Source organism: Oncorhynchus nerka, unplaced genomic scaffold, assembly GCF_034236695.1.
Source record: "Oncorhynchus nerka isolate Pitt River unplaced genomic scaffold, Oner_Uvic_2.0 unplaced_scaffold_1399, whole genome shotgun sequence".
Lineage (NCBI taxonomy): Eukaryota > Metazoa > Chordata > Actinopteri > Salmoniformes > Salmonidae > Oncorhynchus > Oncorhynchus nerka.
In genome coordinates this window covers 1-65,000 of record NW_027039914.1, presented here as the reverse complement: position 1 = coordinate 65,000, position 65,000 = coordinate 1, and the positions used below count along the sequence as shown (strand labels likewise).

The 65,000-nt window shown below is 45.1% G+C and overlaps 3 protein-coding genes and 1 pseudogene across 8 annotated transcripts; all 4 read right to left on the bottom strand.

Moving 5' to 3' along the window:
• Positions 1–1,410, bottom strand: part of LOC135568772 (3',5'-cyclic-AMP phosphodiesterase 4B-like) — a 27,337-nt pseudogene extending 25,927 nt beyond the window's left edge.
• Positions 1,411–18,633: 17,223 nt separating this feature from the next.
• On the bottom strand, positions 18,634–28,372 carry LOC115124223 (hsp90 co-chaperone Cdc37-like). Of its 2 annotated transcripts, none has more exons than XM_065015506.1 (9): positions 28,077–28,372; positions 26,636–26,929; positions 24,996–25,101; positions 24,344–24,459; positions 23,705–23,827; positions 23,144–23,236; positions 20,312–20,401; positions 19,870–19,941; positions 18,634–19,585 (listed from the first exon to the last, which is right to left on the bottom strand). In XM_065015506.1, exons 1-9 carry the CDS (start codon positions 28,188–28,190, stop codon positions 19,427–19,429), a joined length of 1,167 nt encoding a protein of 388 aa, XP_064871578.1. In that variant the 5' UTR covers positions 28,191–28,372; the 3' UTR covers positions 18,634–19,426. The 2 variants fall into 2 exon arrangements, 1 of the variants encoding a protein (XP_064871578.1); XR_010462718.1 differs by having other exon boundaries at positions 19,497–19,585; positions 20,206–20,401.
• Positions 28,373–28,653: 281 nt separating this feature from the next.
• Positions 28,654–34,675, bottom strand: LOC135559584 (uncharacterized). Of its 4 annotated transcripts, XM_065015508.1 has the most exons (7): positions 34,472–34,675; positions 33,530–33,698; positions 32,914–32,993; positions 32,468–32,815; positions 32,129–32,215; positions 30,140–30,261; positions 28,654–29,656 (listed from the first exon to the last, which is right to left on the bottom strand). In XM_065015508.1, exons 2-7 carry the CDS (start codon positions 33,604–33,606, stop codon positions 29,528–29,530), a joined length of 843 nt encoding a protein of 280 aa, XP_064871580.1. In that variant the 5' UTR covers positions 33,607–33,698; positions 34,472–34,675; the 3' UTR covers positions 28,654–29,527. The 4 variants fall into 4 exon arrangements, with proteins under 4 accessions (XP_064871580.1, XP_064871579.1, XP_064871583.1 ...); XM_065015507.1 differs by lacking the exon at positions 34,472–34,675 and having other exon boundaries at positions 33,530–34,421; XM_065015511.1 differs by lacking the exons at positions 30,140–30,261; positions 34,472–34,675 and having other exon boundaries at positions 28,654–29,618; positions 33,530–34,421.
• A 15,464-nt stretch (positions 34,676–50,139) lies between these two features.
• LOC115127626 (vascular cell adhesion protein 1-like) lies at positions 50,140–55,669 on the bottom strand. 2 transcript variants are annotated; one of them, XM_065015504.1, is made up of 6 exons: positions 55,532–55,669; positions 54,147–54,315; positions 53,855–53,934; positions 53,409–53,756; positions 53,017–53,274; positions 50,140–50,600 (listed from the first exon to the last, which is right to left on the bottom strand). In XM_065015504.1, the coding sequence occupies exons 1-6, from the start codon at positions 55,581–55,583 to the stop codon at positions 50,407–50,409; spliced, it is 1,101 nt and encodes a 366-aa protein (XP_064871576.1). In that variant the 5' UTR covers positions 55,584–55,669; the 3' UTR covers positions 50,140–50,406. The 2 variants fall into 2 exon arrangements, with proteins under 2 accessions (XP_064871576.1, XP_064871577.1); XM_065015505.1 differs by lacking the exon at positions 50,140–50,600 and adding an exon at positions 51,009–51,602.
• Between the last annotated feature and the right edge of the window lie 9,331 nt (positions 55,670–65,000).

Here is a 65,000-nt window from a genome sequence, read left to right as displayed (position 1 = left end):
CATAGAATGGAATGTTATGTGAATGACAGGAAGCATAGAGGGTAATATTATTATGTGAGCTCACTAAATTGAGATTTAGAGAGGATGCATGCTGGTCTATGGCACCCCATATCTCTGTGTGTGTGTGTGTGTGTGTGTGTGTGTGTGTGTGTGTGTGTTGTGTATAAGCCTTCTACAGAGAGAGTGTGATCTGCACTGCAGCAGCGTAGCAACAGAACACAGGGGGAATGGAAGGCTGCTAGTTGCTAGGCAACAGTGTTCCATGTTCCATGCCTCAGTCTCTAGTTGTCCAAAGCTACAGATGTAAAGAGATGCTTCAATGTTGTTATTGTAGAGGCTACACAGAACACGCACGCACGCACACACACACACACACACACACACACACACACACACACACACACACACACACACACACACACACACACACACACACACACACACACACACACACACACACACACACACACACACACACACAGTCTACTACCACAGACGGCAGCCTTGAGGTCAGTGGATGGAAGGGAATCCATCCATTAAGAAGAGAAACTCCTGAGACTGTAGTCCAGGGACAGTCCAGTCAATAGATCTCCACACTGTGTGTTTACCCTACAAACGTCTGTGTCTCATGTGTGTGTGTGTGTCTGTGTGTGTGTTTGTGTGTGTGTGTGTGTGTGTGTGTGTGTGTGTGTGTCTGTGTGTGTGTGTCTGTGTGTGTGTTTGTGTGTGTGTCTGTGTGTGTGTGTGTGTGTGTGTTACCTCCTCTTCTCCGGCCAGCGACAGACGCTGCACGCTGCGACTCTTCTTCATAGTGATTGGCTGATTGTTCTTTTTGGCCCCTCCCCCGGTGCGGACGGGACCAGAACCCAAACAGCACAGCAGCTGGAGAGCCAGGACCAGAGGGGTCTGGGGTTACAAGTCAGGGGTTAGAGGTTAAGGGTCAGACCAGCCAGGATCAGACCGGGCCACAACCATGGGTCACGCCCCCATCGGACACAGCAGCCAATCACTACGCGCCAACGTCTCAGTCCTCCACAAGCTCTGATTGGCTGGAATCCTGGTTCCTCTAAAATCCCCCAATGTGTAATCCAGTGAGATGGTGAGGTTAGTAATCTGCAGTCCGATTGGTTGCTTGGAAACAGCGATGAACCCTCGCCATCCTCCGGATTTGTTCTGGGACCAGCAATCCTGTATCTGATTGGTTTGTTGGATTCGGGTTCCGTAGGTTCTGTGGGATGCAGAGTGAGACACCTGCGTGTGATTGGTTCATCTGTGCAACGGAACACCAAAATGTGTAGAATCCTAGCTCTGATTGGTTGAACGGTGCATCCCTGACATGACTGCCACTGTAACCCTGGTTTTGATTGGCCGGTTGTATCAGACAACAGGTCAGTGTCCTGGACAAAGAGGAACACTGTAGACAGAGAGCAGAGCATGACATTGGTAAAAACATCAATATTAAAAACACAGTCTGAATCCCAAATTACACCTTATCCCCTATATAGTGCACTCTTTTTGACCAGGATGCCAGAGTACTCCTTTTGACCAGGATGCTAGAGAACTCCTTTTGACCAGAATTATTTCGACCAGGATGCTAGATAACTCATTTTGACCAGGATGCTAGAGAACTCCTTTTGACCAGAATTATTTCGACCAGGATGCTAGAGAACTCATTTTGACCAGGATGCTAGAGAACTCCTTTTGACCAGAATGCTAGAGAACTCCTTTTGACCAGGATGCTAGAGAACTCCTTCTGACTAGAATGCTAGAGAACTCCTTTTGACCAGGATGCTAGAACTCCTTTGACTCCTTTTGACCAGAATGCTAGAGAACTCCTTTTGACCAGGATGCTAGAGAACTCCTTCTGACTAGAATGCTAGAGAACTCCTTTTGACCAGGATGCTATAGAGAACTCCTTTTGACCAGGATGCTAGAGAACTCCTTTTGACCAGAATGCTAGAGAACTCCTTTTGACCAGGATGCTAGAGAACTCCTTCTGACTAGAATGCTAGAGAACTCATTTTGACCAGGATGCTAGAGTACTCCTTTTGACCAGAATGCTAGAGAACTCCTTTTGACTAGAATGCTAGAGAACTCCTTTTGACCAGGATGCTAGAGTACTCCTTTTGACTAGAATGCTAGAGTACTCCTTTTGACCAGGATGCTAGAGAACTCATTTTGACCAGGATGCTAGAGAACTCCTTTTGACCACGATGCTAGAGAACTCCTTTTGACCAGGATGCTAGAGAACTCATTTTGACCAGAATGCTAGAGAACTCATTTTGACCAGGATGCTAGAGAACTCCTTCTGACTAGAATGCTAGAGAACTCCTTTTGACCAGGATGCTAGAGTACTCCTTTGACCAGAATGCTAGAGAACTCCTTTTGACTAGAATGCTAGAGAACTCCTTTTGACCAGGATGCTAGAGAACTCCTTTTGACCAGGATGCTAGAGAACTCATTTAACCAGGATGCTAGAGAACTCCTTTTGACCAGGATGCTAGAGTACTCCTTCTGACCAGGATGCTAGAGTACTCCTTTCGACCAGGATGCTAGAGTACTCCTTTTGACCAGGATGCTTTTGACCAGGATGCCAGAGTACTCCTTTTCACCAGGATGCTAGAGAACTCCTTTTGACCAGGATGCTAGAGAACTCCTTTTGACCAGGATGCTAGAGAACTCCTTTTGACCAGGATGCTAGAGAACTCATTTTGACCAGGATGCTAGAGAAATCATTTTGACCAGGATGCTAGAGTACTCCTTTAACCAGGATGCTAGAGAACTCCTTTTGACCAGGACTCATACTAAACTATTCTAACACTACAGATCACAGGAAGTTGGTGGCACCTTAATTGGGGAGGACTGGCTCGTGGTAATGGCTGGAGCGGAATCAGTAGAACGGATTCAAATACATCAGTCACATGGTTTCCATGGTTCCCGCGTGTTTGATTCCATTCCATCTGCTCCATTCCAGCCATTATTAAGAGCCCTCCTCCCCTCAGCAGCCTCCACTGGTACGGATGCCCTACCTCCAGTTCTATGCCCAAACCCGACACCCCAACCAGAGCACTCAGTTCTACCACCTCTGGTCTTTTGGTCCTCTCATGCCTACGGGAGGGCAACTCCCACTCAGCCCAGACACAGCTCTTCTCTGTCCTGGCGCCCCAATAGTGGGACAAGCTTCTCTCCTAATGTCAGGGTAGAGGAGACCCTGGCCATCTCCCCAAAAACGGCTGAAACCTCTTCAAGAGTATGTCAAAAAAACAAAAAAAGACAACTCAGTCGTCTCATCAGAAAAGAAACACACTCTCTCTCTCATACACACGCACGCACGCACGCACACACACGCACACACACACACACACACACACACACACACACACACACACACACACACACACACACACACACACACACACACACACACACAATGACAAGAATCCAGGGAAGACATGCCCACACCATCCTGAGACAGCTGACTATACACAGTACAACATCCCCATGTAGCTATCCTCCACAATACATGCATCACAATACCATCCCCATGTAGCTATCCTCCACAATACAGCATCACATGCATCAGCATCCCCATGTAGCTATCCTCCACAATACAGCATCACTGTGTAGCTAGCCTCTACAGTACAACATCCCCATGTAGCTATCCTCCACAATACAGCATCACTGTGTAGCTAGCCTCTACAGTACAACATCCCCATGTAGCTATCCTCCACAATACAGCATCCCCATGTAGCTAGCCTCTACAGTACAACATCCCCATGTAGCTATCCTCCACAATACAGCATCACCGTGTAGCTAGACTCTACAATACAGCATCACCATGTAGCTAGCCTCTACAATACATCATCACCATGTAGCTAGCTAGCCTCCACAATACAACATCACCATGTAGCTATCCTCCACAATACAGCATCACCATGTAGCTAGAGTACACAATACAGCATCACCATGTAGCTAGCCTCACCATGTAGCTAACCTCCACAATACAGCATCACCATGTAGCTAGCCTCTACAATACAGCATCACCATGTAGCTAGCTAGCCTCCACAATACAGCATCACCATGAAGCTAGCCTCTACAATACAGCATCACCATGTAGCTAGCCTCTACAATACAGCATCACCATGTAGCTAGCCTCTACAGTACAGCATCACCATGTAGCTAGCCTCTACAATACAGTATCAGCAGGTAGCTAGCCTCCACAATACAGCATCAGCAGGTAGCTAGCCTCCACAATACAGCATCACCATGTAGCTAGCCTCACCATGTAGCTAACCTCCACAATACAGCATCACCATGTAGCTAGCCTCCACAATACAGCATCACCATGTAGCTAGTCTCCACAATACAGCATCACCATGTAGCTAGCCTCTACAATACAGCATCACCATGTAGCTAGCTAGCCTCCACAATACAGCATCACCATGTAGCTAGCCTCTACAATATAGCATCACCATGTAGCTAGCCTCCACAATACAGCATCACCATGTAGCTAGCTAGCCTCCACAATACAGCATCACCATGTAGCTAGCCTCCACAATACAGCATCACCATGTAGCTAGAGTACACAATACAGCATCAGCAGGTAGCTAGCTAACCTCCATCAATTCTGCTACTATAGTTTCTCCTACACACAACATAGACACAACACACACCCACACCATAGACACACACCACACACACACACTCACGACTGGCACGTTGATTATACGTGGTCTACCCTTTTAACGTCACATGTCATTCTACACACGCAATGCTAACGACATCTGTCACACACACACACACACACACACACACACTGCAGGGGGAGAAAACACCACTCACCTTGATGGTTCAAGATCAATGGAGAGATGCGCTCAGCCTCCAACACTCTGTCTCGGTTTCCCTCCTCTCTCTGACGCTTTCTCTCCCTTGCTCTATATCTCTGTCTCTCTCTCTCTCTCTCTCTCTCTCTCTTCCTCTCTCCTCTCTCTCTCTCTCTGTCTTCTCTCTCTCTCTCTCTCTGTCTTCCTCTCTCTCTCTCTCTTTCTCTCTCTCTCTCTCCCCTTTCTCTCTCTCTCTCTCTCTCTCTCTGCAGAGACCAGTGTGTCACAGTGAAGAAAGAGAAAAGCCTGGCAGACTCATGAATAATACCCACAGCTCCACCAGCTACCCCCTCCCTCTTTCTACAGTGGTCTCCCCCAATACCCCCTCACCCTTTTCTCCCCCCATCTACAGTGGTCTCCCCCAATACCCCCTCACCCCCCCATCTACAGTAGTCTCCCCAATACCCCCTCACCCTTTTCTCCCCCTCCCTCTTTCTACAGTGGTCTCCCTAATTCCCCCTGATGAGACACATCCCTCCCCTATTATATACACACAAACACACACGCACACACACACAGACAAGCACACACACACAGACAAGCACACACACACAGACAAGCACACACACACATGCACACACACACATGCACACACACACATGAGCTCGATGCAGTACTGCCTAGTTGGATGGGGAGAGGAAAAGTTAAACCCAAACCTGCCCCTTCTCAAACCAAACATTCCCCTTCACTCACATCTCACTCACTCTCACTCTCACTCAAACATTCTCTCACATTCACTCTCTCTCACTCTCACTCAAACATTCTCTCACATTCACTCACTCTCACTCAAACATTCTCTCACATCAAACAAACATTCTCTCACATTCACTCTCTCTCACTCACTCAAACATTCTCTCACATTCACTCACTCTCACTCTCACTCAAACATTCTCTCACATCACTCAGTTTCACTCAAACATTCTCTCACATTCTCACACTCACTCAAACATCTCTCACTTTCACTCATACATTCTCTCACTCACTCTCTCTCACTCACTCACTCATACATTCTCACACTCACTCACTCATACATTCTCACTCACTCACTCACTCACTCACATTCTCACTCACTCACTCACTCTCTCTCTCACTCTCTCTCTCTCTCTCTCTCTCTCTCTCACTCACTCACTCACTCTCACTCTTTCTCACACAGCTTAGTATCTTTCTCTCTCTTACATTCAGAGTGGACATATATACTAAACTGAATGAAGGAAAAATAAGCTAAATGCTAAACTAATTCATTTGACTAAGTTACAGTTACAATTTATATAAATTCAACATGTGTTAAGGCCCTAATCTATGGATTTGACATGACTGGGGATACAGATATGCATCTGTTGATCACAGATACTTTAAACAAAATGTAGAGGCGTGGATCAGAAAACCAGTCATTATCTGGTCACCATTTGCCTCCTGCAGTGCAACACATCTCCTTCACATAGAGTTGATCAGACTGTTGATTGTTGGCCAGTGTAATTCTTTCCCACTCCTCTCCTCAATGGCTGTGTGAAGCTGTACACGTCAATCCAGAGCATCCCAAACATGCTTAATGGCTGTGTGAAGCTGTACACGTCAATCCAGAGCATCCCAAACATGCTCAATAGGTGACATGTCTCAATGAGTATGCAGGCCACGGAAGAACTGGGACGTTTTCAGCTTCCAGCAATTGTGTACAGATCCTTGTGACATGGGGGCCGTGCATCATCATGCTGAAACATGAGGTGATGGCGGCGGATGAATGGCACGACAATTGGCCTCTGGATTTTGTGACGTTATCTTTGTGCATTCAAATTGCCGTCCTTAAAATGCAATTGTGTTTGTTGTCTGTAGCTTATGCCTGCCCATACTATAACTCCACCACCACCATGGGGCACATCGCCATACACACGCTGTCTGCCATCTGCCCGGGTACAGTTTAAACCGGGATTTATCCGTGAAGAGCACACTTCTCCAACGTGCCAGTGGCCATTGAAGGTGAGCATTTGCCCACTAAAGTCTGTTACAACGCTGACCTGCAGTCAGGTCAAGACCCTGGTGAGGACGACGAGCACGCAGATGAGCTTACATGAGGCAGGTTTCTGACAGTTTGTGCAGAAATTCTTCGGTGCAAACCCACAGTTTCATCAGCTGTCCAGGTGGCGGGTCTCAGATGATCCCGCAGGTGAAGAACCCGGATGTGGTCCTGGGCTGCCGTGGTTACACCTGGTCTGCATTTGTGAGGCTGGTTGGACGTATTGCCAAATTCTCTAAAATGACGTTGGAGGCGGCTCATGGTAGAGAAATTAACATTACATTTTCTGCCAACAGCTCTGGTGGACATTCCTGCAGTCAGCATGCCAATTGCACACTCCTTCAAAACTTGTGACATCAGTGGCATTGTGTTGTGTGACAAAACTGCACATTTTAGAGTGGCCTTTTATTGTCCCCAGCACAAGGTGCACCTGCGTAGTGATCGTGCTGTTTAATCAGCTTCTTGATATGCCACACCTGTCAGGTGGATAGATTATCTTGGCAAAGGAGAAATCATCACTAACAGGGATGTAAACAAATTTGTGCACAAAATCTGAGAGAAGCAAGCTTTTTTGTGAGTACAGAACATTTTTGGGATCTTTTATTTCAGCTCATGAAACATGGGACCATCACTTTACATGTTGCAGTATATTTTTATTCAGTATATATACACACAAACCTCTCTCCCCTCACTCACTTCCTTAAAGGAACCCTCCATTCAGATGTGACTGCTTAGAAGAATGAATGAATGAATGAATGCTCCACTCAGCCCGCTTTGAGGATGAATGAATGAACAGCTTCACTCAGCTCTCTTTGAGGATGAATGAACAGCTCCACTCAGCTCTCTTTGAGGATGAATGAATGAATGAACGAATGAACAGCTCCATTCAGCCCTCTCCAGATTAGACTAGGTTTGGTTTACAGGAGTATTTATGGTCCTGCGCCCAGATGTCTAAGTGATTACTTTCCTCGTGTTAGGGATGCACACAATCACAGCACATCAACACATCAGGTGTTGCTGATGTGTGCTTATACAGGTTCAGGAGAAATGCTGGGAAAAGGTACTTTCTTGATATTGGCATGCAAGCGGTAGGTCACATTCTGAAATACTGTATTCTATTGTCATATTTACAGTCACTCAATGTCAAGAAAACAAAGGAGATGATCGTGGACTTCAGGAAACAGCAGAGCGTGTACCCTCCTATCTACATCGACGGGACCGCAGTGGTTAAGGTGGAAAGCTTCAAGTTCCTTGGCGTACACATCACTGGCAAACTGAAATGGACCACCCACACAGACAGTGTGGTGAAGAAGGCGCAACAGAGCCTCTTCAACCTCAGGAGGCAAAATAAATGGTCACCTAAAACCCTCACAAACATTTACAGATGCACAATTGAAAGCATCAAAGTTCCTGGGAAGCCTTTAACCTTGATGTGGTGAATGTGATGGCTCCCATTAGACGGGTCAGGGTAAAGCAGAGATCTAGCCCTTGGTTTAATCATGAGATTCTAGAATCTATCCAAGCAAGGAATAAGACCTTTAAAAAATGTAAGAACTCTCAAGAGCAGCATGATTTTGTCCTCTATAAACGTCACAGAAATGAAGCACAGAGGAGGATGGATGAAGCTAGAAGGGGTTACTTTGCTGAGAAAATCATTTAAAAAAACAAAAATGACCCTAAAAATCTTTGGAAATCATTTAAGGAACTAGGCTGTAGTAGTACTACCAAAAACAAACTAAACCATATTGGACTAAACATCAAAGGGGAGATGGTAAATGAAAAAGCAGAGGTTGCCAATGAATTCAACTCTGGTTAGCTGGTTAGCAAGCTGCCCACCAGTTCTGGTTTGTATTGAAGCAACCAAGTCAAGAAGTATTATGTAGAGTTAGGGGTTCAGCCAAACTCTTTTTCTTTTGCAAAGGAAGCAAAAGCCAAAATAGTCCATATGCTGGCAAAGCTTTAATGCTCCAAAGCCACAGGCCTGGATAATATTCCTGCAAGGTTTCTAATAGATTCTGCTGCTGAGCAAATTGGCCCTTGTATTATGCATATCGTTAATCTCTCTCTTGAACAAGGCACCTTTCCCAGGGACATGAAACAAGCTAAAGTTATACCTCTGTATCAGAAGGGGATAAAGTCTGACCCTGGGAATTATAGGCCTGTATCTATCCTCTGTGTGACATCAAAGATCCTGGAGAGAATTGTACATGAGCAAATGTATGAATATGTTAACAAACAGGGTCTAATGTATGATTTTCAGTCGGTGTTTTAGAAAAACACACTCCGCTGATTCATGTCTACTTTACTTGACGGACTTCATCAGGAAAGAGATTGATGAGGGAAATCTGTGTGGAATGTTACTGCTGGACCTACAGAAGGTCTTTGATACAGTTAACCACTGTCTCCTAATCTCCAAACTGGAGCCACTGGGGTTAAGCAGCATCCCTCTAGGCTGGGTAAAATCCTATTCATCAGGAAGGGAGCAAGTAGTAGAGGTTAATGGTTCACTGTCTCCTAATCTCCAAACTGGAGGCACTGGGGTTAAGCAGCATCCCTCTAGGCTGGGGAAAGTCCTATTTATCAGGAAGGGAGCAAGTAGTAGAGGTTAATGGTTCACTGTCTCAGGCAAAACGAATGAGTTGTGGCGTTCCGCAGGGGAGCGTGCTTGGGCCTCTGCTGTTTTTATTGTATATTAATGATATGAAAGATGCTTGTTCTTGCCGTCTTTTTCTTTTTTTAAGCGGATGACTCTACACTTCTGGTGTCTCACAAAAGTAAAACTATGTTGGAGAGCATACTTAGCACAGAGTTTACTAACATTATCAAATGTCTTGGAGATAATGAGCTATCTCTGCACTTAGGGAAAACCGAAGCAATTATTTTTGGATCCAGACCTAAATTGTGTAGGTCGTCTGAAATCGGAGTGGAGTTAAGGGCGTGAGGTGCTGACTACTAAAACCTCTGTTAGCTACTTGGGATGTATCCTTGATGGAAGCTTGGGAGGTGTGCGCATGGCCAATAAGGTGCTAGGGAAGGTTAATGCCAGGACTAAGTTTTGGGCTAGAAAGTCTAAGCTGCTTGATAAGGACTCCATGAAAGTGCTAGCTACTGCTCTCATTCAATGCCATTTTGACTATGCTAGTACTTCCTGGTTTGGGAGCTTATCCAAACTTATGAAGGGGAAGCTCAAGAAAGCCCAGAATAAGCTGATCAGGGTAGTATTGAAGGTGAGTCCACATACTCACATAGGCAGGAGCTGCTTTCAGGAACTAAACTGGATGCCTGTTGAGGCTAGTGTGTCCCAGATTAGACTAGTTTTGGTTTACAGGAGAATTTATGGTCCTGTGCCCAGATATCTAAGTGATTACTTTCCTCGTGTTAGGGATGCACATAATCACAGCACATCAACACATCAGGTGTTGCTGATGTGTGCTTATACAGGTTCAGGAGTAATGCTGGGAAAAGGTACTTTCTTGTACACTGGAGCCTCAGAATGGAATGAGTTGCCTCTGTCTATTAAAACAACGTCCTCTCTGGGCAGCTTTAAACATAAAGTAAAAATATGTTTGATGTCCTCTGTGCCCATATGAATAACCCCTATGATGTAACTGGAATGATGAGAGAGATGTTCTTCTTCTCTGTTATTGAAGAGATAGATGTTCTTCTTCTCTGTTATTGAAGAGATAGATGTTCTTCTTCTCTGTTTTAGAAGAGATAGATGTTCTTCTTCTCTGTTTTTGAAGAGATAGATGTTCTTCTTCTCTGTTTTTGAAGAGATAGATGTTCTTCTTCTCTGTTATTGAAGAGATAGATGTTCTTCTTCTCTGTTATTGAAGAGATAGATGTTCTTCTTCTCTGTTATTGATGAGATAGATGTTCTTCTTCTCTGTTATTGATGAGATAGATGTTCTTCTTCTCTGTTTTAGAAGAGATAGATGTTCTTCTTCTCTGTTATTGAAGAGATAGATGTTCTTCTTCTCTGTTATTGAAGAGATAGATGTTCTTCTTCTCTGTTTTAGAAGAGATAGATGTTCTTCTTCTCTGTTATTGAAGAGATAGATGTTCTTCTTCTCTGTTTTAGATGAGATAGATGTTCTTCTTCTCTGTTATTGAAGAGATAGATGTTCTTCTTCTCTGTTTTAGATGAGATAGATGTTCTTCTTCTCTGTTATTGAAGAGATAGATGTTCTTCTTCTCTGTTTTAGATGAGATAGATGTTCTTCTTCTCTGTTATTGAAGAGATAGATGTTCTTCTTCTCTGTTATTGAAGAGATAGATGTTCTTCTTCTCTGTTTTAGTTGTATTATTTCTCGGCCATACTGTGTTGGATCTCGTCCAGCCATCTTGTCTCAAGAGGACCACAATGGAAATAAGTCCCAGACTTTATTGTGTGTTATCCTCCATGATTTTATTCATCTGCATGTATGGCTTTTAAGTTTTATGTGCGCTTGTTTTTTTTTTTAAATGGTCGATTTAATAAACTTAACTAAACTAAATCACGTCGGGCTGTATCAACTGCAAAGCACGCACCTGCAAGGCTCTCCAGGGGGTGGTGCGGTCTGCCCAACTACCTACCCTCCAGGACACCTACAGCACCCGATGTCACAGGAAGGACAGAAAGATCACCAAAGATCACTCATCTCATATATACTGTGTTCTATACTATTCTACGGTATCTTAGTCTATGCATTACTCATCTCATATATACTGTATTCTATACTATTCTACGGTATCTTAGTCACTTTGTAATGTTTACATATCCTGCATTACTCATCTCATATATACTGTGTTCTATACTATTCTACGGTATCTTAGTCTATGCATTACTCATCTCATATATACTGTGTTCTATACTATTCTACTGTATCTTAGTCTATGCATTACTCATCTCATATATACTGTGTTCTATACTATTCTACTGTATCTTAGTCTATGCATTCATCTCATAGTCTATGCATTACTCATCTCATATATACTGTGTTCTATACGATTCTACTGTATCTTAGTCACTTTGTAATGTTTACATATCCTGCATTACTCATCTCATATATACTGTGTTCTATACTATTCTACTGTATCTTAGTCTATGCATTACTCATCTCATATATACTGTGTTCTATAGTATTCTACTGTATCTTAGTCTATGCATTACTCATCTCATATATACTGTGTTCTATACTATTCTACTGTATCTTAGTCTATGCATTACTCATCTCATATATACTGTGTTCTATACTATTCTACTGTATCTTAGTCACTTTGTAATGTTTACATATCCTGCATTACTCATCTCATATATACTGTGTTCTATAGTATTCTACTGTATCCTAGTCACTTAATGTTTACATACACTACTGTTCAAAAGTTTGGGATCACTTGGAAATGTCCTTGTTTTTTAAAATAACATAAAATTGATCATAAATACAGTGTAGACATTGTTAATATTGTAAATTACTATTGTAGTTGGAAACTTCTGATTTTTTTATGGAATATCTACATAGGCGTACAGAGGCCCATTATCAGCAACCATCACTCCTGTGTTCCAATGGCACGTTGTGTTAGCTATCCAAGTTGATCATTTTAAAAGGCTATTTGATCATTAGAAAACCCTTTTGCAATTATATTAGCACAGCTGAAAACTGTTGTCCTGATTAAAGAAGCAATAAAACTGGCCTTCTTTAGACTCGTTGAGTATCTGGAGCATCAGCATTTGTGGGTTTGATTACAGGCTCAAAATGGCCAGAAACAAAGCACTTTCTTCTGGAACTCGTCAGTCTATTCTTGTTCTGAGAAATGAAGGCTATTCCATGCGATAAATTGCCAAGAAACTGAAGATCCCGTACAACGCTGTGTACGACTCCATTCACCGAACAGCGCAAACTGGCTCTAACCAGAATAGAAAGAGGAGTGGGAGGCCCCGGTGCACAACTGAGCAAGAGGACAAGTACATTAGAGGGTCTAGTTTGAGAAACAGACACCTCACTAGTCCTCAACTGGCAGCTTCATTAAATTGTACCTGCAAAACACCAGTGTCAACGTCAACAGTGAAGAGGCGACTCCGGGATGCTGGCCTTCCAGGCAGAGTTGCAAAGAAAAAGCCATATCTCAGACTGGCCAATAAAAATAAAAGATTAAGATGGGCAAAAGGACACAAACACTGGACAGAGGAACTCTGATGAGACCAGTCTTCTGGTCGTCTGTTCCTACTGGTGATGAGATCAGTCTACTGGTGATGAGACCAGTCTTCTGGTTGTCTGTTACTACTGGTGATGAGATCAGTCTTCTGGTCGTCTGTTACTACTGGTGATGAGATCAGTCTTCTGGTCGTCTGTTCCTACTGGTGATGAGACCAGTCTTCTGGTCGTCTGTTACTACTGGTGATGAGATCAGTCTACTGGTCGTCTGTTACTACTGGTGATGAGATCAGTCTACTGGTCGTCTGTTACTACTGGTGATGAGACCAGTCTTCTGGTCGTCTGTTCCTACTGGTGATGAGACCAGTCTACTGGTCGTCTGTTCCTACTGGTGATGAGATCAGTCTACTGGTCGTCTGTTCCTACTGGTGATGAGACCAGTCTCCTGGTCGTCTGTTACTACTGGTGACGAGACCAGTCTCCTGGTCGTCTGTTACTACTGGTGATGAGACCAGTCTCCTGGTCGTCTGTTACTACTGGTGACGAGATCAGTCTTCTGGTCGCCTGTTACTACTGGTGATGAGATCAGTCTACTGGTCATCTATTCCTACTGGTGATGAGATCAGTCTTCTGGTCGCCTGTTACTACTGGTGATGAGATCAGTCTACTGGTCATCTATTCCTACTGGTGATGAGACCAGTCTCCTGGTCGTCTGTTACTACTGGTGACGAGATCAGTCTACTGGTCGTCTGTTCCTACTGGTGATGAGACCAGTCTCCTGGTCGTCTGTTACTACTGGTGACGAGATCAGTCTACTGGTCATCTATTCCTACTGGTGACGAGACCAGTCTCCTGGTCGTCTGTTACTACTGGTGATGAGACCAGTCTTCTGGTCGTCTGTTACTACTGGTGATGAGATCAGTCTTCTGGTCGTCTGTTCCTACTGGTGATGAGATCAGTCTTCTGGTCGTCTGTTACTACTGGTGATGAGACCAGTCTTCTGTTTTATTGGTCAGTACATGTTTTATTGGTCAGAACAACGTGTTTTATTGGTCAGTACAACGTCTTCTGGTCGTCTGTTACTACTGGTGATGAGACCAGTTATTGGTCAGTACAACATGTTTTATTGGTCAGTACAACATGTTTTATTGGTCAGTACAACATGTTTTATTGGTCAGTACAACGTGTTTTATTGGTCAGTACATGTTTTATTGGTCAGTACAACATGTTTTATTGGTCAGTACATGTTTTATTGGTCAGTACAACATGTTTTATTGGTCAGTACATCATGTTTTATTGGTCAGTACTACATGTTTTATTGGTCAGTACTACATGTTTTATTGGTCAGTACTACATGTTTTATTGGTCAGTACTACATGTTTTATTGGTCAGTACTACATGTTTTATTGGTCAGTACATGTTTTATTGGTCAGTACAACATGTTTTATTGGTCAGTACATGTTTTATTGGTCAGTACAACATGTTTTATTGGTCAGTACATGTTTTATTGGTCAGTACAACATGTTTTATTGGTCAGTACATCATGTTTTATTGGTCAGTACTACATGTTTTATTGGTCAGTACTACATGTTTTATTGGTCAGTACTACATGTTTTATTGGTCAGTACATGTTTTATTGGTCAGTACATGTTTTATTGGTCAGTACATGTTTCCATAAATCTCTTGGTCAGCCCTGCTTACCAGTAATTGACGTTGCGTAAATCAAACGGAACGGATTACGTCATTTTTCTACTGTATTAAAGTTTGGTTTCTGACTGGCTGATAGACTGGGAGAGTGATGTCACCACATCGCAGGTATCTGGCAGTATCCAATGGCATTGATGAAACAATACAAAGACCATTTAGGGGTTATATTTTCACCATGTTCATCGAAAGACAAAGAGAGCGAGAAAGAGAGAGAGCGAGAAAGATAGACAGCGAGAGCGAGAAAGAGAGAGAGAGCGAGAAAGAGAGAGAGAGAGAGAAAGAGAGAGCGAGAAAGAGAGAGAGAGCGAGAAAGAGAGAGCGAGAAAGAGAGAGCGAGAAAGAGAGAGCGAGAAAGAGAGAGCGAGAAAGAGAGAGAGCGAGAAGAGAGAGAAGAGAGAGCGAGAAGAGAGAGAGCGAGAAAGAGAGAGAGCGAGAAAGAGAGAGAGCGAGAAAGAGAGAGAGAGAGAAAGAGAGAGAGCGAGAAAGAGAGAGAGCGAGAAAGAGAGAGCGAGAAAGAGAGAGCGAGAGAGCGAGAAAGAGAGAGAGAAAGAGAGAGCGAGAAAGAGCGAGAAAGAGAGAGCGAGAAAGAGAGAGAGCGAGAAAGAGAGACAGCGAGAAAGAGAGAGAGAGAGAGAGAGAGCGAGAAAGAGAGACAGCGAGAAAGAGAGACAGAGACTGAATAAAAGAACAACGTACAAAGGACGAAGAGAAAAATATTGTTTTTGCAGCCCAACTTTACTAAGCAAGATTACAACTGTAATAACGAAAGGGGTGGAGTCAACTGACAGACCACACCCATTCTGTCCCAGCTGCAGCGAGGAGCTCCAATCAGAATTGCACTGGTTTTAACCTGTTTCATCTGGTTTAAACTGGTTTGACCCATGCGGAGAGACAGAGAGAGGCCTGAGAGTTTGGTTCAGAGGGGATGGAGGTGAGATTGGTTGGGTAGCGGTTCTAGGTTCTAGTTCAAAAGCCGGTTCTGAGTTCTAGGTGACTAGAAGGGGAGGGAGTGGAGGGTGGAAATACAACTATAAAACAAACTAATTATGAATAACAAAATCAAACAGATCATAGATCATGCTATACAACCGGAAATGAGGTGCTATGGGTAGGGGTTAATATAAAGATGGGACTATGGGTAGAAGAGACGACAGGGGTAAGAAGTGAGGTGGGGGATGGGTTAATATAAAGATGGGACTATGGGTAGAAGAGACGACAGGGGTAAGAAGTGAGGTGGGGGGTTAATATAAAGATGGGACTATGGGTAGAAGAGACGACAGGGGTAAGAAGTGAGGTGGGGGGTTAATATAAAGATGGGACTATGGGTAGAAGAGACGACAGGGGTAAGAAGTGAGGTGGGGGGGGGGGTTAATATAAAGATGGGACTATGGGTAGAAGAGACGACAGGGGTAAGAAGTGAGGTGGGGGGTGGGGGGTAATATAAAGATGGGACTATGGGTAGAAGAGACGACAGGGGTAAGAAGTGAGGTGGGGGGGGTGGGGGTTAATATAAAGATGGGACTATGGGTAGAAGAGACGACAGGGGTAAGAATATAAAGATGACTATGGGTGGGGGGGGGTAAGAAGTGAGGTGGGGGGGGTAATATAAAGATGGGACTATGGGTAGAAGAGACGACAGGGGTAAGAAGTGAGGTGGGGGGGTGGGGGGTAATATAAAGATGGGACTATGGGTAGAAGAGACGACAGGGGTAAGAAGTGAGGTGGGGGGTAATATAAAGATGGGACTATGGGTAAAAGAGACGACAGGGGTAAGAAGTGAGGTGGGGGGTGGGGGGTAATATAAAGATGGGACTATGGGTAGAAGAGACGACAGGGGTAAGAAGTGAGGTGGGGGGGGTGGGGGGTAATATAAAGATGGGACTATGGGTAGAAGAGACGACAGGGGTAAGAAGTGAGGTGGGGGGGGGGGTGGGGGGTAATATAAAGATGGGACTATGGGTAGAAGAGACGACAGGGGTAAGAAGTGAGGTGGGGGGTAATATAAAGATGGGACTATGGGTAAAAGAGACGACAGGGGTAAGAAGTGAGGTGGGGGGTGGGGGGGTAATATAAAGATGGGACTATGGGTAGAAGAGACGACAGGGGTAAGAAGTGAGGTGGGGGGGGTGGGGGGTAATATAAAGATGGGACTATGGGTAGAAGAGACGACAGGGGTAAGAAGTGAGGTGGGGGGGTGGGGGGTAATATAAAGATGGGACTATGGGTAGAAGAGACGACAGGGGTAAGAAGTGAGGTGGGGGGTAATATAAAGATGGGACTATGGGTAGAAGAGACGACAGGGGTAAGAAGTGAGGTGGGGGGGGTAATATAAAGATGGGACTATGGGTAGAAGAGACGACAGGGGTAAGAAGTGAGGTGGGGGGGGTGGGGGGGTAATATAAAGATGGGACTATGGGTAGAAGAGACGACAGGGGTAAGAAGTGAGGTGGGGGGTTAATATAAAGATGGGACTATGGGTAGAAGAGACGACAGGGGTAAGAAGTGAGGTGGGGGGGACTGGGGGGTAATATAAAGATGGGACTATGGGTAGAAGAGACGACAGGGGTAAGAAGTGAGGTGGGGGGGTGGGGGGGTAATATAAAGATGGGACTATGGGTAGAAGAGACGACAGGGGTAAGAAGTGAGGTGGGGGGTAATATAAAGATGGGACTATGGGTAGAAGAGGGTAACAGGGGTAAGATGGGAGTGAAGAGTGAGGGGTGGGGGGGGTAATATAAAGATGGGACTATGGGTAGAAGAGACGACAGGGGTAAGAAGTGAGGTGGGGGGGTGGGGGGTAATATAAAGATGGGACTATGGGTAGAAGAGACGACAGGGGTAAGAAGTGAGGTGGGGGGTTAATATAAAGATGGGATTATGGGTAGAAGAGATGGGATTCAGGGGTAAGAAGTGAGGTGGGGGGGGGTAATATAAAGATGGGACTATGGGTAGAAGAGACGACAGGGGTAAGAAGTGAGGTGGGGGGTAATATAAAGATGGGACTATGGGTAGAAGAGACGACAGGGGTAAGAAGTGAGGTGGGGGGGGGGGGGTTAATATAAAGATGGGACTATGGGTAGAAGAGACGACAGGGGTAAGAAGTGAGGTGGGGGGGGGTGGGGGGTTAATATAAAGATGGGACTATGGGTAGAAGAGACGACAGGGGTAAGAAGTGAGGTGGGGGGGGGGGGGGGGGGTAATATAAAGATGGGACTATGGGTAGAAGAGACGACAGGGGTAAGAAGTGAGGTGGGGGGGTTAATATAAAGATGGGATTATGGGTAGAAGAGACGACAGGGGTAAGAAGTGAGGTGGGGGGTTAATATAAAGATGGGACTATGGGGAGAAGAGACGACAGGGGTAAGAAGTGAGGTGGGGGGTTAATATAAAGATGGGATTATGGGTAGAAGAGACGACAGGGGTAAGAAGTGAGGTGGGGGGGTAATATAAAGATGGGACTATGGGTAGAAGAGACGACAGGGGTAAGAAGTGAGGTGGGGGGGATGGGACTGGGGGGTAATATAAAGATGGGACTATGGGTAGAAGAGACGACAGGGGTAAGAAGTGAGGTGGGGGGGTAATATAAAGATGGGACTATGGGTAGAAGAGAAGAGACGACAGGGGTAAGAAGTGAGGTGGTGGGGGGTAATATAAAGATGGGATTATGGGTAGAAGAGACGACAGGGGTAAGAGTGAGGTGGGGGGGTTAATATAAAAATGGGATTATGGGTAGAAGAGGGACAGGGGTAGAAGTGAGGTGGGGGGGGGGAGTTAATATAAAGATGGGGTCATGGAGAAAGGGACTATGGGTAGAAGTGAGGTGGGGGGGTTAATATAAAGATGGGGTCATGGAGAAAGGGACTATGGGTAGAAGTGAGGTGGAGTGGGGTCATGGGGGGACTTAATATAAAGATGGGGTCATGGAGAAAGGGACTATGGGTAGAAGTGGGGTGGAGGTGGTTAATATAAAGATGGGGTCATGGAGAAAGGGACTATGGGTAGAAGTGAGGTGGGGGGGTTAATATAAAGATGGGGTCATGGAGAAAGGGACTATGGGTAGAAGTGAGGTGGGGGGGGTTAATATAAAGATGGGGTCATGGAGAAAGGGACTATGGGTAGAAGTGGGGTGGAGGTGGTTAATATAAAGATGGGGTCATGGAGAAAGGGACTATGGGTAGAAGTGAGGTGGAGTTGGGGGGTTAATATAAAGATGGGGTCATGGAGAAAGGGACTATGGGTAGAAGTGGGGTGGAGGTGGTTAATATAAAGATGGGGTCATGGAGAAAGGGACTATGGGTAGAAGTGAGGTGGGGGGGTTAATATAAAGATGGGGTCATGGAGAAAGGGACTATGGGTAGAAGTGAGGTGGGGGGGGTTAATATAAAGATGGGGTCATGGAGAAAGGGACTATGGGTAGAAACTGGAGCAGGGTGAAGTTCAGCATTTTCCACAAATGGTTAACGTCAGGATTGGGGAGGGGAATCTGATCCTAGAGCTGACTCTTTGTAAATACTGGCCCGGTGCAGGTTTTCAATGGGTCAGGCTAATGCTAGCGATACTAGCCCAATTAACGCTAGGGAAGTTAGCATCTTCACAGCATGTTTTCAATAAGACAAGCTAACGCTAGTAAAGGGTGTAGCTAGGTCTGAAAAGGTCAAAAGTCTAAAGGAAGGGTTCAATTCATGACAGAGTCATTTCTCCTCCTCCGCCTCTCCCTCCTTCTCTTCTTCTTCCTCATCTTCTTTGTCCTCTTCCTCATCTTCTTCTTCTTTGTCCTCTTCGTTGTCGGTATTGGCGTTGGGAACCCAGAGTCCTGAGTCAATACACCTCTTCATGTGGCCCTTTGCCTCCTGCGGAACCCCACAACACACAGGTTAGAGATAGAGAGAGAGTTTAGAGAGAGAGAGTTAGAGAGTTAGATATAGTTCGTTAGAGAGAGAGAGTTAGAGAGAGAGAGTTTAGAGAGAGAGTTAGTTAAAGAGAGAGTTAGAGAGTTAGTTAAAGAGTTAGAGAGAGAGAGTTAGAGAGAGAGAAAGTTAGAGAGAGAGAGAGAGTTAGTTAAAGAGAGTTAGTTTGTTAAGAGAGAGAGAGTTAGAGAGTTAGTTCGTTAGAGAGAGAGACGGGAGACACTCACCATGGGGTCCATCTTGCTGATAGCTTCCTGCAGCATTGAGATGTCTTTATCATCAAAACACTTCTTCATTTCCTGTGAAACAGGATGTGACATCACAAGATACAGGTCAAAAAAGGAGGCTGGGGTTGGCGACCACTTCCTCTGAATATATGGCCATAGGTTACTGACTGTTATGATGAAGACGTTGAGATGTGTCTCTGTCTGTCTGCGTGCCTCTCTCTGTGTGTCTCTCTGGGTATGACTGACTGACTGTCTGTGTGTGTCTCTCTGTATGTGTGTCTCTGTGTGCGCGTCTCACTGTGTGTGTGTGTATATATATATGTGTGTGTGTGTTACCTCTGGCAGAGTGTCGTAGACTTCCACAGGGTCCAGTCCACCTGGCCCCAGTCTGTTCCGTCTCTCTGTGTGTGTCTCTGTGTGTGTGTGTGTGTGTGTGTGTTACCTCTGGCAGAGTGTCGTAGACTTCCACAGGGTCCAGTCCACCTGGCCCCAGTCTGTTCTGTCTCTCCTCCTCCTCATACTCCTCCATAGCCTTTAACAATTAGTTTATTATTTTCATTTTGAACCTCACCAATGCCTCATATTTCACTCTATGTACAGTTGAAGTCAGAAGTTTACAAACACCTTAATCAAATACATAAATCACAATTCCTGACATTTAATCCTAATAAAAATGTCCTATCTTAAATCAGTTAGGATCACCATATTTTAAGAATGTTAAAATGTCAGAATAATAGTAGAGAGAATGATTTATTTCTTTCATCACATTCCCAGTGGGTCAGAAGTTTACACAAACCATTTAAAGGCAAATACTAATTGATTGTAACTTGGATCAAATGTTTCAGGTAGCCTTCCACAAGCTTCCCACAATAAGTTGGGTGAATTCTGGCCCATTCCTCCTGACAGAGCTGGTGTAACTGAGTCAGGATTTTTATTTTTTTTATTTAACCTTTATTTAACTAGCCATTCTCCTGACAGAGCTGGTGTAACTGAGTCAGGTTTGTAGGCCTCCTTGCTCACACACACTTTTATCAGTTCTGCCCACAAATTTTCTATGTGATTGAGGTCAGGGCTTTGATGGCCACTCCACTACTTTGACTTTGTCCTTAAGCCGTTTTGCCACAAAGAATGCTTGGGGTCATTGTCCATTTGGAAGACCCATTTGCGACCAAGCTTTAACATCCTGACCGATGTCTTGAGATGTTGCTTCAATATATCCACATAATTTTCCATCCTCATGATGCCATCTATTTTGTGAAGTGCACCAGTCCCTTCTGCAGCAAAGCACCCACACAACACGATGCTGTCACCCCTGTGATTCACGGTTGGGATGGTGTTCTTCAGCTTTTCCTTCAAACATAACGATGGTGATTATGGCCGAACAATTTTTGTTTCATCAGACCAGAGGACATTTCTTCAAAAAGTACGATCTTTGTCCCCATGTGCAGTTTCAAACTGTAGCCTGTTTTTTTTATGGCAGTTTTGGAGCAGTGGCTTCTTCCTTGCTGAGCAGCCTTTCAGGTTATGTCGATATTGGCCTCGTTTTACTGTGGATATAGATACTTTTGTACCTGTTTCCTCCAGAATCTTCACAAGGTCCTTTGCTGTTGTTCTGGTATTGATTTGCACTTTTCGCATCAAAGCACGTTCATCTCTAGGAGACAGAACGCGTCTCCTTCCTGAGCGGTATGACGGCTTCGTGGTTCCATGGTGTTTATACTTGCGTACTATTGTTTGTACAGATGAACGTGGTACCTTCAGGCGTTTGGACATTTCTCCCAAGGATGAACCAGACTTGTTGAGGTCCACATTTTTTTTCTGAGGTCTTGGCTGATTTCCCCATGATGTCAAGCAAAGAGGCACTGAGTTTGAAGGTAGGCCTTGAAATACATCCACAGGTACACCTCCAATTGACTCAAATGGTGTCAGAAGTTTCTAAAGCCATGACATCATTTTCTGGAATTATCCAAGCTGTTTAAAGGCACAGTCAACTTAGTGTATGTAAACTTCTGACCCACTGGAATTGTGAATCAGTGAATTATTTATGAAATAATCCATCTGTAAACAATTGTTGGAAAAATTACTTGTCATGCACAAAGTAGATGCCCAAACCGACTTGCCAAAACTATAGTTTGTTAACAAGAAATGTGTGGGGTGGTTGAAAAACTAGTTGTAATGACTCCAACCTCGGTGTATGTAAACTAGTTGTAATGACTCCAACCTAAGTGTATATAAACAAGTTGTAATGACTCCAACCTAAGTGTATGTAAACTAGTTGTAATGACTCCAACCTAAGTGTATGTAAACGAGTTAATGACTCCAACCTAAGTGTATATAAAAGTTGTAATGACTCCAACCTTGTATGTAAACTAGTTGTAATGACTCCAACCTCGGTGTATGTAAACTAGTTGTAATGACTCCAACCTAAGTGTATGTAAACTAGTTGTAATGACTCCAACCTCGGTGTATGTAAACTAGTTGTAATGACTCCAACCTAAGTGTATGTAAACTAGTTGTAATGACTCCAACCTCAGTGTATATAAACTAGTTGTAATGACTCCGACCTCAGTGTATGTAAACTAGTTGTAATGACTCCAACCTCAGTGTATGTAAACTAGTTGTAATGACTCCAACCTAAGTGTATGTAAACAAGTTGTAATGACTCCAACCTAAGTGTATGTAAACTAGTTGTAATGACTCCAACCTAAGTGTATGTAAACTAGTTGTAATGACTCCAACCTCGGTGTATGTAAACTAGTTGTAATGACTCCAACCTAAGTGTATGTAAACTAGTTGTAATGACTCCAACCTCAGTGTATATAAACTAGTTGTAATGACTCCAACCTAAGTGTATATAAACTAGTTGTAATGACTCCAACCTCAGTGTATGTAAACTAGTTGTAATGACTCCAACCTCAGTGTATATAAACTAGTTGTAATGACTCCAACCTCAGTGTATGTAAACTAGTTGTAATGACTCCAACCTCAGTGTATGTAAACTAGTTGTAATGACTCCAACCTCAGTGTATGTAAACTAGTTGTAATGACTCCAACCTAAGTGTATATAAACTAGTTGTAATGACTCCAACCTCAGTGTATGTAAACTTCCTACTTCAACTGTACGTATGTATTTTAGTATTCGGTTCATCAGGCCCAGAAAAGTGTGAATGTCAGAATGTTTTGGGATTCAATATCGCTTTGAACTTCTCCCACTTCCATAAAAACACTTTTAAACACCTGAAGCAAGAGAGAAACAAAATGGAGGGAAAATGACCTTTTGTATCCTGATCTTAGCTCTGCCTCGAACTCTCTCTTTAAAGGACTCCAGCTCATCAGTAAAGGCCTCCTGATAGGGCTGGTCGGCAGTCTGACAGACAGAGAGAGAGACAGAGGATATATAGTGTACACAGTAGAGTCTGACACAGTAGAGTCTGACACAGTAGAGTCTGACCCAGTAGATACACGCGTGAAGTTAAAACATCAACTCATAAAGCCGGGACTCAATCAACGGAGTCGCTATCGACTAGAAAACAAGGCTTTTCATTTAAAAAGGTCATTTCCACTTGAGTCGATATGTGCAGCGTTTCTGTCTGTAATGAGCCGATATGTGCAGCGTCCACTTCTGTAATGAGCCATATGTGCTGTCTGTCTGTGAGCCGATATGTGCAGCGTTTCTGTCTGTAATGAGCCAGAGCCCCCTTTCTCCATCCATGAGCCGATATGTGCAGCGTTTCTGTCTGTAATGAGCCGATATGTGCAGCGTTTCTGTCTGTAATACAATAACGTGTCTCTGATTGAATATCGGCCTTTTAAATGAACAAAAGGCAACACACACCTTGATCTTTTGGAAGAACTCTCTGAAACATCCTCGAGGGTCGATCTTCAGGCTCTTAGCCAACTCTAGGATGAACTGCATCACTATGGTCTGATGGGCTACCTGATCCATCAGACCATGTTTCTACACACACACACACACACACACACACACACACACACACACACACACACAAAGATGTAAACACACACAATATCTGTGAACCCCCCCCTCACCTCCTCCACCTCCAGGTCGATACACATGATAACCAGGAAGTTAGCCCCCCCCTCACCTCCTCCACCTCCAGGTCGATACACATGATAACCAGGAAGTTAGCCCCCCCCTCACCTCCTCCACCTCCAGGTCGATACACATGATAACCAGGAAGTTAGCCCCCTCACCTCCTCCACCTCCAGGTCGATACACATGATAACCAGGAAGTTAGCCCCCCTCACCTCCTCCACCTCCAGGTCGATACACATGATAACCAGGAAGTTAGCCCCCCTCACCTCCTCCACCTCCAGGTCGATACACATGATAACCAGGAAGTTAGCCCCCCTCACCTCCTCCAGGTCGATACATGATAACAGGAAGTTAGCCCCCTCACCTCCTCCACCTCCAGTGATACACATGATAACCAGGAAGTTAGCCCCCCCTCACCTCCTCCACCTCCAGGTCGATACACATGATAACCAGGAAGTTAGCCGTCTCTTCACACACCAGGTAAGGGTGGTCAGACAGGTACTTCTGACTGTCCTCCCAACGCCGAAGCATCCCTACACACACAGGTTAGGAAGAGAAGAAGAGAGGGAGAGGAGAGAATACAGACATTAAATGGTTTAGTTGTGTGTTGTTATAACAGACAGAGAGAGAAGTGTTGTTATAACAGAGAGAGAATAGTATAGAATACAGATATTAAATGGTTTAGTTGTGTGTTGTTATAACAGACAGAGAGAGAAGTGTTGTTATAACAGACAGAGAGAGAAGAGTATAGAATACAGATATTAAATGGTTTAGTTGTGTGTTGTTATAACAGACAGAGAGAGAAGTGTTGTTATAACAGACAGAGAGAGAAGTGTTGTTATAACAGACAGAGAGAGAAGTGTTGTTATAACAGACAGAGAGAGAAGTGTTGTTATAACAGACAGAGAGAGAAGTGTTGTTATAACAGAGAGAGAGAGAAGTGTTGTTATAACAGACAGAGAGAGAAGTGTTGTTATAACAGACAGAGAGAGAAGTGTTGTTATAACAGAGAGAGAATAGTATAGAATACAGATATTAAATGGTTTAGTTGTGTGGTGTTGAAACTCACCAAAGTGTTTGATCTCTTTCTTGTGTTTATCTACAAAGGTCTGGTGTTTCTCCTCCTTCTGTTCCTCCGTCTCTTCTGTCGCTTCCGGTTTGATGTTCAACATACTCTGGGGGGGGTTGTTATGGAGAGGAGGGGGAGATAAAGATATTTTCAGTGGACAGGACAGTTGACACTAGAGGAATAACATGTGGCATCAGTAGTTGGTGGTAATAGCCCATATCTTCATGATATATCCCAACAAAGTAATGTATTGTCTTCCTATCTCACCTGGCTGAAGCCCTCTGTTGAGGGAGTGGTGTATCTCTATCTCACCTGGCTGAAGCCCTCTGTTGAGGGAGTGGTGTATCTCTATCTCACCTGGCTGAAGCCCTCTGTTGAGGGAGTGGTGTATCTCTATCTCACCTGGCTGAAGCCCTCTGTTGAGGGAGTGGTGTATCTCTATCTCACCTGGCTGAAGCCCTCTGTTGAGGGAGTGGTGTATCTCTATCTCACCTGGCTGAAGCCCTCCTTGTTGAGGGAGTGGTGTATCTCTATCTCACCTGGCTGAAGCCCTCCTTGTTGAGTGAGTGGTATATCTCTATCTCACCTGGCTGAAGCCCTCCTTGTTGAGGGAGTGGTGTATCTCTATCTCACCTGGCTGAAGCCCTCCTTGTTGAGGGAGTGGTGTATCTCTATCTCACCTGGCTGAAGCCCTCCTTGTTGAGGGAGTGGTGTATCTCTATCTCACCTGGCTGAAGCCCTCCTTGTTGAGGGAGTGGTGTATCTCTATCTCACCTGGCTGAAGCCCTCTTTGTTGAGGGAGTGGTGTATCTCTATCTCACCTGGCTGAAGCCCTCTTTGTGGAGGGAGTGGTGTATCTCTATCTCACCTGGCTGAAGCCCTCTTTGTTGAGGGAGTGGTGTATCTCTATCTCACCTGGCTGAAGCCCTCCTTGTTGGGGGAGTGGTGTATCTCTATCTCACCTGGCTGAAGCCCTCTTTGTTGAGGGAGTGGTGTATTTCTATCTCACCTGGCTGAAGCCCTCTTTGTTGAGGGAGTGGTGTCTCTCTATATCACCTGGCTGAAGCCCTCTTTGTTGAGGGAGTGGTGTCTCTCTATATCACCTGGCTGAAGCCCTCTTTGTTGAGGGAGTGGTGTATCTCTATCTCACCTGGCTGAAGCCCTCCTTGTTGAGTGAGTGGTATATCTCTATCTCACCTGGCTGAAGCCCTCCTTGTTGAGGGAGTGGTGTATCTCTATCTCACCTGGCTGAAGCCCTCTTTGTTGAGGGAGTGGTGTATCTCTATCTCACCTGGCTGAAGCCCTCTTTGTGGAGGGAGTGGTGTATCTCTATCTCACCTGGCTGAAGCCCTCCTTGTTGAGGGAGTGGTGTATCTCTATCTCACCTGGCTGAAGATCTCTTTGTTGAGGGAGTGGTGTATCTCTATCTCACCTGGCTGAAGCCCTCTTTGTTGAGGGAGTGGTGTATCTCTATCTCACCTGGCTGAAGCCCTCTTTGTTGAGGGAGTGGTGTCTCTCTATATCACCTGGCTGAAGCCCTCTTTGTTGAGGGAGTGGTGTATCTAAAATCAAATCTGATTGACTTGTCACATACACATGTTTAGCGGGTGTAGGAAAATGCTACAGCCTCAATATCTCACCTTGCTGAATCCCTCTTTGCTGAGCGTGTCAACGTTCCAAGGCATCTTTTTCTCCTCTCTCCGGTGTTCCTCCATCTTCTTCTCCCACAAGCGTTGATCCTTTCTGTATTTCTTCTCCTCGGCCTGGGCCTTGCTCAGCGCCGTCTTCCTCTCCTCCTCTCCCTCCTTCTTTCCTTCCTCCTCTAACTCCTTCACTCTGTACTGCACCTCTTCCAGACGTCTCTTACACTCTGCCATGTTCCTCTCCAGCTCCTCTCCTTTCTCCTCAAAGGCCACCTGTTTCTCCACACGCGCCTAGGAGGGAGAGAAGAGGGGTGATGAGAGGAAGGGTGGAGGAGGGAGGAGAGGAAGGGTGGAGGAGGGAGGAGAGGAAGGGTGGAGGAGGGAGGAGAGGAAGGGTGAAGGGTGGAGGAGGGAGGAGAGGAAGGGTTGATGGGTGTAGGAGGGAGGAGAGGAAGGGTGGAGGGGTGTAGGAGGGAGGAGAGGAAGGGTGGAGGGGTGTAGGAGGGAGGGGAGGAAGGGTGGAGGGGTGTAGGAGGGAGGAGAGGAAGGGTGGAGGGGTGTAGGAGGGAGGAGAGGAAGGGTGGAGGGGTGTAGGAGGGAGGAGAGGAAGGGTGGAGGGGTGTAGGAGGGAGGAGATGAAGGGTGGAGGGGTGTAGGAGAGGGAGGAGATGAAGGGTGGAGGAGAGGAAGGGTGGAGGGGTGTAGGAGGGAGGAGAGGAAGGGTGGAGGGGTGTAGGAGGGAGGAGAGGAAGGGTGGATGGGTGTAGGAGGGAGGAGAAGGGGGTGGGAGATAGTAACATTGTTGTTCTTTAAAATGTTACCTATTACCTAGCTAACCAAACATCTTAGACGAACAGGACTAATGAAGATATTTAATGTAGGCAGGTTGTGCCTCACACTCCAGTACAGTAGGTGGCGGTGTATGCAACGTAAACGTTGGATGCAATCCGCCAACCAAATCCCAAAGAAGAAGAAAAGAATCATGTCCAAGGCAAGATATTGTACCTAGCACAATTCTGCTGGATTAGTTTGATGTAGCTAGCCAAGGTTAAAGTGAATCACAGGCTGTGTGGAGAAACTCTCATTGACCAAGCGAGGCAGGAAGGAAAGTTGAGAGAGACAGAGCTGTGGACAAACTCTTATTGAGCAACTAGGCTACTACTGTAAAGCCCAAATGTTGAAAGACTTGCCTAGTTAACGCCCTGGACCAGACCTAAGCCCAGCTAGCTAACACTTTAGCCAGTTGGATTAACGTTAGTCACGTTAGTTGACCAGCTAACTAGATTAGCCGGTTGAGTACTGATTTATATGGCTAAGAACTTAGCTAGCTAGTGTTTGCTGACAAAGCTACTGTCGCTAGCTGCCTAACTAGTCATGTACGTTAGCTATTTCTGTATTAGTATTTTAGTGAAGACATATCGCCTGTTGTCATAGCTACCTGATGCCTCCATCGGAAGAGGCTCGGCGTGTCGATATTGGGGTGAGTCTCATCCTCGTCATCCGATACTTCGATGTGGTCCCACACACTGTAATCAATAGTCCTGGACGTCATCTTCTAGCTCTCTCTCCTCCTTCTCTTTCCGTGGGAAGTCCACGCAACAACAGCACACTAAATGGAATGACGTGTAAAGAAAAATGTCAACTTTGGTCCTGTTGAAAATGTGAGCTAAGCTTGCCAGAGAACCCGCCGCACTCTACTCGTTGCTTCAGCTCAGAAGTATTTTCTGGAAAGATCTGTTGCTTCCGGTCTGAAATCGTGCGACAGAGATGGGTTTGGAGTCTTCGAGAAGCAGCGGGCCCTGAGCTAATAATTCACTGTGAAAGTAAACATTTATATTTTTAGACTTAGTTCATTTTAATCTCTGTGGAATGTTTATTTATTTCTAGAGCAAAACATTAAGGTACATTATGTTTATAATCACACATGTAATCTATAGCGTCAGCCACAGGAGGGCGCACACGGAGCAAAAAGCTGATTGTTGTGGTTGAAATTACATCAAGTTACACCTTCTGAGTACTTCAAAATGGTTCTTTATTGGGAAATATATACGAAATAAATGCATTAATCTACACACACATGTGCATACAGATATAATAGTGCTTTCTTTGCACACATATCTTGTTATTTGGTACTTTATGATCACTGAGTGAATTAGACGATGCAAGTTAATAAATACTGAAATGAACATGATCTGCAATTGAGAAGTGTAGTATTTAATTATGCGCCAGTCTGCAAGTGTAACCAGATACACTACATGACCAAAAGTATATGGACACGAACATCTCATTCCAAAATCATGGGCATTAATATGGAGTTGGTCCCCACTTTGCTGCTATAACAGCCTCCAGTCTTCTGGGAAGGCTTTCCACAAGATGTTGGAACAATGCTGCTATAACAGCCTCCAGTCTTCTGGGAAGGCTTTCCACTAGATGTTGGAACATTGCTGCTATAACAACCTCCAGTCTTCTGGGAGGGCTTTCCACTAGATGTCGGAACATTGCTGCTATAACAGCCTCCAGTCTTCTGGGAAGGCTTTCCACTAGATGTTGGAACATTGCTGCTATAACAGCCTCCAGTCTTCTGGGAAGGCTTTCCACTAGATGTTGGAACATTGCTGCTATAACAGCCTCCAGTCTTCTGGGAAGGCTTTCCACTAGATGTTGGAACATTGCTACGGGGACTTGCTTCCATTCTGTGAGGGAGCGGTAGGAAAGGACGTGGAGAGCCATACCCACTCATCAGGATTTCCAACCTCTGCTCACATGCTCTGACCCCAACCCCTCCTCTACATAACGGACTGGTCCATTCCGTTGTGGTGCACCACGTGTTTGTTCTTGTGTCGTCGTGGCAACATGATTTTCAGCTGTTAATGGCTCATGCGCCTGTGTTTATAGTAAGAAGAGTAGGTGAAACAGGAGATCACCAAGAGGATCACCACCACAGCTGCAGCCAGCCCTGCAAAGATGGGCAGGTAGTCCACTAGAGGGCAGGAGAGTAGAGGGAGAAGAGAGGGAGAGGCAGATGGGAGAGAGGGGCAGAGGGGAGTAGGTGAGGGAGAGAGGAGAGGCAGATGGGAGAGGGGAGGAGGTGAGGGAGAGAGGAGAGGGTAGAGGCAGATGGGAGAGAGGGGCAGAGGGGAGTAGGTGAGGGAGAGAGGAGAGGCAGATGGGGAAGAGGGGAGGAGGAGAGGAAGGGAGATGCAGTGAATTTAGAAAGTAATCAGATCCCTTGACTTTCCGACATTTTGTTACGTTACAGCCTTATTCTAAAATGGATTCAATCTACACACAATACCCCATAATGACATCACAATACCCCATAATGACACACAATACCCCATAATGACAGGGGGAGGAGGTGAGGGAGAGAGGAGAGGGTAGAGGCAGATGGGAGAGAGGGGCAGAGGGGAGTAGGTGAGGGAGAGAGGAGAGGCAGATGGGAGAGGGGAGGAGGTGAGGGAGAGAGGAGAGGCTAGAGGCAGATGGGAGGGAGGGGCAGAGGGGAGCAGGTGAGGGAGAGAGGAGAGGGTAGAGGCAGATGGGAGAGAGGGGCAGAGGGGAGTAGGTGAGGGAGAGAGGAGAGGCAGATGGGAGAGGGGAGGAGGTGAGGGAGAGAGGAGAGGGTAGAGGCAGATGGGAGAGAGGGGCAGAGGGGAGTAGGTGAGGGAGAGAGGAGAGGCAGATGGGGAAGAGGAGAGGAAGGGAGATGCAGTGAATTTAGAAAGTAATCAGATCCCTTGACTTTCCGACATTTTGTTACGTTACAGCCTTATTCTAAAATGGATTCAATCTACACACAATACCCCATAATGACATCACAATACCCCATAATGACACACAATACCCCATAATGACAAAGCGGAAAAAAAAGCAATGACATGTATTTTTTTATACTTAAATAAAATAAATAAAATAAAAACAGCCACCTTATTTACATAAGTATTTGGACACTTTGCTATGAGACTCAAAATTGAGCTCAGGTGCGTCCTGTTTCCACTAATCATCCTTGAGACGTTTCTGCAACTCGATTTGGAGTCCACCCGTGGTAAATTCAATTGATTGGACATGATTTGGAAAGGCACACACCTGTCTATATAAGGTTCCACAGTTGACAGTGCATGTCAGAGCAAAAACCAAGCCATGAGGTCAAAGGAATTGTCCGTAGAGCTCAGAGACAGGATTGTGTCGATGCACAGATGTAGGGAAGGGTACAAAATAATATCTGCAGCATTGAAGGTCCCCAAGAACACAGTGGCCCCCATCATTCCTAAATGGAAGAATTTGAAACCACCAAGACTCTTCCTAGAGCTGGTAGCCCGGCCAAACAGAGCAATCGGAGGAGAAGGGCCTTGGTCTGGGAGGTGACCAAGAACCCGATGATCACTCTGAAAACGCCCCAGAGTTCCTCTGTGGAGATGGGAGAACCTTCCAGAAGGACAACCATCTCTGCAGCACTCTACCAATCAGGCCTTTATGGTATAGTGGCCAGACGGAAGCCACTCCTCAGTAGAAGTCACATGACAGCCCGCTTGGAGTTTGCCAGAAGGCACCTAAAGAATCTCAGACCAATGCGAAACAAGATTCTCTGGTCTGATGAAACCAAGATTGAACTCTTTGACCTGAATGCCAAGTGTCACATCACCATCCCCATGGTGAAGCATGGTGGTGGCACGACGTCTGGAGGAAACCTGGCAGCATCACTTTTTTTTTATATAACTAGTCATTTAAGAACAAATTCTTATTTCCAATGACGGCCTAGGAACAGTGGGTTAACTGCCTTGTTCAGGGGCAGAACGACAGATGTTTTACCTTGTCAGCTCGGGGATTTGACATAGCAAACTTTCGGTTACTGTCCCAACACTCTAACCACTAGGCTACCGGCCTTCCCTGCGGTGAAGCATGGTGGTGGCAGCAACATCATGCTATTGGGATGTTTTTCAGCAGCATGGACTGGGAGACTAGTCAGGATAGAGAGAAAGATGAATGGAGAAAAGTACAGAGAGGTCCTGGAGAGACCGAAAAATAGCTGTGTGGCGACACTCCCCATCCAACCTGAGAGAGCTTGATAGGATCTGCATTTTTAATATAACCTTTATTTAACCAGGCAAGTCAGTTAAGAGCAAATTCTTATTTACAATGACGACCTAACCCTGCAAAACCCAGACAACGCTGACCCAATGAGACTCCCAATCATTCTTTTTTATACATTTGCAAAAAACCACAAAAAAAACGTTTTTGCTTTGTCATTATGGGGTGCTGTGATGTCATTACGGGGTATTGTGATGTCATTATGGGGTGCTGTGATGTCATTACGGGGTATTGTGATGTCATTATGGGGTGCTGTGTGTAGATCGGTGAGGGGGGGAAAAACGATTTAAACCATTTTAGAATAAGGCTGTAACGTGACAAAATGTGGAAAAAGTCAAGGGGTCTGAACATTTTCTTAATGCAACCAACCAATCATGCAATCGTACGAGGGGGCAGGGTTACCATTTGCACTACAAGCCAGTGATAAGGTGTCGCCCTCTGTGGTGCTCATGGAGAAACATCCAGGACTCCTAGTGATCTGAGGCTTGTCTAGAAGAGAAGGAAGGAGGAAGGGAGAGAGAGAGAGAGAGAGAAGAGAAACAAGTTGATTCATGAGAGAAAATGAAGTGAAAACAACATCAGTCAACGTCATGACATGATGGAGAAACATCCAGGACTAGTGATCTGGTGTCTAACAAGTTGATTAATGAGAGAAAATGAAAACAACATCCGTCAACGTCATGACTCGTCTGGTTAACTGTTGTACTAAATGTGTGTAGACAGAGAACCAGAAGGACTCACAGTGCACGTTGATGTTGAGGCGGTTTGAGTCCATTACAGGAGGAGGTTGTGGTCCCTCTGGTCCCAGATCCAACATGGCTGAACACAACAACTGGGCCCTGTCATCATCTCTACCAGGGGTGAAGTCCAGGGTGTAGGTCCCATTCTCTGGTGTCTTGATGGTGTCCTTGGATTTCTGTTGTGTGTCTAATTCTGTCTGTTCACCAGTGGTAGAGACTTTGTAGAAGGTCACCCTGAGTCTCCCAATAGGAGCGATGTTCTGGACAAGACACTGCAGCAGGTACTGATGCCCCTCAACCATCGGATCAGGGTACTTCCTGTAGCTGATGGAGACACTGTCTGGAAGCTCTGTGGAGGAATGGAAACACACAGTGATTAACAGTGCAGAGCCATACTAAGAATACATCCAGAAACACCAGAGAAGATAAGAGAGAGATGTCACTCACTATAAACTGTGATGTCCAGCTGTTTCTGACACAGGCCTCCTTCTGTGTAGCATGTAGGTGTGCTATACCATTCAGTCACACTGTCAAATCAAATCACATTTTATTTAAAGCAGCAATCCTTAGTTGAAACAATAACCAACTTGATTTAAAGTGCACTTAAAGTAGCAAATAAAGGCAATAACACAGTTGAAGTTCAAACATCAACAAAGTAGCCAGCTGCTGTTTGCCACTTTAAAGGCGAAAAAGGTGGGTTTAAAGAAATCTCTACTGTGTCTGCCTCTCTTACCTGTCCACCCTCAGCTGTGTCTGCCTCTCTCACCTGTCCACCCTCAACTGTGTCTGCCTCTCTCACCTGTTCACCCTCAGCTGTGTCTGCCTCTCTCACCTGTCCACCCTCAGCTGTGTCTGCCTCTCTCACCTGTCCACCCTCAGCTGTGTCTGCCTCTCTTACCTGTCCACCCTCAGCTGTGTCTGCCTCTCTTACCTGTCCACCCTCAGCTGTGTCTGCCTCTCTCACCTGTCCACCCTCAGCTGTGTCTGCCTCTCTCACCTGTCCACCCTCAGCTGTGTCTGCCTCTCTCACCTGTCCACCCTCAGCTGTGTCTGCCTCTCTCACCTGTCCACCCTCCAGCGTAGGAATTTCACCTCCTTGTCTGTTAGACCCGTCCCTCCCTGGATGGCTTCCCAGCCCATCTCTACAGGGGTATCTGAGCTGCAGTTAGAGGAGGCTGGGTCTCCATACTTCACCACCAGCCTGGCAGGACTGATCACCAGGCACTCAGCATCTGGAAGACCAAGGACAAGTGAAAACTTTATTGTTCTGTTAATGTTGATTTTATTGTTCAAACCAAACAGGACGATATTATTGTCTAATGTTTATCTATCTGTATGTTAATCAACTACATGTTACACTCCATAAACCAGAAGTCCCCCCCCCCAAAAAAAGGGGTTAAATATGTGTATTTCCTTTTAAATATATATATTTTTTTTTTGGGGGGGGGGGGTAATTACAATAATCCTAAAATCAAATAGCTAAATGATTAATGGTCCGACCATCTTAAAACAATTCCATATGTTACCTCAGTAGAATGTAATTTACCAAGCACCTGTATCACAACGTTGTACTAGAACAGAAGTCTAACTTACCAAGCACCTGTATCACAACATTGTAATAGAACAGAAGTCTAATTTACCAAGCACCTGTATCACAACGTTGTACTAGAACAGAAGTCTAACTTACCAAGCACCTGTATCACAACATTGTACTAGACCAGAAGTCTAACTTACCAAGCACCTGTATCACAACGTTGTACTAGAACAGAAGTCTAATTTACAAAGCACCTGTATCACAACATTGTACTAGACCAGAAGTCTAACTTACCAAGTACCTGTATCACAACGTTGTACTAGATCAGAAGTCTAACTTACCAAGCACCTGTATCACAACGTTGTACTAGAACAGAAGTCTAACTTACCAAGCACCTGTATCACAACGTTGTACTAGAACAGAAGTCAACTTAAAGTCACAATACAGAGACAATAATGAAACAAGTATTACAATCTCCATTCCCCGTAATAATCCCTGAGCGTCCCTCAGTGAAGGACACTGTATTCTGTTAGGCGAGCGGCAGACGTGGTTTCTTCTCCAGTGACCGTTGAACGTGAAAGTACTATTTACTGGAAAACCCTAACCGACCCTTCCTCCTCCTCTTATCTCTCTCACACACACTCTTTCTCTCTCTCTCTCTCTCTCTCTCTCTCACACACACTCTTTTCTCTCTCTCTCACACACTCTCTTTCTCTCTCTCTCACACACACACTCTCTCTCTCTCTCTCTCTCTCTCTCACACACACTCTCTCTTTCTCTCTCTCTCACACACACTCTCTTTCTCTCTCTCTCACACACACTCTCTTTCTCTCTCTCTCTCTCTCTCTCTCTCTCTCTCTCTCTCTCTCTCTCTCACACACACTCTCTCTTCCTCTCTCTCTCTCTCACACACACTCTCTCTTCCTCTCTCTCTCTCTCTCACACACACTCTCTCTTTCTCTCTCTCTCACACACTCTCTCTTTCTCTCTCTCTCACACACACTCTCTTTCTCTCTCTCTCACACACACTCTCTTTCTCTCTCTCTCTCTCACACACACTCTCTCTTCCTCTCTCTCTCTCACACACACTCTCTCTCTCTCTCAACACACACTCTCTCTTCTCTCTCTCTCACACACACTCTCTCGTCCTCTCTCTCTCTCACACACTCTCTCTTTCTCTCTCTCTCACACACACTCTCTCTTCCTCTCTCTCTCTCTCTCACACACACACTCTCTCTTTCTCTCTCTCTCTCTCTCTCTCTCTCTCTCTTCCTCTCTCTCCCTCTTCCTCTCTCACACAGTGTTCTATCACTCTCCTTCTCTCGGGGCAGTGAGAGGGTGGGGGGAGTCGGGGAGGAGTTCTGGTGCCAAGTAAGGAAATGACAGTAGGCTATATTAGTGTGTTTAGGTTAGGGGGCTATATTAGTGTGTTTAGGTTGAATCCCCTTTCATCCTCAAAATAGTTCATCTTACCAAAAGCTATAATAAACCTGTAGCCAATATTGACTTTTTTTTGTTAAATGAGCAAGTCTTCTCTACCTAATTCTACATTTAGCTAAGGTGTTTTGTGATTGGATTGATGAAAAACCGAAATGTGCACGAAAATGAGCTCCCTAGCCAGTGTCTGCTTACTGCATACTGGCTGAACGGGTCTTAAAATCAATCCATATATCAAACGAATGGGATGCTAACAACGCCAGTTGTAGCTGGTGTAGTGAAATTCTAGCTAATAGCACAAACGAGTTTTCATGATAAGGCCGTTTCTGTTCCGGCCTGATAAGTGCGCTGAGTTCTGCAGCACAGCTGACTGTTTCCAGCTGTGACGTCATCACGTTGGCCAAATGTTACAACGTCACCGGCTGTCAGAGTCAGATACATGCTGATCGCTTACAACAGTCTCGTAACTTTGGTGCGGTTCAGCTTCATCAACCAGCTACCGCAATATGGCCATTCAAACAAGCTACCACAAAGCTGCTAGCTGGAGCAAGTTTGATCAGCTGATCAAGCAAGGTTTTACCATAATAGCCGTGTTTTCTAGTGGTCAGCCTGATGGGCAGTGCTCTTTGGGAAAAAGGGATGGATACCTTTACGGAACTGGGCAAGTCAGTTAAGAAACAAATTCTTTAACAACGAAGCCTACCTTAGTCAGTTGCACAACTGAACGCATTCAACCGAAATGTGTTTTTCCTCTGAATCAGAGAGGTGAAAGGGGGGCTGCTTTAATTACATCCATGTCACCAGTGCCTGGGGAGCAGGTGCTGTTGGGGGACAAAATGCCTTGTTCAAGGGTAGAACAGTAGATTTGTTTCTCCTTGCCCCTCAGGAATTCGAACCAGCCACCTCTCCGTTGCTGGGCCAACGCTCCTAACGGCTAAGCAGCTACCAGCTAGTCACGTCAATGCTGAGATGCGGTGTGTTTCATGTGCCCAGGAAATATCACGTTTTATTTCATATAAAATGTGGATTTCAAAATGCTTTAAATACAAGGTCAGGTGTCTATTACCTTTAAAAAAAAAACTTGAAAGGGATATGTTATGCATTTAGATTAAAAAACTGTTTTAGTGGATGTTACCGGCTACCGTAGCACTGTAGTAACTATCACACTCAACCGAACGACTTGATTAGTGTAGTATTAGATAGCTACATAGTTGTCTTTGCTGTCTTCGTATCCAAGATAATTGTGTAGTTTAGAGTGTGTAGTCTTAGAGTGATTATCTTAATTCACCGAGGTTAGCTAGCCAGCTATTTTGTCGTCCTTAACGTAGGAGACACTCCTAGCTAGCCAATAGCCAGCCAACGTCTACTGAATAGAACTTTCGCATTCCGGTCGCATTCCGCGTCGCTCCACAGGTAGTATCACTTTTTCACTTCATTTCATTACAGTCCCAACGGTGTGATTTGTTTGATCGTAGCTAGCTACATAGCTAGCTACATAGCCGTCTTTGTTTCAAAGATAATTGTGTAGTCTAGAGCGATTTTCTAGGTTAGCTAGCCAGCTATTGTCGTTCTCCTACGCAACGTAACGTAACCAACACTGCTAGCTAGCCAGCTAGCTCCCGATAAGCAGCATTGTAGAAACTTCACACTCAACGGTACGACTTGATTAGGGTAGTGTCAACAACGCAGCTAGCCTACCCCAGCAGTACTCTATCATTTTAATCATTTTAGTCAATTAGATTCTTGCTACGTAAGCTTAACTTTCTGAACATTCGAGACGTGTAGTCCACTTGTCATTCCAATCTCCTCTGCATTAGCGTAGCCTCTTCTCTAGCCTGTCAACTATGTGTCTGTCTATCCCTGTTCTCTCCTCTCTGCACAGACCATACAAACGCTCCACACCGCATGGCCGCAGCCACCCTAATCTGGTGGTCCCAGCGCGCACGACCCACGTGGAGTTCCAGGTCTCCGGTAGCCTCTGGAACTGCCGATCTGCGGCCAACAAGGCAGAGTTCATCTCAGCCTATGTCTCCCTCCAGTCCCTCGACTTCTTGGCTCTGACGGAAACATGGATCACCACAGACAACACCGCTACTCCTACTGCTCTCTCTTCGTCCGCCCACGTGCTCTCGCACACCCCGAGAGCTTCTGGTCAGCGGGGTGGTGGCACCGGGATCCTCATCTCTCCCAAGTGGTCATTCTCTCTTTCTCCCATTACCCATCTGTCTATCGCCTCCTTTGAATTCCATGCTGTCACAGTTACCAGCCCTTTCAAGCTTAACATCCTTATCATTTATCGCCCTCCAGGTTCCCTCGGAGAGTTCATCAATGAGCTTGATGCCTTGATAAGCTCCTTTCCTGAGGACGGCTCACCTCTCACAGTTCTGGGCGACTTTAACCTCCCCACGTCTACCTTTGACTCATTCCTCTCTGCCTCCTTCTTTCCACTCCTCTCCTCTTTTGACCTCACCCTCTCACCTTCCCCCCTACTCACAAGGCAGGCAATACGCTCGACCTCATCTTTACTAGATGCTGTTCCTCCACTAACCTCATTGCAACTCCCCTCCAAGTCTCCGACCACTACCTTGTATCCTTTTCCCTCTCGCTCTCATCCAACACTTCCCACACTGCCCCTACTCGGATGGTATCGCGCCGTCCCAACCTTCGCTCTCTCTCCCCCGCTACTCTCTCCTCTTCCATCCTATCATCTCTTCCCTCTGCTCAAACCTTCTCCAACCTATCTCCTGATTCTGCCTCCTCAACCCTCCTCTCCTCCCTTTCTGCATCCTTTGACTCTCTATGTCCCCTATCCTCCAGGCCGGCTCGGTCCTCCCCTCCCGCTCCGTGGCTCGACGACTCATTGCGAGCTCACAGAACAGGGCTCCGGGCAGCCGAGCGGAAATGGAGGAAAACTCGCCTCCCTGCAGACCTGGCATCCTTTCACTCCCTCCTCTCTACATTTTCCTCCTCTGTCTCTGCTGCTAAAGCCACTTTCTACCACTCTAAATTCCAAGCATCTGCCTCTAACCCTAGGAAGCTCTTTGCCACCTTCTCCTCCCTCTTGAATCCTCCTCCCCCTCCCCCCTCCTCCCTCTCTGCAGATGACTTCGTCAACCATTTTGAAAAGAAGGTCGACGACATCCGATCCTCTTTTGTTAAGTCAAACGACACCGCTGGTTCTGCTCACACTGCCCTACCCTGTGCTCTGACCTCTTTCTCCCCTCTCTCTCCAGATGACATCTCGCGTCTTGTGACGGCCGGCCGCCCAACAACCTTCTTGATCCAAATCAGTCAGGTTTCAAGACTAGTCATTCAACTGAGACTGCTCTTCTCTGTATCACGGAGGCGCTCCGCACTGCTAAAGCTAACTCTCTCTCCTCTGCTCTCATCCTTCTAGACCTATCGGCTGCCTTCGATACTGTGAACCATCAGATCCTCCTCTCCACCCTCTCCGAGTTGGGCATCTCCGGCGCGGCCCACGCTTGGATTGCGTCCTACCTGACAGGTCGCTCCTACCAGGTGGCGTGGCGAGAATCCGTCTCCTCACCACGTGCTCTCACCACTGGTGTCCCCCAGGGCTCTGTTCTAGGCCCTCTCCTATTCTCGCTATACACCAAGTCACTTGGCTCTGTCATAACCTCACATGGTCTCTCCTATCATTGCTATGCAGACGACACACAATTAATCTTCTCCTTTCCCCCTTCTGACGACCAGGTGGCGAATCGCATCTCTGCATGTCTGGCAGACATATCAGTGTGGATGACGGATCATCACCTCAAGCTGAACCTCGGCAAGACGGAGCTGCTCTTCCTCCCGGGGAAGGACTGCCCGTTCCATGATCTCGCCATCACGGTTGACAACTCCATTGTGTCCTCGTCCCAGAGCGCTAAGAACCTTGGCGTGATCCTGGACAACACCCTGTCGTTCTCAAATAACATCAAGGCGGTGGCCCGTTCCTGTAGGTTCATGCTCTACAACATCCGCAGAATACGACCCTGCCTCACACAGGAAGCGGCGCAGGTCCTAATCCAGGCACTTGTCATCTCCCGTCTGGATTACTGCAACTCGCTGTTGGCTGGGCTCCCTGCCTGTGCCATTAAACCCCTACAACTCATCCAGAACGCCGCAGCCCGTCTGGTGTTCAACCTTCCCAAGTTCTCTCACGTCACCCCGCTCCTCCGCTCTCTCCACTGGCTTCCAGTTGAAGCTCGCATCCGCTACAAGACCATGGTGCTTGCCTACGGAGCTGTGAGGGGAACGGCACCTCACTACCTCCAGGCTCTGATCAGGCCCTACACCCAAACAAGGGCACTGCGTTCATCCACCTCTGGCCTGCTCGCCTCCCTACCACTGAGGAAGTACAGTTCCCGCTCAGCCCAGTCAAAACTGTTCGCTGCTCTGGCCCCCCAATGGTGGAACAAACTCCCTCACGACGCCAGGACAGCGGAGTCAATCACCACCTTCCGGAGACACCTGAAACCCCACCTCTTTAAGGAATACCTAGGATAGGATAAAGTAATCCTTCTCCCCCCCCCCTTAAAAGACCTAGATGCACTATTGTAAAGTGGCTGTTCCACTGGATGTCATAAGGTGAAAGCACCAATTTGTAAGTCGCTCTGGATAAGAGCGTCTGCTAAATGACTTAAATGTAAATGTAATGTTATTCATCGACTTCCACGAGAAATATAAGCCTGAAAATAATAACATATTTAAAGTCTCTCTTCATCATTTTATATTCCTAGTTCAATTTTCTCTCGTCAATTATGTTTTATTTTCATGATTATTGTATTTATTATTATTTAAAGATTTTCCGTGTCCCTGATATCACTTTCCACGCTGTCAGGTTGTTATTATTCTCCATTTAAGAAAACAACCCCTTCCTACAATGACATCACATCCAGGAAGTGTCATCATTTCTGTGGTGGGAAAACAACCCCTTCCTACAATGACACCAGTCAGGAAGTGTCATCATTTATGTGGTGGGAAAACAACCCCTTCCTACAATGACACCAGTCAGGAAGTGTCATCATTTCTGTGGTGGGAAAACAAGCCCTTCCTACAATGACACCACATTCAGGAAGTGTCATCATTTCTGTGGTGGGAAAACAAGCCCTTCCTACAATGACACCACATTCAGGAAGTGTCATCATTTCTGTGGTGGGAAAACAACCCCTTCCTACAATGACACCACATTCAGGAAGTGTCATCATTTCTGTGGTGGGAAAACAACCCCTTCCTACAATGACACCACATTCAGGAAGTGTCATCATTTATGTGGTGGGAAAACAACCCCTTCCTACAATGACACCACATTCAGGAAGTGTCATCATTTCTGTGGTGGGAAAACAACCCCTTCCTACAATGACACCACATTCAGGAAGTGTCATCATTTCTGTGGTGGGAAAACAACCCCTTCCTACAATGACACCACATTCAGGAAGTGTCATCATTTCTGTGGTGGGAAAACAACCCCTTCCTACAATGACACCATTCAGGAAGTGTCATCATTTCTGTGGTGGGAAAACAACCCCTTCCTACAATGACACCACATTCAGGAAGTGTCATCATTTCTGTGGTGGGAAAACAACCCCTTCCTACAATGACACCACATTCAGGAAGTGTCATCATTTCTGTGGTGGGAAAACAACCCCTTCCTACAATGACACCACATCCAGGAAGTGTCATCATTTCTGTGGTGGGAAAACAACCCCTTCCTACAATGACACCACATCCAGGAAGTGTCATCATTTCTGTGGTGGGAAAACAAGCCCTTCCTACAATGACACCACATTCAGGAAGTGTCATCATTTCTGTGGTGGGAAAACAACCCCTTCCTACAATGACACCACACTCAGGAAGTGTCATCATTTCTGTGGTGGGAAAACAACCCCTTCCTACAATGACACCACATCCAGGAAGTGTCATCATTTCTGTGGTGGGAAAACAACCCCTTCCTACAATGACACCACATCCAGGAAGTGTCATCATTTCTGTGGTGGGAAAACAACCCCTTCCTACAATGACACCACATTCAGGAAGTGTCATCATTTCTGTGGTGGGAAAACAACCCCTTCCTACAATGACACCACATTCAGGAAGTGTCATCATTTATGTGGTGGGAAAACAACCCCTTCCTACAATGACACCACATTCAGGAAGTGTCATCATTTCTGTGGTGGGAAAACAACCCCTTCCTACAATGACACCATTCAGGAAGTGTCATCATTTCTGTGGTGGGAAAACAACCCCTTCCTACAATGACACCACATTCAGGAAGTGTCATCATTTCTGTGGTGGTAAAACAACCCCTTCCTACAATGACACCACAGTCAGGAAGTGTCATCATTTCTGGGGTGGGAAAACAACCCCTTCCTACAATGACACCACATTCAGGAAGTGTCATCATTTCTGTGGTGGGAAAACAACCCCTTCCTACAATGACACCACATTCAGGAAGTGTCATCATTTCTGTGGTGGGAAAACAACCCCTTCCTACAATGACACCACATTCAGGAAGTGTCATCATTTATGTGGTGGGAAAACAACCCCTTCCTACAATGACACCACATTCAGGAAGTGTCATCATTTCTGTGGTGGGAAAACAACCCCTTCCTACAATGACACCACATTCAGGAAGTGTCATCATTTCTGTGGTGGGAAAACAACCCCTTCCTACAATGACACCACATTCAGGAAGTGTCATCATTTCTGTGGTGGGAAAACAACCCCTTCCTACAATGACACCACATTCAGGAAGTGTCATCATTTATGTGGTGGGAAAACAACCCCTTCCTACAATGACACCACATTCAGGAAGTGTCATCATTTCTGTGGTGGGAAAACAACCCCTTCCTACAATGACACCACATTCAGGAAGTGTCATCATTTCTGTGGTGGGAAAACAACCCCTTCCTACAATGACACCACATTCAGGAAGTGTCATCATTTCTGTCAACCCCTTCCTACAATGACACCACAGTCAGGAAGTGTCATCATTTCTGTGGTGGGAAAACAACCCCTTCCTACAATGACACCACATTCAGGAAGTGTCATCATTTCTGTGGTGGGAAAACAACCCCTTCCTACAATGACACCACATTCAGGAAGTGTCATAATTTCTGTGGTGGGAAAACAACCCCTTCCTACAATGACACCACATTCAGGAAGTGTCATCATTTATGTGGTGGGAAAACAACCCCTTCCTACAATGACACCACATTCAGGAAGTGTCATCATTTCTGTGGTGGGAAAACAACCCCTTCCTACAATGACACCACATCCAGGAAGTGTCATCATTTCTGTGGTGGGAAAACAACCCCTTCCTACAATGACACCACATTCAGGAAGTGTCATCATTTCTGTGGTGGGAAAACAACCCCTTCCTACAATGACACCACATTCAGGAAGTGTCATCATTTCTGTGGTGGGAAAACAACCCCTTCCTACAATGACACCACATTCAGGAAGTGTCATCATTTCTGTGGTGGGAAAACAACCCCTTCCTACAATGACACCACATTCAGGAAGTGTCATCATTTCTGTGGTGGTAAAACAACCCCTTCCTACAATGACACCACAGTCAGGAAGTGTCATCATTTCTGTGGTGGGAAAACAACCCCTTCCTACAATGACACCACATTCAGGAAGTGTCATCATTTCTGTGGTGGGAAAACAACCCCTTCCTACAATGACACCACATTCAGGAAGTGTCATCATTTATGTGGTGGGAAAACAACCCCTTCCTACAATGACACCACATTCAGGAAGTGTCATCATTTCTGTGGTGGGAAAACAACCCCTTCCTACAATGACACCACAGTCAGGAAGTGTCATCATTTCTGTGGTGGGAAAACAACCCCTTCCTATAATGACACCACATTCAGGAAGTGTCATCATTTCTGTGGTGGGAAAACAACCCCTTCCTACAATGACACCACATTCAGGAAGTGTCATAATTTCAAAACAACCCCTTCCTACAATGACACCACATTCAGGAAGTGTCATCATTTCTGTGGTGGGAAAACAACCCCTTCCTACAATGACACCACATTCAGGAAGTGTCATCATTTCTGTGGTGGGAAAACAACCCCTTCCTACAATGACACCACATTCAGGAAGTGTCATCATTTATGTGGTGGGAAAACAACCCCTTCCTACAATGACACCACATTCAGGAAGTGTCATCATTTCTGTGGTGGGAAAACAACCCCTTCCTACAATGACACCACATTCAGGAAGTGTCATCATTTCTGTGGTGGTAAAACAACCCCTTCCTACAATGACACCACAGTCAGGAAGTGTCATCATTTCTGTGGTGGGAAAACAACCCCTTCCTACAATGACACCACATTCAGGAAGTGTCATCATTTCTGTGGTGGGAAAACAACCCCTTCCTACAATGACACCACATTCAGGAAGTGTCATCATTTATGTGGTGGGAAAACAACCCTTCCTACAATGACACCACATTCAGGAAGTGTCATCATTTCTGTGGTGGGAAAACAACCCCTTCCTACAATGACACCACAGTCAGGAAGTGTCATCATTTCTGTGGTGGGAAAACAACCCCTTCCTATAATGACACCACATTCAGGAAGTGTCATCATTTCTGTGGTGGGAAAACAACCCCTTCCTACAATGACACCACATTCAGGAAGTGTCATAATTTCTGTGGTGGGAAAACAACCCCTTCCTACAATGACACCACATTCAGGAAGTGTCATCATTTCTGTGGTGGGAAAACAACCCCTTCCTACAATGACACCACATTCAAAGTGTCATCATTTCTGTGGTGGGAAAACAACCCCTTCCTACAATGACACCACATTCAGGAAGTGTCATCATTTATGTGGTGGGAAAACAACCCCTTCCTACGATGACACCACATTCAGGAAGTGTCATCATTTCTGTGGTGGGAAAACAACCCCTTCCTACAATGACACCACATTCAGGAAGTGTCATCATTTCTGTGGTGGGAAAACAACCCTTCCTACAATGACACCACATTCAGGAAGTGTCATCATTTCTGTGGTGGTAAAACAACCCCTTCCTACAATGACACCACAGTCAGGAAGTGTCATCATTTCTGTGGTGGGAAAACAACCCCTTCCTACAATGACACCACATTCAGGAAGTGTCATCATTTCTGTGGTGGGAAAACAACCCCTTCCTACAATGACACCACATTCAGGAAGTGTCATCATTTATGTGGTGGGAAAACAACCCCTTCCTACAATGACACCACATTCAGGAAGTGTCATCATTTCTGTGGTGGGAAAACAACCCCTTCCTACAATGACACCACAGTCAGGAAGTGTCATCATTTCTGTGGTGGGAAAACAACCCCTTCCTATAATGACACCACATTCAGGAAGTGTCATCATTTCTGTGGTGGGAAAACAACCCCTTCCTACAATGACACCACATTCAGGAAGTGTCATAATTTCTGTGGTGGGAAAACAACCCCTTCCTACAATGACACCACATTCAGGAAGTGTCATAATTTCTGTGGTGGGAAAACAACCCCTTCCTACAATGACACCACATTCAGGAAGTGTCATCATTTCTGTGGTGGGAAAACAACCCCTTCCTACAATGACACCACATTCAGGAAGTGTCATCATTTCTGTGGTGGGAAAACAACCCCTTCCTACAATGACACCACATTCAGGAAGTGTCATCATTTCTGTGGTGGGAAAACAACCCCTTCCTACAATGACACCACATTCAGGAAGTGTCATCATTTCTGTGGTGGGAAAACAACCCCTTCCTACAATGACACCACATTCAGGAAGTGTCATCATTTCTGTGGTGGTAAAACAACCCCTTCCTACAATGACACCACAGTCAGGAAGTGTCATCATTTCTGTGGTGGGAAAACAACCCCTTCCTACAATGACACCACATTCAGGAAGTGTCATCATTTCTGTGGTGGAAAACAACCCCTTCCTACAATGACACCACATTCAGGAAGTGTCATAATTTCTGTGGTGGGAAAACAACCCCTTCCTACAATGACACCACATTCAGGAAGTGTCATCATTTATGTGGTGGGAAAACAACCCCTTCCTACAATGACACCACATTCAGGAAGTGTCATCATTTCTGTGGTGGGAAAACAACCCCTTCCTACAATGACACCACATCCAGGAAGTGTCATCATTTCTGTGGTGGGAAAACAACCCCTTCCTACAATGACACCACATTCAGGAAGTGTCATCATTTCTGTGGTGGGAAAACAACCCCTTCCTACAATGACACCACATTCAGGAAGTGTCATAATTTCTGTGGTGGGAAAACAACCCCTTCCTACAATGACACCACATTCAGGAAGTGTCATCATTTATGTGGTGGGAAAACAACCCCTTCCTACAATGACACCACATTCAGGAAGTGTCATCATTTCTGTGGTGGGAAAACAACCCCTTCCTACAATGACACCACATCCAGGAAGTGTCATCATTTCTGTGGTGGGAAAACAACCCCTTCCTACAATGACACCACATTCAGGAAGTGTCATCATTTCTGTGGTGGGAAAACAACCCCTTCCTACAATGACACCACATTCAGGAAGTGTCATCATTTCTGTGGTGGGAAAACAACCCCTTCCTACAATGACACCACATTCAGGAAGTGTCATCATTTCTGTGGTGGTAAAACAACCCCTTCCTACAATGACACCACAGTCAGGAAGTGTCATCATTTCTGTGGTGGGAAAACAACCCCTTCCTACAATGACACCACATTCAGGAAGTGTCATCATTTCTGTGGTGGGAAAACAACCCCTTCCTACAATGACACCACATTCAGGAAGTGTCATCATTTATGTGGTGGGAAAACAACCCCTTCCTACAATGACACCACATTCAGGAAGTGTCATCATTTCTGTGGTGGGAAAACAACCCCTTCCTACAATGACACCACAGTCAGGAAGTGTCATCATTTCTGTGGTGGGAAAACAACCCTTCCTATAATGACACCACATTCAGGAAGTGTCATCATTTCTGTGGTGGGAAAACAACCCTTCCTACAATGACACCACATTCAGGAAGTGTCATAATTTCTGTGGTGGGAAAACAACCCCTTCCTACAATGACACCACATTCAGGAAGTGTCATAATTTCTGTGGTGGGAAAACAACCCCTTCCTACAATGACACCACATTCAGGAAGTGTCATCATTTCTGTGGTGGGAAAACAACCCCTTCCTACAATGACACCACATTCAGGAAGTGTCATCATTTCTGTGGTGGGAAAACAACCCCTTCCTACAATGACACCACATTCAGGAAGTGTCATCATTTCTGTGGTGGGAAAACAACCCCTTCCTACAATGACACCACATTCAGGAAGTGTCATCATTTCTGTGGTGGGAAAACAACCCCTTCCTACAATGACACCACATTCAGGAAGTGTCATCATTTCTGTGGTGGTAAAACAACCCCTTCCTACAATGACACCACAGTCAGGAAGTGTCATCATTTCTGTGGTGGGAAAACAACCCCTTCCTACAATGACACCACATTCAGGAAGTGTCATCATTTCTGTGGTGGGAAAACAACCCCTTCCTACAATGACACCACATTCAGGAAGTGTCATAATTTCTGTGGTGGGAAAACAACCCCTTCCTACAATGACACCACATTCAGGAAGTGTCATCATTTATGTGGTGGGAAAACAACCCCTTCCTACAATGACACCACATTCAGGAAGTGTCATCATTTCTGTGGTGGGAAAACAACCCCTTCCTACAATGACACCACATCCAGGAAGTGTCATCATTTCTGTGGTGGGAAAACAACCCCTTCCTACAATGACACCACATTCAGGAAGTGTCATCATTTCTGTGGTGGGAAAACAACCCCTTCCTACAATGACACCACATTCAGGAAGTGTCATCATTTCTGTGGTGGGAAAACAACCCCTTCCTACAATGACACCACATTCAGGAAGTGTCATCATTTCTGTGGTGGGAAAACAACCCCTTCCTACAATGACACCACATTCAGGAAGTGTCATCATTTCTGTGGTGGTAAAACAACCCCTTCCTACAATGACACCACAGTCAGGAAGTGTCATCATTTCTGTGGTGGGAAAACAACCCCTTCCTACAATGACACCACATTCAGGAAGTGTCATCATTTCTGTGGTGGGAAAACAACCCCTTCCTACAATGACACCACATTCAGGAAGTGTCATCATTTATGTGGTGGGAAAACAACCCCTTCCTACAATGACACCACATTCAGGAAGTGTCATCATTTCTGTGGTGGGAAAACAACCCCTTCCTACAATGACACCACAGTCAGGAAGTGTCATCATTTCTGTGGTGGGAAAACAACCCCTTCCTATAATGACACCACATTCAGGAAGTGTCATCATTTCTGTGGTGGGAAAACAACCCCTTCCTACAATGACACCACATTCAGGAAGTGTCATAATTTCTGTGGTGGGAAAACAACCCCTTCCTACAATGACACCACATTCAGGAAGTGTCATCATTTATGTGGTGGGAAAACAACCCCTTCCTACAATGACACCACATTCAGGAAGTGTCATCATTTCTGTGGGGGGAAAACAACCCCTTCCTACAATGACACCACATTCAGGAAGTGTCATCATTTCTGTGGTGGGAAAACAACCCCTTCCTACAATGCCACCACATTCAGGAAGTGTCATCATTTCTGTGGTGGTAAACAACCCCTTCCTACAATGCCACCACATTCAGGAAGTGTCATCATTTCTGTGGTGGGAAAACAACCCCTTCCTACAATGACACCACATTCAGGAAGTGTCATCATTTCTGTGGTGGGAAAACAACCCCTTCCTACAATGACACCACATTCAGGAAGTGTCATCATTTCTGTGGTGGGAAAACAACGGTGCAACGCTACATACATATAAACACCCAGTTTAATCTATTTTTCCATGTTTCATGTTGTTAGTCCCACTCATAAACTTCCACCCTGTTGCGCAAAATTAACCAAATTGTTTCATGTTAAAATATGTTTGATAGAGAAGGTAAAATCCTGTTCAAGTGTCTAATTTGTGCTCCAAATGTTCCCCCTGTTAGGTTCCACCCTGTTAGGATTATGCACCTAACAGGTTGGACAATGCACCTAAAAAAAAACAAGCTTGACCATTATGTTTTTCGCTACCTTCACCCTCATGTCGCTAGCTTCCCCATCATGTCACTAGCTTCACCGTCATGTCGCTAGCTTCACCGTCATGTCGCTAGCTTCACCGTCATGTCGCTAGCTTCACCGTCATGTCGCTAGCTTCCCCATCATGTCGCTAGCTTCACCCTCATGTCGCTAGCTTCACCGTCATGTCGCTAGCTTCACCCTCATGTCGCTAGCTTCACCCTCATGTCGCTAGTTTCACCCTCATGTCGCTAGCTTCACCATCATTTCAAGTCCCCTGCCCATTTCACTTCCCTTCATTGAAAATGAATGATGCACCATTGTTTCATCTCCCCCAATGTGCTAGATGGTTTCTTATCAGAAGGGAAATACAAACACACACACACACAGAGTTTCTATCCATCAGAAACAACAGGACTGCTGCTGCTGGGAGAGGAGAGGCAGAGTGAGGCATGAAACAGACAAAGTTAAAGCTCTGGTTAAAAGTAGTATGTAGGGAATAGGGAGCCATTTGGTAATTTACAACCCTTGGTACTGACTACCCTTGCTACTGAGTATTGAATAACCTTGGCCTTTGGTAGTGACCACCCTCGGCTTTGGTATTGACAACCCTCGGCTTTGGTATTGACAAACCTCAGATTTGGTAGTGACAACCCTCGGCTTTGGTATTGACAACCCTTGGCTTTGGTATTGACAACCCTCGGCTTTGGTAGTGACCACCTTTGGCTTTGGTATTGACAACCCTCGCCTTTGGTAGTGACCACCTTTGGCTTTGGTAGTGACAACCCTCGCCTTTGGTACTGACAACCCTTGGCTTTGGTATTGACAACCCTCGCCTTTGGTAGTGACCACCTTTGGCTTTGGTAGTGACAACCCTCGGCTTTGGTACTGACAACCCTCGGCTTTGGTATTGACAACCCTCGGCTTTGGTAGTGACCACCTTTGGCTTTGGTAGTGACAACCCTCGCCTAAAAAATATTTTGTGAACTCCATGACAGTAGCTAAAGAAAGGAGCAGCACACACGTAGACTACAAATGCATGCTGGGCCGGGCGCGCCCTCAGCTGAAGTGAAGCTTCTGGAGCGAAATTGGAGAAGACCGAGAAGACCTCTCAGCATTTGGGAATCTCGCTCCACGATCCAGTCAAATTGAGCACGTTCTGCTCCGTTGCAGCATCGCTCACATACTCTGGTCCCTACCAGGCTACTGTGTTGCACTGGTAAATGCTTCACAATGTATTTCTTTGTAGGCTAGAGCCTGGAAACAATTGAAATAATCTAACCTAAATAATTCATTTTGGTTCCTTCTCAGGCTCCTGACCAACTTAGTGTTTATATGCTGTTTAATATGACATGTAGCCTATTATGAAATTAGGTCCGGTCTAAAGGCACTGCATCTCAGTGATAGAAGCGTCACTACAGACCTGGTTCGATTCCAGGCTGTATCACAACCGGCAGTGATTGCGCACAATTGGCCCAGCGTCATCCGGGTTTGTAGTAAGAATGTGTTCTTAACTGACTTGACAAGTTAAATAAAGTTTACAATTACCATTTTTTTTAAATCATGTTCATCATTTCATGTTTATTCAAATACATTTCATTCAGATCCATATTGTTTGGTTTCAATACTTAAACAATTGGTAGGTCCAGGTAGTCAAAAAAATAGATTCAATTGTGATTTAAATTGTGATATAAATGAATGGAGTGATTTTGGAGCGGTGTTTTTTTTCTGTGAGGGAGCGGTAGGAAAGGACGTGGAGAGCCACACCCACTCATCAGGATTTCTAACCGCTCAACTCGGCTCACATGCTCTGACCCCAACCCCTCCTCTACATAAAGGACTGGTCCATTCCGTTGTGTTGCACCACGTGTTTGTTCTTGTGTCGTTGTGGCAACATGTCTTTCAGCTGGTAGTGGCCCATGCGCCTGTGTTTATAGTAAGAGGAGTAGATGAAACAGGAGATCACCAAGAGGATCACCACCACAGCTGCAGCCAGCCCTGCAAAGATGGGCAGGTAGTCCACTAGAGGGCAGGAGAGTAGAGGGAGAAGAGAGGGAGAGGCAGATGGGAGGAGAGGGAGAGGAGGAGAGGAAGGGAGATGCAGAGGGGAGGAGAGGAGGAGGAGGAGAGTAAGGGAGATGCAGATGGGGCAGAGAGGAGGAGGAGGAGGAGAGGAAGGGAGATGCAGTGAATTCAGGAAGTATTCAGATCCCTTGACTTTTCCACATTTTGTTATGATATATTTTGGTGTTACATTGTTATGTTACAGCCGTATTCTAAAATGGATTCAATAAAAAAAAATACCCTCATCAATCTACACACAATACCCCATAATGACATCACAATACCCCATAATGACATCACAATACCCCATAATGACATCACAATACCCCATAATGACATCACAATACCCCATAATGACAAAGCGAAAACAGTTTAAATATTTTTTTTAATACTTATTAAAAATGAAAAACAGATACCTTATTTACATAAGTATTTGGACACTTTGCTATGAGACTCGAAATTGAACTCAGGTGCATCCTGTTTCCATTGATCATCCTTGAGACGTTTCTACAACTGATTGGAGTCCTCCTGTGGTAAATTCAATTGATTGGACATGATTTGGAAAGGCACACACCTGTCTATATAAGGTTCCACAGTTGACAGTGAATGTCAGAGCAAAAACCAAGCCACGAGGTCGAAGGAATTGTCCATTGAGCGCCGAGACAGGATTGCGTTGAGGCACAGATCTGGGGAAGGGTACCAAAGAATATCTGTAGCATTGAAGGTCCCCAAGAACACAGTGACCTCCATCATTCCTAAATGGAAGAATTTGGAACCACCAAGACTCTTCCAAGAGCTGGTAGCCCGGCCAAACTGAGCAATCAGGGGAGAAGGGCCTTGGTTGGGGAGGTAACCAAGAACCCGATGGTCACTCTGAAAAAGCCCAAGAATTCCTCTGTGGAGATGTGGGAGAACCTTCCAGAAGGACAACCATCTCTGCAGCACTCCACCAATCAGGCCCTGTAAACACGTGTTGTCTGAATGCAGATGTATTGACCCTCTGGGCGGAAAAAACTTGGTTGAACTTTCATACATGTTCGTTGAGTTTTTCACTCTGAGATTTATAGCCTAACAATTTGAACCAGAGAGACTGTAGTGACGCTTTTTGCACTGAGATGCTGTGCCTTAGACCGCTGCACCACTCGGGAGCCCAAATACAGGTGTGCCAAGCTTGTAGAATCATTACCCAAGAATAAATACAGGTGTGCCAAGCTTGTAGAGTCATATCCAAGAATAAATACAGGTGTGCCAAGCTTGTAGAGTCATACCCAAGAATAAATACAGGTGTGCCAAGCTTGTAGAGTCATACCCAAGAATAAATACAGGTGTGCCAAGCTTGTAGAGTCATACCCAAGAATAAATACAGGTGTGCCAAGCTTGTAGAGTCATACCCAAGAATAAATACAGGTGTGCCAAGCTTGAAGAGTCATACCCAAGAATAAATACAGGTGTGCCAAGCTTGTAGAGTCATACCCAAGAATAAATACAGGTGTGCCAAGCTTGTAGAGTCATACCCAAGAATAAATACAGGTGTGCCAAGCTTGTAGAGTCATACCCAAGAATAAATACAGGTGTGCCAAGCTTGTAGAGTCATACCCAAGAATAAATACAGGTGTGCCAAGCTTGAAGAGTCATACCCAAGAATAAATACAGGTGTGCCAAGCTTGTAGAGTCATACCCAAGAATAAATACAGGTGTGCCAAGCTTGTAGAGTCATACCCAAGAATAAATACAGGTGTGCCAAGCTTGTAGAGTCATACCCAAGAATAAATACAGGTGTGCCAAGCTTGTAGAGTCATACCCAAGAATAAATACAGGTGTGCCAAGCTTGTAGAGTCATACCCAAGAAGACTCGGGGCTGTAATCGCTGCCAAAGGTGCTCCGACAAAGTACTGAGTAAAGGTTCTGAATACTTACGTAAATGTGATAACATTTTGTATTTATTATAAATTTGCAAAAATGTCTAAACCTGTTTTTACTTTGTCATTATGGGGTATTCTGGGTAGATTTATGAGGTGGGGGAAACAATTGAATCAATTTTAGAATATGGCTGTAAAGTGACACAATTTAGAAAAAGTCAAGGGGTCTGAATACTTTCCACGCAACCAACCAATCAGTCAATGAACCACCCAACCAATCAACCATCCAACCAATCATCCATCCAACCAACCAATCAGTCAATGATCCATCCAACCAATCAACCATCCAACCAATCAACCATCCAACCAATCATCTATCCCACCAACCAACCAATCATTCAATGAACCACCCAACCAATCAACCATCCAACCAATCATCCATCCAACCAACCAACCAATCATTCAATGAACCATCCAACCAATTATCCATCCAACCAATCAACCATCTGTCTCACCTGTGACCTCCACGTTAACAGTACAGGTGCTGTTTCCCAGGAGGTTTCTGGCGATGCAGGTGTAATCTCCAGAGTGAGACTTGGCTATGTTGGTGATGGTCACTACGGATCTCTCTTCCATGGTGTTGGGGTCGGCATGGGAGAGCAACCAATTGTACGAGGGGGCAGGGTTACCATTTGCACTACAGTTAAGTGATAGGGTGTCGCCCTCCGTGATGCTCATGGAGAAACATCCAGGACTAGTGATCTGAGGCTTGTCTGGGGATGAAAGAGATTAAACAAGTTGATTAATGAGAGAAAATGAAAACAACATCCGTCAACGTCATGACTCGTCTGGTGTCTAACTAACTGTTGTACTAAATGTGTGTAGACAGAGAACCAGAAGGACTCACAGTGCACGTTGATGTTGAGGCGGTTTGAGTCCATTACAGGAGGAGGTTGGGGTCCCTCTGGTCCCAGATCCAACATGGCTGAACACAACAACTGGGCCCCGTCATCATCTCTACCAGGGGTGAAGTCCAGGGTGTAGGTCCCATTCTCTGGTGTCTTGATGTTGTCCTTGGATTTATGTTGTGTGTCTAATTCTGTCTGTTCACCAGTGGCACTGACTTTGTAGAAGGTCACCCTGAGTCTCCCAATAGGAGCGATGTTCTGGACAAGACACTGCAGCAGGTACTGATGCCCCTCAACCATCGGATCAGGGGACTTCCTGTAGCTGATGGAGACTCTGTCTGGAAGCTCTGTGGAGGAAGGGAAACACACAGTGATTAACAGTGCAGAGCCACACTAAGAATACATTCAGAAACACCAGAGAAGATAAGAGAGAGATGTCACTCACTATAAACTGTGATGTCCAGCTGTTTCTGACACTGGCCTCCTTCTGTGAAGCATGAAGGTTTGATCTTCCAGTCAGTCACACTGTCAAAACAAATGAAATATTTAAAGTGTATTTAAAATAAATCAATGAAAAAAAAAAAAACAGAAGGCAATACAAGCGATGAATAAATTTATAAAATAACAGTAAAACCTCATTAAAGACCATCGAAGCTAAATAACATTAAAGTCAAACTAAAAAGGTGTTGTTGTTTTTTACAAGTTTTAAAAGTCTCAGCTGTGTCTGCCTCTCTTACCGGTCCGCCTTCCAGTTTAGGATCTTCACCTTGTTGTCTGTTAGACCAACTCCTCCCTGGGTGGCTTCCCAGCCCATCTCTACAGGGGTATCTGAGCTGCAGTTAGAGGAGGCTGGGTCTCCATACTTCACCACCAGCCTGGCAGGACTGATCACCAGGCACTCAGCATCTGGAAGACCAAGGACAAGTGAAAACTTTATTGTTCTGTTATTGTTGATTTTATTGTTCAAACCAAACAGGACGATATTATTGTCTAATGTTTATCTATCTGTATGTTAATCAACTACATGCTACACTCCATAACCCAGAAGTTGCCACACACACACACACACACACACACACACACAGTACATCTCCCGTACTAGCAGACCCCATGCTTCGAATGACCTCTAGTTATCACTATGGCAACACAGACAACATCTGGACCCTCCTCTTCCTGCCATTGTGCTCTGTGACGCCAAACACACACACACACAGATACACTGGCCTACAGCCAGATCCACACAGAATCTTTGGACTCCAAATACTATTTCACTCTGCCCTAATAAGTACCACGAAACACACAGGCTTTCCTATTGATCAATTTATCAATTTCAAAATACTTCATATTAAATAAATAAAGTACTAAAATATAAAAACGAAACAGAAAAACACCTAAGCTATTAGGAGTCGATTGCCTCAATCTAATTGATGTAGTAATAAATTCCCGATCAAAATATGTCTGTTGAAGCGTTTTTTTTTTTGTGTGGGCTGCGTCTCAGTCAACTGCATCCGCCTTTTGTCGTCATTCTGTATCTGCTGTGGAAAGTGGCAGAGCTACAGTGTAACGATGAGACTCTCACGAATATGAATGTGTTCCCCGTTCTGCTCTACGACCATCACAAACCCCACGGGACTCGTCTGAAGTCGGTACCGCCGATGTGCCAACTTCCGTCTGTGGCGTCCGAACCTTTTGGTAAACAAACTAATATGACATCACAATGGAAACGGGAAACTCTCAGGTAATAATAAATACATTGCCCCCCAAAAAAATGGGGTTAAATATGTGTCAAAGCTAAATATATATTCCCTTTTAAATATTTTTGGGGGGATACTAACAGGAATCCTAAAATCAAATAGTTAAATGATCAATGGTACGACCATCTTAGAACAATTCCCGATGTAATCTCAGTAGAATGTAATTTACCAAGCACCTGTATCACAACATTGTACTAGAACAGAAGTCTAACTTACCAAGCACCTGTATCACAACGTTGTACTAGATCAGAAGTCTAATTTACCAAGCACCTGTATCACAACATTGTACTAGACCAGAAGTCTAACTTACCAAGCACCTGTATCACACCTGTATCACAACATTGTACTAGACCAGAAGTCTAACTTACCGGTGACGTCACAATACAGAGACAATAATGAAACAAGTATTACAATCTCCATTCCCCGTAATAATCCCTGAGCGTCCCTCAGTGAAGGACACTGTATTCTGTTAGGCGAGCTGAATCTTTTTGACTGGAAACTCCCCAACGATCCACCCTGCTCCTCCTCCTCCTCTCTGTCTGTCTCTCTCTCTCTCTCTCTCTACCTCTCTCAATGAGGGGGAGAGGATGGGGGTGGGGAGGATGGGGGGTGGGGTGGGGTGGGGTGTAGTAGGTTCCTGTCGGTGTCATTGGTTTGGAATTTCCTAAAAAGCTCAAGAAAAATGTTGTTCTGTTCCTCCCCTATTTCTGTGTGACATTACAGGCTACAGAGAGGTGAGTGAAAGACAGAGAGAGAAATGGAGAGGGAGATGCGGGAGAGAGAGGGAGATGGGAGAGAGAGAGGGAGATAGAGAGGGGGAGATGAGGGAGATGGGAGAGAGAGAGGGAGATGGGAGAGAGAGAGGGAGATGGGGGAGAGAGAGGGAGATGGGGGAGAGAGAGACCCAAATAAGGACAGTAGTATATAATGGTGTATTAGAAATAGAAAACTGTCTTGATTTATTCTCTGTGCCACCAGGTGTCTCTCACTCTCACCACAAACACACACAGTGTCTCATCTGATGAGCCCATTCTATTGAAAGGGAGCAGGTTACTTACCCAAATGACTTTAGTTTCTGTGTTTTTTTAACCAGAGTTCTACACTGAGTTTACCAAAACCCAGCAGCATTGCAGTTCTTGACATGAACCGGTGTGTCTGGCTCCTACTAACATACCCTGTTCAAAAGCCACTTAAATAGATTTACCCATTCACCCTCTGAATGGCACACATACACAATCCATGTCTCTAATATCTCAAGGCTTTAAACATCCTGCTTTATCCTGCCCCCCCCCCCCTCCCTTCATCTACACTGATTGAAGTGGATTTAACAAGTGACATCAATAAGGGATCATAGATTTCACCTGGTCAGTCAATGTCATGGAAAGAGCAGGTGTTCATAATGTTTTGTGCACTCAGTGTTTGTGTACAAAACGTATTGGGACAGTGACGTATGTTTAGTTGTTTTGTGCACTCAGTGTTTGTGTACAAAACGTATTGGGACAGTGACATATGTTTAGAAACATTTAGAAATTACAGCAACTTTTGATTTGAAATTATACAACGACTACGAGGTTAAACTGCAAACTGTCAGCTTTAATTTGGTGAACCGTTTAGAAATTATAGCACTTTTTTTTTTTTTTTTACAAAGTATCCCCCATTTTATGGGACCAAAAGTATTGGGACAAATTCACCTCTATGTGTATTAAAGTAGTAAGTATTTGGGCCCATATTCTATGTGTATTAAAGTAGTAAGTATTTGGGCCCATATTCCGAGCACCAGATGATCACATAAAGCTTATGACTCTACAATCTTGTTGGATACATTTGCTGTTTGTTTTGGTTGTTTCAGATGATGTTGGACCCAATAGAAATCAGTGGTAAATAGTGTGTGGTGTCACTTTAGAGTCTCTTTTATTGTAAATAAGAATATAATATGTTTCTAAACATGTCTATATTCATGTGGACGGTACCATGATTGTGGAGAGTGAGAAAATATCATACTCCCAAGACATGCTAACCTCTCACCATTACAATAACAGGGGAGGTTAGCATTTCATATCATATACCTCCAAGACATGCTAACCTCTTACCATTACAATAACAGGGGAGGTTAGCATTTCATATCATATACCTCCAAGACATGCTAATCTCTCACCATTACAGGGGAGGTTAGCATTTCATATCATATACCTCCAAGACATGCTAATCTCTCACCATTACAGGGGAGGTTAGCATTTCATATCATATACCTCCAAGACATGCTAACCTCTCACCATTACAATAACAGGGGAGGTTAGCATTTTAATTCATATGCCTCCAAGACATGCTAACCTCTCACCATTACAATAACAGGGGATGTTAGCATTTCATATCATATACCTCCAAGACATGCTAATCTCTCACCATTACAATAACAGGGGAGGTTAGCATTTCATATCATATACCCCCGATACATGCTAACCTCTCACCATTACAATAACAGGGGAGGTTAGCATTTTAAATCATATGCCTCCAATACATGCTAATCTCTCACCATTACAATAACAGGGGAGGTTAGCATTTTAAATCATATGCCTCCAAAACATGCTAACCTCTTACCATTACAATAACAGGGGAGGTTAGCATTTTAAATCATATGCCTCCAAGACATGCTAATCTCTCACCATTACAATAACAGGGGAGGTTAGCATTTTAAATCATATGCCTCCAAAACATGCTAACCTCTTACCATTACAATAACAGGGGAGGTTAGCATTTTAAATCATATGCCTCCAAGACATGCTAATCTCTCACCATTACAATAACAGGGGAGGTTAGCATTTTAAATCATATGCCTCCAAAACATGCTAACCTCTTACCATTACAATAACAGGGGAGGTTAGCATTTTAAATCATATGCCTCCAAGACATGCTAATCTCTCACCATTACAATAACAGGGAGGTTAGCATTTTAAATCATATGCCACCAAAACATGCTAACCTCTTACCATTACAATAACAGGGAGGTTAGCATTTTAAATCCCTCCAAGACATTAATCTCTCATTACAATAACAGGGGAGGTTAGCATTTTAAATCATATGCCTCCAAAACATGCTAACCTCTTACCATTACAATAACAGGGGAGGTTAGCATTTTAAATCATATGCCTCCAAGACATGCTAATCTCTCACCATTACAATAACAGGGGAGGTTAGCATTTTAAATCATATGCCACCAAAACATGCTAACCTCTTACCATTACAATAACAGGGGAGGTTAGCATTTTAAATCATATGCCTCCAAGACATGCTAATCTCTCACCATTACAATAACAGGGGAGGTTAGCATTTTATATCATACCTACATTTACATTTACATTTAAGTCATTTAGCAGACGCTCTTATCCAGAGCGACTTACAAATTGGTGCTTTCACCTTATGACATCCAGTGGAACAGCCACTTTACAATAGTGCATCTAGGTCTTTTAAGGGGGGGGGGGAGAAGGATTACTTTATCCTATCCAAGACATGCTTATCTCTCACCATTACAATAACAGGGGAGGTTAGCATTTTAAATCATATGCCTCCAAGACATGCTAATCTCTCACCATTACAATAACAGGGGAGGTTAGCATTTTATATCATACCTCCAAGACATGCTTATCTCTCACCATTACAATAACAGGGGAGGTTAGCATTTGAAATCATATGCCTCCAAGACATGCTAATCTCTCACCATTACAATAACAGGGGAGGTTAGCATTTTATATCATACCTCCAAGACATGCTTATCTCTCACCATTACAATAACAGGGGAGGTTAGCATTTTAAATCATATGCCTCCAAAACATGCTAACCTCTCACCATTACAATAACAGGGGAGGTTAGCATTTTAAATCATATGCCTCCAAAACATGCTAACCTCTCACCATTACAATAACAGGGGAGGTTAGCATTTTATATCATATACCTCCAAGACATGCTAACCTCTTACCATTACAATAACAGGGGAGGGTAGCATTTTAAATCATATACCCCCAAAACATGCTAACCTCTCACCATTACAATAACAGGGGAGGGTATCATTATTGGGCGGTATGATATTTGTGTGCCAGAGAGCTAAACAGAACTGAGGAAGTTGATTAGATCTGAACACACACAACATTCCTGAACTACCTCTCTGTAATGTCAGCCCTCCTCCTCCTCTTATACTTGTCCCAAATGGCACACTATTCCCTATATAGTGCACTACGTTTGACCAGTGGCCTTGCACCACATCGGGAATATGGTGCTGTTTGGGATTTATATTCCAGGAGTTTATAATGTCTCTGTTAATGGTGCATTCAAGTAGTGTTCAGTCAGATTCTCAGATGTACCTCTCCCTCCCCCTGCCCTCTCTATCTCCCTCTCTATCTCCCTCTCTTCGCCCTCTCTATCTCCCTCTCTTCGCTCTCTCTATCTCCCTCTGCCCTCCCTCCCTCCATCTGCCCTCTCTCCCTTCCTCTCTACATCCCTCCCTCATTCCATCTGCCCTCCCCCTCCCTACATCCCTCTCTCCCTCTCTCCCCCAATCCCTCTGCCCTCTCTCCTCTAACTTTTTCAAGCTCACTCTCTACCCCTTCCTTCTTTTTCACTCATCCAGCTCCCCCCGACTCTGAGTGGTATGTGTTTACTCAGAGGAAGGGAGAGTTTCTTATCAGAAGGGAAATACAAACACACACACACAGAGTTTCTATCCATCAGAAACAACAGGACTACTGCTGCTGGGAGAGGAGAGGCAGAGTGAGGCATGAAACAGACAAAGTTAAAGCTCTGGTTAAAAGTAGTATGTAGGGAATAGTGTGCCATTTGGGACATGAACACCCTTGGCCTTGGTACTGACTACACTTTGTACTGGCTACCCTTGGTACTGACTACCCTTGGTACTGACTACTCTTGGTACTGACTACCCTTGGAACTGACAACCCTTGGTACTGACTACCCTTGGCCTTGGTACTGACTACCATTGGTACTGACTACCCTTGGCCTTGGTACTGACTACCCTTGCCCTTGGTACTGACTAAGCTTGGACTTGGTACTGGCTACCCGTGGTACTGACTACCCTTGGCCTTGCTACTGACTAAGCTTGGACTTGGTACTGACTACCCTTGGTACTGACTACCCTTGGCCTTGACTACCCTTGGCCTTGGTACTGACAATCCTTGGCCTTGGCACTTGTTACCCTTGGCCTTGGTACTGACTACCCTTGGTACTGACTACCCTTGGTACTGACTACTCTTGGCCTTGGTACTGACTACCCTTGGTACTGACTACCCTTGACCTTGGTACAGACAATCCTTGGCATTGGTACTGACTACCCTTGTTACTGACTACCCTTGGCCTTTACTGACTACCCTTGGCCTTGGTACTAACTACCCTTGGTACTGACTACCCTTGGCCTTGGCACCTATTACCCTTGGCATTGGTACTGACTATCCTTGGTACTGACTACCCTTGGCCTTGGCACTTATTACCCTTGGCATTGGTACTGACTATCCTTGCTACTGACTACCCTAGGCATTGGTACTAACTACCCTTGGTACTGACTACCCTTGGCCTTGGCACCTAACACCCATGGCATTGGTACTGACTATCCTTGGTACTGACTACCCTTGGCATTGGTACTAACTACCCTTGGTACTGACTACCCTTGGCCTTGGCACCTATTACCCTTGGCATTGGTACTGACTACCCTTGGTACTGACTACCCTTGGCCTTGGCACCTATTACCCTTGGTACTGACTACCCTGGGTACTGACTACCCTTGGTACTGACTACCCTGGGAACTGACTACCCTTGGTACTGACTACCCTTGGCATTGGTACTGACTACCCTTGGTACTGACTACCCTTGGTACTGACTACCCTGGGTACTGACTACCCTGGGTACTGACTACCCTTGGTACTGACTACCCTTGACCTTGGTACAGACAATCCTTGGCATTGGTACTGACTACCCTTGGTACTGACTACCCTTGGTACTGACTACCCTGGGTACTGACTACCCTGGGTACTGACTACCCTTGGTACTGACTACCCTGGGTACTGACTACCCTGGGTACTGACTACCCTTGGTACTGACTACCCTGGGTACTGACTACCCTTGGTACTGACTACCCTTGGTACTGACTACCCTGGGTACTGACTACCCTGGGTACTGACTACCCTTGGTACTGACTACCCTTGGTACTGACTACCCTTGGTACTAACTACCCTTGGTACTGACTACCCTTGGCATTGGTACTGACTACCCTTGGTACTGACTACCCTGGGTACTGACTACCCTTGGTACTGACTACCCTGGGTACTGACTACCCTTGGTACTGACTACCCTTGGTACTGACTACCCTGGGTACTGACTACCCTTGGTACTGACTACCCTTGGTACTGACTACCCTTGGTACTGACTACCCTGGGTACTGACTACCCTTGGTACTGACTACCCTTGGTACTGACTACCCTTGGTACTGACTACCCTTGGTACTGACTACCCTGGGTACTGACTACCCTTGGTACTGACTACCCTTGGTACTGACTACCCTTGCTACTGACTACCCTTGGTACTGACTACCCTTGGTACTGACTACCCTTGGTACTGACTACCCTTGGCATTGGTACTGACTACCCTTGGTACTGACTACCCTTGGTACTGACTACCCTGGGTACTGACTACCCTTGGTACTGACTACCCTTGGTACTGACTACCCTGGGTACTGACTACCCTTGGTACTGACTACCCTGGGTACTGACTACCCTTGGTACTGACTACCCTGGGTACTGACTACCCTGACTACCCTGGTACTGACTACCCTTGGTACTGACTACCCTGGGTACTGACTACCCTGGGTACTGACTACCCTTGGTACTGACTACCCTGGTACTGACTACCCTGGGTACTGACTACCCTTGGTACTGACTACCCTGGTACTGACTACCCTTGGTACTGACTACCCTGGGTACTGACTACCCTTGGTACTGACTACCCTGGGTACTGACTACCCTTGGTACTGACTACCCTTGGTACTGACTACCCTTGGTACTGACTACCCTTGGTACTGACTACCCTGGGTACTGACTACCCTGGGTACTGACTACCCTTGGTACTGACTACCCTGGGTACTGACTACCCTTGGTACTGACTACCCTTGGTACTGACTACCCTGGGTACTGACTACCCTTGGTACTGACTACCCTTGGTACTGACTACCCTGGGTACTGACTACCCTTGGTACTGACTACCCTTGGTACTGACTACCCTGGGTACTGACTACCCTGGGTACTGACTACCCTTGGTACTGACTACCCTTGGTACTGACTACCCACACTTAACCAAAAAAACTAAAAAGCGTTAAACAAATGAAAACATATTCTAGATTCTTCAAAGTAGCCACCCTTTGCCTTGATGACAGCATGTGTGTGTGTGTATATATACAGTGGGGCAAAAAAGTATTTAGTCAGCCACCAATTGTGCAAGTTCTCCCACTTAAAAAGATGACAGAGGCCTGTAATTTTAATCATAGGTACACTTCAACTATAGACAGACAAAATGAGAAAAAAAAATCCAGAAAATCACATTGTAAGGATTTTTAATGAATTTATTTGCAAATTATGGTGGAAAATAAGTATTTGGTCAATAACAAAAGTTTATCTCAATAACTTTTATATACCCTTTATTGGCAATGACAGAGGCCAAACGTTTTCTGTAAGTCTTCACAAGGTTTTCAAACCCTGTTGCTGGTATTTTGGCCCATTCCTCCATGCAGATCTCCTCTAGAGCAGTGATGTTTTGGGGCTGTTGCTGGGCAACACTGACTTTCAACTCCCTCCAAAGATTTTCTATGGGGTTGAGATCTGGAGACTGGCTAGGCCACTCCAGGACCTTGAAATGCTTCTTACGAAGCCACTCCTTCGTTGCCCGGGCGGTGTGTTTGGGATCATTGTCATACTGAAAGACCCAGCCACGTTTCATCTTCAATGCCCTTGCTGATGGAAGGAGGTTTTCACTCAAAATCTCACGATACATGGCCCCATTCATTCTTTCCTTTACACGGATCAGTCGTCCTGGTCCCTTTGCAGAAAAACAGCCCCAAAGCATGATGTTTCCACCCCCATGCTTCACAGTAGGTATTATGTTCTTTGGATGCAACTCAGCATTCTTTCTCCTCCAAACACGACGAGTTGAGTTTTTACCAAAAAGTTATATTTTGATTTCATCTGACCATATGACATTCTCCCAATCTTCTTCTGGATCATCCAAATGCTCTCTAGCAAACTTCAGACGGGCCTGGACATGTACTGGCTTAAGCAGGGGACACGTCTGGCACTGCAGGATTTGAGTCCCTTGCGGCGTAGTGTGTTACTGATGGTAGGCTTGGTTACTTTGGTCCCAGCTCTCTGCAGGTCATTCACTAGGTCCCCCCGTGTGGTTCTGGGATTTTTGCTCACCGTTCTTGTGATCATTTTGACCCCACGGGGTGAGATCTTGCATGGAGTCCCAGATCGAGGAGATTATCAGTGGTCTTGTATGTCTTCCATTTCCTAATAATTGCTCCCACAGTTGATTTCTTCAAACCAAGCTGCTTACCTATTGCAGATTCAGTCTTCCCAGCCTGGTGCAGGTCTACAATTTTGTTTCTCGTGTCCTTTGACAGCTCTTTGGTCTTGGCCATAGAGGAGTTTGGAGTGTGACTGTTTGAGGTTGTGAACTTTTATACTGATAACAAGTTCAAACAGGTGCCATTAATACAGGTAACGAGTGGAGGACAGAGGAGCCTCTGGTGCAGGTCTATCGTGCCAAACAGGTGCCATTAATACAGGTAATGAGTGGAGGACAGAGGAGCCTCTGGTGCAGGTCTATCGTGCCAAACAGGTGCCATTAATACAGGTAATGAGTGGAGGACAGAGGAGCCTCTGGTGCAGGTCTATCGTGCCTGTAGCCGATCAAAACATGATTTTTAATTTTTTTTAATCTTAGACGAGATCCTAGAAATAAACAGTTTTGTCACCATCTAGTGGCCGATCTTTGTAATTACCAGACCAGAAATCATCATTCTAAATTGCACGCCTTTGCAGATTGTCAACAAGGCAGTTCTGCTCCTCCGAAACAGTCTGTGGTCAAAAAGGTGAGTTCAATGCGAAATGCTCATTAGATGTCCAGAGACGTATAGTATAGCCACTTAAAATTCATGTTGCTTATATTTAACATGGGTTGTTAAGTGATGCAAACCACACATTTTATGATTAAGTAATAAGGCCCGAGGGTGTGTGGTATATGGCCATAATATACCACGGCTGAGGGCTGTTCTTAATGCATGACCCAACGCAGAGTGCCTGGATAAATCAAATGTTATTTGTCACATGCGCCAAATCCAACAGGTATAAAGACTTACAGTGAAATGCTTACTTACAAGCCCTTAACCAACAATGCCTTTTTAAGAAAAATAAGTGCTAAGGAAATATTTACTAAAATAAACTGAAGTAAAAAATAATTAAAACATTTAAATAAATAAAAGAAGAAGATAGAACACAGCCTGTAGCCGTGGTATATTGGCCATATATCACAAACCCTGAGACGCTTTATTGCTGTTACAAACTGGTTACCAACATAATTAGCACAGTAAAAATAAATGTTTTGTCATACCTTTGGTATACATACGGTCTGATATACCACGGCTGTCAGCCAATCAGCAATCAGGGCTCGAAGCACCCAGTTTATAATACTTTATATAACATAGCAACACTAATAAAAATATTATTTTATAACAAATGTGTTCTCCGAATTGTATGGTTTATTACTATTAACAAAAATTGCCAAACATCA

Coding starts and splice junctions, on each gene's coding strand:
- LOC135559584 (XM_065015508.1), bottom strand. CDS start 33,606: ATGGGCTGGGAAGCCATCCAGGGAGGGACGGGTCTAACAGACAAGGAG. Junction 32,994..33,529: donor CTACGCTGGAGGGTGGACAG/GTGAGAGAGGCA, acceptor TTGATTTGACAG/TGTGACTGAATGGTATAGCA. Junction 29,657..30,139: donor TCTCTCCCTCACCTGCTCCC/CTCTGCCCCTCC, acceptor TCTCCCATCTGC/CTCTCCCTCTCTTCTCCCTC.
- LOC115124223 (XM_065015506.1), bottom strand. CDS start 28,190: ATGACGTCCAGGACTATTGATTACAGTGTGTGGGACCACATCGAAGTA. Junction 23,237..23,704: donor AGTTCTTCCAAAAGATCAAG/GTGTGTGTTGCC, acceptor TCTGTCTGTCAG/ACTGCCGACCAGCCCTATCA. Junction 19,586..19,869: donor TCAGCAAGATGGACCCCATG/GTGAGTGTCTCC, acceptor GGGGTTCCGCAG/GAGGCAAAGGGCCACATGAA.
- LOC115127626 (XM_065015504.1), bottom strand. CDS start 55,583: ATGGAGATTGTAATACTTGTTTCATTATTGTCTCTGTATTGTGACGTC. Junction 54,316..55,531: donor TCTGTATTGTGACGTCACCG/GTAAGTTAGACT, acceptor TTGGTCTTCCAG/ATGCTGAGTGCCTGGTGATC. Junction 53,935..54,146: donor CTAAACTGGAAGGCGGACCG/GTAAGAGAGGCA, acceptor TTGTTTTGACAG/TGTGACTGACTGGAAGATCA.